The sequence below is a fragment of the Macrotis lagotis genome, chromosome 1, assembly GCF_037893015.1.
Source record: "Macrotis lagotis isolate mMagLag1 chromosome 1, bilby.v1.9.chrom.fasta, whole genome shotgun sequence".
Lineage (NCBI taxonomy): Eukaryota > Metazoa > Chordata > Mammalia > Peramelemorphia > Peramelidae > Macrotis > Macrotis lagotis.
Window position 1 is genome coordinate 342,956,050 of NC_133658.1, and position 68,884 is coordinate 343,024,933.

The 68,884-nt window shown below is 39.6% G+C and overlaps 1 protein-coding gene and 1 long non-coding RNA gene across 2 annotated transcripts; one reads left to right on the forward strand and one right to left on the reverse strand.

Annotated features, from left to right (window-relative positions):
• The first annotated feature begins 347 nt into the window (after positions 1-347).
• On the forward strand, positions 348-11,781 carry TCF15 (transcription factor 15). Its single transcript, XM_074211816.1, has 2 exons — positions 348-941; positions 7,480-11,781. Exons 1-2 carry the CDS (start codon positions 393-395, stop codon positions 7,552-7,554), a joined length of 624 nt encoding a protein of 207 aa, XP_074067917.1. The 5' UTR covers positions 348-392; the 3' UTR covers positions 7,555-11,781.
• A 1,134-nt stretch (positions 11,782-12,915) lies between these two features.
• On the reverse strand, positions 12,916-36,434 carry LOC141517606 (uncharacterized). The gene is made up of 3 exons (XR_012476909.1): positions 36,370-36,434; positions 34,498-34,570; positions 12,916-13,081 (listed from the first exon to the last, which is right to left on the reverse strand). It is a non-coding gene; the product is annotated as an uncharacterized LOC141517606 (long non-coding RNA).
• Between the last annotated feature and the right edge of the window lie 32,450 nt (positions 36,435-68,884).

A 68,884-nucleotide genomic window follows, 5' to 3' on the forward strand; every position in this document is an offset into this window, starting at 1 on the left:
TCTGCGGCTTCAGGACTCCAGGAGGTGTTCTGTCTCTTTGGCTCCCGAGAACCGCTATCCGAGTTGGGGGCGGGAGGGTGGCCGGAGCCTTCCGATTGGGCAGTCGGCGGGGCCCTTCGCAGCCTCATTGGTGGGTGGGGGCGTCGCCCTCAAACTCCGGCGACTCCCCGCTCTTAAATAGCCGTGCGGACGGCTCTTCGCTCAGAGCGCACGCCGCGCAACCCCCAAGTCCCTCCAGGCAGTTCCAGGTTGGGGGTCTGGGGGGCGGCGGGCGCCGCTGAGCTCCCCTCTCCCGCGGGAGGCCCCTCCCTCCCGGGGCCCACGCTCGGGAGCCGGGGCGGCACGGCTCTGAGAGGGCCGGGTCCGAAGCAGGACCGGACTCCGCGGTCCCCATGGCCTTCGCCATGCTGCGCCCAGTGGCCGCCCACGTGCTGTACCCCGACCTCAGCCTGCTGAGTGAGGACGAGGAGAACCGGAGCGAGAGCGATGCTTCAGACCAGTCGTACGGCGGCTACGAAGGGCTGGAACCGGCCCGGCGGCGGGCCGGGAGCGGGTCCGGGGGTGGCGGCCGGCGGGTCGGCCCCGGGGGCGGCAGCGGGGGGCCGGTGGTGGTAGTGAAACAGAGACAAGCGGCCAACGCGCGGGAACGGGACCGGACCCAGAGCGTCAACACGGCCTTCACGGCGCTGCGCACGCTCATCCCCACCGAGCCGGTGGACCGCAAGCTGTCCAAGATCGAGACCCTGCGCCTGGCTTCCAGCTACATCTCCCACCTGGCCAACGTGCTGCTGCTGGGCGAGGGCTGCGACGACGGGCAGCCGTGTTTCCGCGCCGTCTGCGGGCCCAAGGGCGAGCGGAGCGCAGCGGGGAGCGCGGGCGGAGACGCCAGGCAGCAGCCCCGCACCATCTGCACCTTCTGCCTCAGCAACCAGCGCAAGGCGGTGAGTCCCGGAGGCCCGCGCGCCGGTGACTGGGCAGGGGAGGCTCCGGCGGAGTGTGTTCGGGGATTTCTCAGAGATCGGGGCCTTACCCACTGCCGGCTGTGTAGGGCAAAGCCAGCAATCCCGCCGATCTCCACCTCCTGCCAATCGTGGGGTGTCAGAGTTGGGAGGGACTTGAGAAATCAATTCATCTAACCCCGTCTTTTCTCTGAAGAGCCACGACTCGTCCAAAAGCTCAGAGTAAGGGCTGGAATCAGAATATATAGATGTCTCTTGATTCCCAATCCAGTATTTCTTTTTCTTTTTTGCATTTTTTTTAGCTATTATATTATCTTTCACTCCTAACGACAGGTAGCTGGTAACAAGTGTGGAATTTATTCTCCTGAGAAATAACAGATTCCCCATAGAGCTTGCTAAATTCCTGAATGACATATCCCCAAGGAGTTAGTAAATGGCGTTTCAGGGGGCTGGATCCAATCCTTATGCTGTGAAGTTGACCGGAAGGGCAGCTGGACCCAGCCCTGACCTCCCACGGTATAGTACTTTTTCTTGTCTCTTGGCAAAGATAGAATGTGAAGCCAGTGGCAGAGTCATAAAAGAGCAGAGAGATGGAACCAAGAAGTTCTTCTGTATCTTCATCTCTCCCAAATTTATGAGTCTCCACAGAGAGAACAGTCTAACCATAATGAGCCAAGATATTAGCTGGGCATAAGGCTTTCACTAACTGTTCTAAATGAAGAATTGGGGAGTAGGAGAAAGGGAGCAGTGTAGTAGATGGTGGGGAGACATGGTTAAATCAGTAAGCACAGGAATCCTATCCTCAAGAGTTAAGAAGGATCTTTGTATATCGTGTAGTCATTCATTTCATATATGGAGACATGGGGGTGACCCTGATTCCCAGGGTTCTTTCCTCCTCATTTAGGGAGGCCTGGGTGACTTCTCATTGCATGATTAGGATATTGGGTAAGTTAAAAAGGTCAACCTTTACAAAATTCCAGCCTTCACCAAAAAACAGTGTGAAAAACTTGTCCAATCTGTAAAAAGATTCAGAAAACCTGTGAATGTGAGAAAGGTCCCTAGTCCAGGAAAGGAGAAGTGATTTCTTTATCAAATAGTAGTGCTAAAGCTGGAATCTTAAGAAGGCAGGGCTAATTATCTCCTTTAGGAAACACAGACTCAGAAATTTCCCCCATCTTCCTTTTTTTTTTTTAAGTTTTTGCAAGGCTTGCCCAAGGCCACACACTAGGTAATTATTAAGTGTCTGAGACCGGATTTGAACCCAGGTACTCCTGACTCCAAGGCCAGTGCTTTATCCACTGCACCACCTAGCTGCCCCCTCCACCTTCTTTTGAGGATAAAAAAGCAATTATAATTCTTATCTCTGTGGCACAATCACTTTCTTTACAGTTCTTCTAAGTGGGAAATTTGAATTTTTGTCCTTATTTTATAGAAGAAATGGAAGTTCAGTTAGGTAAGTGAGGGTTAGATTCTTCAGCTCCTACTTCTGTGGGCTCTTCTAATAATACCTGCTAGGTGTTCTACCTTCCTCCACCTAATCCTGGCCCTCTCTCCCCCATTTCTCATTTACTAAAATAAGAGGAGTGAAGCCTACTGCTTTCCCCTCCCCCAAATGTGTTTTTTGGCTCCTCTGAACCTTCTCTCCCCCCCCCCCCCAACTCTCCAACCCACACATAAGTGAAGTTCTAGTGTCTGGAATATTTTCCCCAGGAGGAAAGAAGGTAAAAACCTTGCCTTTATCAGCATGGTGGTTTCTCTAGACAATGATTCAACTATTCTGACTTGTCAAGGTAAAGTACCCTGAAAAAAGTCCTCTAGAAAGAAATCCAGTGTAATGGAAAACATTTGGAGTCAGAGATCTTGGGTTCATTTCTTGGCTCTGTTCTTTTCCTGAGTGACTTTGATAAAGTCATGTTACTGTTCTGAACTTTAGTTTCTTCATCTATAAAATGCAACAGGGTAGGAGCAGGAGGAGCATGTGATTAAATTCCAAGTTCTGTCTAACTCTAAGGTCCTCAAGTGAATTTGAAGACACTTCTTGCTGTTCTAGCAAATAAACTCCTCTTGATTCCTCTTTAGCCACTGTTTTAAAAGAGGCCAACTGAAGTCAGAAGTAAGGAGGAGAAAACCTAGTTTAGTGGTACCTTTAATCCTCAGATTTCTGAGTCACCTGTGTTATTTTACCTGTCCGCTCTGATCAGTAGCCCTCATCATGGTTGGGTAATTCACTCCTTTTCCTCAAAGAGAAGAAAGGGGGGGATTTCACTTAAATAGTTTCTGTCTAAACCTACTATATTTCTCCCCAGCAACATAATGTTCCTTCTTTTATAAAACCATGAAAGGATAGTCAGATAATTTGAATAATTTGACTTAGATATGAAAAAGATGTGAAAGACCAGCTCCTCAAACTCCTTTTCATTTAGTAAAGAAGAGAGTAAGGAATAAGGTTTGGGGAGGTGGGAAAATGACTTGCTCTAGTTAATATATCCAAGTCTGGGACAGAGTTAGGATTGTGTCAGAAAGTCAAGTGTGGCAAAGATAACATGCTAATACAGTGTGAAGTATTGATATTTTAAAGGTGTTTTCCTCATAATAATCCTGTGGTATAAAGATTTATCTCCATTTTACAGATGAGGAAATTGAAATGTAGAAATGAAGAGATTTGTTTAAGGTCATATAAACATTCAGCAGTTAGATGTCAAAGTGGATAAAGAGTCAGACCTGGAATGGGGAAGACTCATTTTTCCTGAGTTCCAATCTGTCCTCCAACACTATCTAGCTGTGTTTCCTTGGGCAAGACACTTAACCCTATTTGCCTCAGCTTCTTCATCTGTCAAATGAGCTGGAGAAGGAAATGACAAACTACTTCTCTGTCTTTGCCAAGAAAACTCCAAATGGGGTCACAAAGAGTCAGACACAACTGAAAATCACAATAAACATACACAACCATTGAGTTTTGAAGCCAGGATTCAAACCCAACTTTTTTCTGATGCCAAGTTCATTGTTATCTTAGAATCATAGATTTGAGGGCCATTAATTCACTTTAGTCAGTTTACAAATGAGGAAAGCTCAGAGACATTGTGCCCTTGCCCATGGTCACATAAAGAAAGCTTAACCAAGCCAAAAACCTAAACTCACATCACTGGGGCTCTGTGTAGCACTCTAATCCTAACACTTACATAGGTCCTGGGAAAACTGGAATTTAGAAGAAACACACAGGAGAGTCCTGCTGAGTGTTCAAAGATTCTTGGGGTGGGCTGGGATACATACCATTTATCTAACACTACAACTGTACTGGCCTGTGACTGAATTTCAGTTAACATCTGCCCCAATATGCAACATATATTATTCAGCAGAAACCTATGCCTGGCACCCCAGAGATAAGTTTGGATTAGACATAATCTCAGTTTTCATGACACTCAATCTAATAGGCTAGTTAAGATATGTATTTATTCAACAAGCTGAGTACTCTGCTAATCACTGGGAGAGGAGATGAAAACTTGAGTTAAACCATAGTCCCTGCTTTCAGAGAGTTTATACTCCCATTGAAGATCATCTGTGCTGAGATTAATTGTAAGGGTTAGAAAGCCCTGGATAACATTAGGAGTTGGCTCAACAAGGAAACACAGCACCAGGATGAGCCTTTGACTCAACCCCTCAATTGCAGAAATTTGCCCCCTCCTTTCTCTTTTATTCCTTGGGATTTGTCTGAAAGACCAGAGCATCTTAAGGGCAGAAGCCCATCCAAATTTGGCTTTAGAAACCACTTTCCCATCCCTGCTGATTCCTCCCGGGAGTAACTGTGGAAGGGGGTGGAGGGATTCTGCTGTGTTGTGCCTCTCGGACTCAGATGGGAAGAAACAGAGCATGATTAGAGGATCTGAGAAGAGGAGGCACAGCAACAGTGTCTCTACTAGGTTACCAGATTGATACTTGTTGGAGGAAGGGCCTGAAGGATGCAGCCTGGACAGTACTTCACCCAAAGTTATGGCAAGGAATGAAGAGCAGCCCTAACTGGGTACCTGCTATGTACTTAAGCCCAAGAGCTGCCAGAGACACCAAATAGCCATTTTCCATTTCTATGATACTTTGAGATTATCCTCATTTCAAGGGGAAGAAACTGAGGCTTTTAAAAAAAGTACATGACATAGTAAATATCAAAGCTAGAGGTGGAACCCAAGTTTTGTGCCTTTGAGGTCATTTCTCCCCATCAAGTTTCCTTACTTAGGGATACACCACACACATAGACAAAGTATATGAATATCACACACACACACACAAACACACACACAGAAAGAAGGTAGAAACAAATGACATTTATGTAATACTTTATAGCTTCTAAAGTTTCTCTTTATATACATTGTGTCTCTAGTTGGAGACCCTCATGAGGCATCCTCATTTCCCATATTCAAGCCTCTGAATTCAGTGTACAAAGAGACTACACTCCCTTAAATCTAGGGAGACTCCTTGGAGATAGTGAATTTTGAATTGAACTTTTGAAGGAACGCGAGAATATAGGCCATTGTTCTGGTTGTTCATTTCTAAGCTTGCTTCCCCCTAGACAGTTCCTCTAGGCAACTCAAATCCTAACCATAAAAGTCCCAGTAGGAATGAGGGACCCTAGGGGAATGAGGACATCAAGGGGAGGGAGGGAAGGTAAGATTGTCCTGGGCTTCCCACTTTGGCATCACCCCTGAAGTCTTGCCTCAATAGTTGACCCCCCCACCTATGAGACCCTCTATCTTGTCCTTCCTTCTTTCTTATATCCCTCTCCCCCTACAGGGGGAGCTTGGGAAGCTCTAGAGTTCACATCTGGGATTGGCTGCTGCCTCTTCCCCCAAAATAGACTTGCCTGTGAAGAGACATGTTGTTCCAAGTTCATGAAGAGGCAACAGAAAGTCCCAGCCTACTCTGAATGTCCTTACCTTGCCCTGGGGCTGATGGGGGGAAAGGCAGTCTAGTACAGTGGACCACTTTCTATAGAGTTAAAGAACCTGGCTCTCAAACCTATCTCATGTTATTTTTCTCTTTTTGGTCCCAGTGTCCCTTGTAAAATGAGGTAAACTAAGATCTTTCTAGATTCCCTATATTAGCCTCCTACTAACCAACTCAAGGCACCATAGGACCTGGGAATCTGGAAACCTGGGTTTCAGTCACTTTATGTCCTTGGACAAATGACTTTATTGCTCTCTCTGGGTTTGTTCCCTTGTCTGGAAAACAAGGGCATTATTCTAGATTAAAAGGTCTTCACTTTTTCATATCATGGACCCTTTTAACAATCTGGTAAAACCTATAGACTTTTTTCAAAAGAATTTTTAGTGTGCAAAATAAATTTATAGTGACTTTTTAATCTATATATTTATTTATAATCTATTAGATATATTGTATATTGATAATTTATAATATAAAAATACAACTTTCAAAATATTTTTAAAACAAATTCAAGGACCTCAAGTTAAGAATTCCTGTCCTTGGGGCAGCTAGGTCATGCAGTAATAGAACACAGGCCCTGGAGTCAAAAGGACCTGAGTTCAAATCTAACTCAAACACTTAACACTTACTTAGCTGTGTTACCCTGGGCAAGTCAGTTAACCCTTTACCTTGCAAAAAAAAAAGAATTCCTCCCCTCAATGATCTCTAAGCTGTTTTTTTCAGCACTGACATTCTATATCTGTGACCTTTATATAAGCAAACACTAGCAAGGAAGAAAGGGTAGTAAAGGGCATTGTGAATATAGTAAAAGGGGAGAAATTGAAACTGGACCTAATTCTCTTTTTAACTTTGTGTGTCCTTGGATGACATTTAATTTCTCTCTACCTCAGTTTTCTTGTCTGTAAAATGGAAATAAAGAGTCTTGCTTTCCCTCTAACTGTTATGGGGAAGCTGGTACAGTAGCCTCTACATCCACTTGGTTAAAAAGTTCAAACAGAAGAGAAAAATACAGTAACATGGTGAAATGATCTGTTCAAGGCTAAACAATTACCAAAGAACAAAGGCAAGATTCTAACCCTGGTTAGTGCTTAAATGATTAGCCAAAGGTCAAGGATACAGAGATCTGTCCTGGGCATTTCAGCTCTGGTGAGACACAGATTCTTGCATTCTGAGTGCATATGATAAAAAATTTCAAGGGATCATAGAGAAATAAATATGGAAGGAATTTCAAGAAAAATGATAAAGTGAAAATATCAGAGGTTGGATCTCAATTCCTCTAATTGGGTATTTTTTCCATTCTACAACTTTAGATCCCTAGTTGAGCCCTTCATTTCATAGATGATAAAAACTAAGGCATAGAGAGGAAATGTCTTCCTCAGTGTTACATCAGGAAGAGATTTTCAGTTTGAATCCAGGTCTGATAAATACAGTGCTGCAACTACTACTCCACAATGACTTTATTTGGGTTAAATTTATTGGGCAGAGAGAACGTGGACCCTCATGTCCCTGGGGTGAGGTTTCAAGTTGACTCATAATCATCTAAGGCTTCCCTTCTTCTTCTCCCTTTATCCATATTGTTCCATCACAGGGCAATCGACGGGACCTTGGTGGCAGCTGTCTGAAGGCAAGAGGGGCAGCCCCACTTCGGGTGCCAAGAAGATGATCCTGGAGTCCCTCCCTGAAGTGTTTGCTCCACATGGTGGTCCCAGAATCCTGGAGAGAGGGTCGAAGGACAGGGCAGGGGAGAAAAGGGGCCTAGCTGACCTGTGCTGGCCAGACCAGGAGGAGACTAAGGGTCCCAGAGCTCCCCCACCTGTGCAGGTGAAGAGACTGGATGGGGATGTTAGCGCTTGGGCTGGGGGATAGGCTGGATCTCTTCCTCTGAGGGTCTCGAGGCTCTTGTCCAACTCCCAGAGAGTCCTAACCACACCAGTCCTCGCTGGTCAGACAATGCAGAACTCAAAGAATTAAGTCTATTGGTGTGTATGAGCATGGGTGCATCTGTGTATGTGTGTATGTGAATGTGTGCTGGGAAATGTTTATGGAATATCTAGGCAAGTGTGTTTTCAGGTTTTAAATAAAAGTTATTTTTGATCTGCTGGCCTGTGTCCTGTTCCCAGGTCAGGAGAGGAGGTTCTTGCAGATTTACCCCCATTAGACTAAGGCCTCAGCCCTCTGAGAGGGTTATGTCTCTACACCTCTAATATAGACTGATTAGTATTCCTTAACCTTAGTCTCTGGCTCCTAGAAAAGTAAAGGAGTAAAGAATACAACAGAGAAAGGGAAAAGTTATAGGATAGACTGTTAAAACTAGAAGGGTCTTTAGAATCTTCTAGTCTAATCCTGTCATCCTATAGAGAAAGAAACAAACCCAGAGAAGAGAAATCAATTACTCTACATCCTGGTCAAGTTAATTTGCCACACCAGCTGATGGAGTTTGATTTCTCATCCTGAGGAGATGTTAAATTCAGGGGCACTAACCCTTACCGAGAGTTACTATTTTATCCTGATACTTTGGCTCAGATTTGCTCTAAAAGTTGGAAGCTGTTACTCAAAATCTGGGGGTCTCATTTCCTACTTGTTCTAGGGGGACTTGCCTTTCATATGTCTCAGCCTGACCTCAGTCCCCAACTAATTAAGAAAGTACATTGCCTTTGAAGTTCTTTTTTTCTCCTTTCTAAGCAAGCCTATCAAAAGGAAAAAGTTTTACGCTTAATAGCAGAAACTCTAGAGGAGTGGGATCTATCAACTGATTCTTGTTCTCTGAATTAATTCAGTGATGGAGAGAAAACTCTCTAGGTCTTGAGTTATAAATCAGTATGCTGTGTGACCTCAGGAAAATTGTTTGTCTTCTCTGGGCTTTCATTTTCCCATATCCAAAATAAGAATAGGGTGTTTTGGTTCATTTAAACAACCTCTTCCAAGTTTCAAAGTGTTAAGAGTTTCTCTAAAAATCCATAATCACCCCCACCCCCAACTCCACTCCCCTAAACATTGGACAGGCTCTGCCGGAGGCTGGGAATTATCGGGGTCAGGCCCCAGTTCACATGACTGGAACAGGCACAGCTGTGGACCAGGCACCTCTGGGAGCTGTTTTCCCAACCCCACTGTTCTTCCTTGTACAGCAGGGGCCCCCCTCTCCAGCCTCTAGGAGTGGCCAGTATTGTCCTGATTGGGTCAGGAGCCTGACTTTCGATGTCCTGCCTGAGCAGGAAATGAAACATAAATGAGGGGGGAACACAGGTAAGAAAAAGAGACATCAGAATCCCATGGCATGATGAAAATAAGATGATCAGCTCAGCCTCTTTTACTTCTTCCCACAACCCCATTGCTGAGGAAGGGATAATTCCAGACTCTCTATCCAAACCAAACCTCAATTCCCCTCTAAGATTCAGCCTTGAGATCTAGGCATCTTATTAGAGATAGTGGTCTGATCTCCTCAATTCTCTTCCATCCTCCAGCTGTGATTTATGTTACCTTGACCTCAGTACAGCTGGTGCTCCATTGGGCTTGGCTGGCCAAGGTGGTGGGGAAGTAGCCTTTGGTTCTCAGCGTATCTAATCTGTACCAGACCTGATTAATCCTCTGAAACCTCTGTGAACACTGAGGGGCCCTGGGACCCAGGATCCCAGGAGGCTAGGGTTGTAGGGCAGAGTGGTAGGGCCTGGAAACATAGCCACAGGCCAAGACTGGGGAAGGAGGGGGGTAGTAGGGAGAGGGTGAGAACTACTATGAGTTGGGCTGCTGGACAATATGGGAGAATGGAGAAGGGGGCTAGGGATAAAGGCCACTGGCACCCCTTGGGACCTGGTATTGGCTGGAATACATATTCTTATCCTAGAAAACTGGGAGGCAGTAGAGAACTGGATTTGGAGTCAAACAACTTGAATCTGAATTCTGACTTTGTAATTTATTACATGACCTTGAGCAAGTTACCTAACAGGATCATAGGTTCATTCATTTAGAACTGGAAAAAGCTCAGAAATTTTCTGGTTCAACTCCCTCATTTTTACAGATGAGGAAACAAGCCCAGGAAGTTTTGTCCAAGATTACAAAGGTATTAAGTAGCAGTTCTGGAATTTGAACCCGTTCCTCCTCCCCCAAATTCAGTCTTCTTTCCACTATAATACCTTGGCTCCATCTTCTCTAGGCTCCCATCTCTTCATTTACATATTATGAGGGGTTAGAGCAGATGCTCTCCAAGGTCCCTCACAGCCTTCATTAAAGTGAATAAAGTCAGTGCACTTGCAACTGGTTCTTGAACCTAGAGGTAGAAATGATATCCCCAATTCTTTTATGTGTTAATAAAATGTTGGAAAGATTCTTAGATAAAAATAAAGAATGACAAAGAAGGTACCTTGGAGATCCTTGAGGCCATCCTCCTCATTTTTATTATTTTTTGTTTTTAAATCCCTCAATTTTATTAATATTTTATGGATTTTTCAACAGCACATTCTTTTTTAAATAGTTCTCTTCTACCTTCTCTACCTAACAAACCTGTCATACCAAAGATTTCAAAAAAAGTTGAGCAAAACTAATTAGTAGAATGACTTTGACAGCATATGAAACATACCCCTAGTCTCTCATCTCCTCCACTGCCAGTGAAAAGATTTCTCATCTTCTCTCTGAAAAAAACTCCCTCTTTTCACTACCATCAATTTTAGTCAATATAATTAAACAGTTCAGTTTTGTTTTATGCTTTCCATTTATATTTTTGTAGTCATTGGGTATGACATTTCTTTGTTGTGCCTCCTTCACTCTACAAAATTCTTATATCTTCCAAAACTGAATCCTTCCTATTTTTTTGTTTCCTACACTTTATATCCCAATTTGTTCAGCTATTCTCCAAATGAAGAGATAAGCTCCTCATTTTGCAATTAGGGAAACTGAAGCTTAAGAGAGGGAATGATTTGCCCAAAATCACATAGACATATCAGATCTTCAGAACTAAGTTCATATCTTTTGATTCTCAAAGCTAAGGCCCTTTCCACTACAAAATATTGGGGAGGTAGGTTTAACCAAGTGGTAGGGAAGTAACAACAGTCATTATCTCTTCCTGTGTGAAAATGTGCCATTCATTCAACAGACCTCTATTAATGTGTTTGGTCCAAGGGTGGGAAGAAAAGTAAATAAAAGGTAATCCCTGACCTCCAGGAGCTTATTAATGAACCTGATGCTTCTTTCCGGAGATACAAAATCATTAGAAAGGTATCCTCCTCCTCCTCCTCCTCCTCCTCCTACGGGGCTTTCATTTTCTTCACTTCCCCCCATTCTCTGTAAAGCAGGAGGCTTCATCTTTGCCAAGTGTTATGAACATGTAGTGGTTTCTCCAACCTGCATAGCCAAATCCTTATAGTCATACACATGAACATATGTACATGCATTAGATAGCTATTTGTCCATATACAGATACATACATCCATACCGTAAACACACAGAGAACACCACTGGGAGAGACCTTAGAGACTATTATTAACCCATCTCCATTCACAAAGAATGAAACACTTCCATAGAGAGGAATGGACTTGCCAGAGGACAAAGAGTGAATAGCAGAGATAGGACCTTTGATTCCTGACTCCCAATCCAGAGCACAGAAAGTCAGAGCTAGAAAGTCCTTAGAATACAGACATATATTAGAGTTGATTTGGGGCTTTCGCATATAGAATGTCAACAGGAAGGGTCCTGAGATTATAGAACAGGACTAGAAGGAAACTTAATGATTCAGTCCTAATTATTTTAACAATGGGAAAGCAGGCCCAGGGATAAGAACCTATCCGTAGGCACAGAGTGAATTACAAATAACTTAGGAACATAGCTTTTGGTAGAATGACTGGTTCGCTGTTGGAACTCAGTAAATGTTTAGAATGGAGTCCTCTGTTGGACTGGGGTCATTTAGACCCAGGAACCGAAGGGGGGTGGGGGGGGGGAGGCAGCCCAGCTGCCCTGGGTTAAGTGGGAAAGTGATGACCAGCCACAGAACTTCGTGGGAATATCTCCTCCCATCACCACCACTCCTAGCCTCAGTTCCAGCTGGCCAGCCTCTTCCTGGTCACCAAGGGATTCCCACTGACCCAAGAGCCACAGGGCACCCAGCAGCCCCAGGGTTAAAGAGAAGCCCAGTGTTTACAGTGGTAACGGGTCTGTGTGTAGTCTCCTGCCTCACAACAGCCACTTCAGCTGTCCGGCAGTCTGATTGTGTCCTCCCTCCTCCCCTCACTGCTTGGAACACCAACTTCTCATCTTCACATGTCTCCCTCCCTGGGCTGGGACCTTTTTCCCTGCTTCTTTTTTTTCCATCAACCCCAATTTTATTCTCAGACACCCTCAAAAATAGCCTTTGATGTCTGTCCTGCTGTCCATCTTTTTCTGTATTCTTGATGGTTCCTTTTTGAGGTAGAACCTCTTCTTTATTCTCCCCACCTCTAGTCTAGTTCTTCAGTCTCAGCTGTCTGCCTATTCCATGGTCTTTTCTCCCTAGCCCTTTCTGCTTCTCCCTGCTGGGGTCTGACCCCTCCCTAAGCTTCCCCCTTTTCTTCCCTCAGACAACCTCATTGTAGTCCTCAGACACTGCCCCCTGCCCTCTCTCCTTCTGGTTTCCCTGTCCCAGCTAGGGCCCTTCTCCCTCTTACCCCTCTCCCTGACCAACTCTACTCTCTGAAACTTTCAGCCACTGTCCTCTCCCTCTGGTCTCCCCAACCTAAGCTGGGGCTGGGGCCTTCCTCTCTTCCCTTTCCCCCCCAACTCAGCTCTCAGACACCCTCATCATAGCCCTGGGCTGCTTTCTCTGAGACAGGAAGGTGTCCCCAAGTCTCAGGAAGGAAAAACACTCAGCGTTGAACCCACCAAGACTGTCTCTGCGGGGCCTGGGTTGGCCCTGCTCCAGGTCTGACATCACCTGGGAACTGGACCGGCCACAGCTGTGCTAGGCTTGTGCTGGAAGAGGAGGAGGGGGTGGGTGTTCTCTTTCTCTAAGTAGGAAAAAAACAGCCCTTTTCTAGCCTGATGTCTGAAAATGTGCTTTTTATAGTAGGATTTGGTTTGGGGGTGTTTTTCCCCCTCATTTTCCTCCTGGTCTTCCTGACTTCCTTCCCAAACATTTCAGCCTTCGAATTGGCACTAGTCCTCCTCCAGGATTCTGGGCTGGAAACCTGCTGGTCTAGTTAGTGTGTTAGCCAGGCCCTCCTCTGCATCTGAGGAAGAATTTTTTATTTGTAAAAATGAAAGTTTCATTTCAGTCCAAAGATGGGAGGCCACAGGGTGTGGTGGAGAGATCCCAGGGCTGGGAGTGAGATGTGTGTTTCAGGCCTCATCATCCAAGTAATTTCCCAAGTATAACTTTGGGAAAATCATTTAATTTCTCTGATCATTTTTCTTCCTCTATAAATAAGAAGTTTGAACTAAATCAAGGTTCCCAACCTAGTGTCCATGAACATTTTTTTTAATATTTTGATAAGTATTTCAATATAATTGGTTTTCTTTGTAATCCCATGTGCTTTGTTTCATGAGTTTAAAAACAATATTTTGAGGAGTCCATAGACTTCACCAGGCAGCCAAAGAAGCCCATCAGATTAAATAGTTAAAAAGCCTTTGTAGAAAAGTCTCTAAGTTTCTTCCCAGGGCTAGCTTCTGTGTTTTATGTTTGATGGCTCTTTCTGATAGCCTCTGTTTGAAATTCTCTAACAGTTCAGACAGTCTATGTTCTATCTTCTAATGTCTATTCCAGGTTCAGTATATCCCCAATTCTTTAGAATATAACAATATGGAATTTTATATATTCTCAATTCTGAATCCCTTTCCAGTGTTGACATTCTCTGTTCTAAGTTTCAATTTCATGAACTTGGAATAGGGCAGGTCTTTCTAAGGTCAGAGTGGCAAAATGAACAAGGAAAGAAAACTGGTTCTTACCCTGTGGAAGTTTGTAGACTAGTTGGTGAGATAGTCCATACTAGGGCAGCTAGGTGGCGCAGTGGATAGAGCACCAGCCCTAGGGTCAGGAGGACCTGAGTTCAAATGTGACCTTAGACACTTAATAATTGCCTGTGTGACCTTGGGCAAGTCACTTAACCCCATTGCCTTGCCAAAAAAAAAAAAAGAGAGATAGAACATGCCTCCAATTAAGAAATTTAGTCCCTTTCTCAAGCAATAGACTTATAAGCCATCTCTAGGAAGTGAAAAGGGATCAGAGGCCATCAATTGGCATAAAAGACCCAAGGGTATCTCTATAAGTAGTGAAAATGTTTCTAGGGAATAGATATAAATCATATTTTACATCTGGGGATGGGGTGGGGAGTACATTATTATTATTATGGCGATAAGAACCTATAAATCACCATAATTTCTAACTTCCTAGAAATGGAAAAGATGTCCACAGGACAACCTGAAAGGATGTAGCAAATTCACCTCTTCAAAAGTCTATCTCTCTTCCCTTTAGGGTCACCATTCTAGAGTTGCAAGGGACCTAAGAGGTCATTTAGTCCAACCCCCTCATTTTACAGATGAGGAAACAGCTAAACAGGGTTAAGTGACTTGCCTAAGGTCACACAGCAAGTAAATACCTGAGACCACATTTGAACTCAAATCCTCCTTACTTCAGGGCTGACATTTTATCCACTGCACCATCCAACTTTCCAGTGGGGATCCAAGGATAAAATTTATGAACTAGCTGCATGTATATTATCACATCATTGTCTAACACTAACCGAATGACCATATTCTCCTTGCCTTCCCCATATTGGGCTACTTCACTAGATCACTGCCTATCTTCTATGCTACTTTGACTCCCAAAGGTAGGATTGGAGAAGTAACCCAGATTTAAAGTTGTGTACACTAAGGATTGATAAGGGAAAGGAAACTTCTCATTTTTCAAGAGCCTGTAGAAATTATCTTTCAATGGAATCAATTGCTCCTGGATGGCAGCAAGGTCTCTGGCAGAGATGAACTTTCCTGGGATAGCAAAGGGCAGCCAGTCAGGATCTGAGCCCCCATGTTCCAGGTTTCCTCAGGATGGGCTATTCAGCTCCAGAGAAGATGACCCCTCATAAGAGTGAAATCAGTGTCAGGTAGCTGCCATCCTCGCTACTGGGGCCCAGAGAGAAAAAGAATTTGCCCATTATCAACTGTATATTAAGCAGTAGTTCCCCTTTCATTATTTCATTCAATCTTTGAATTATCTCTGAGGTATGATTATGGTTCTTGTCCTTCATTATCGAAGAAGATCAAAATGACATCACTATGTTTGAGACAAATTACCGTGTGTCCAACAGTGGCTAATCAGACCAATACATTCTCAGAATGCTCTACCACATTTGGGCACAAATAGTCCATGTGAACACCAGGAGTGGTATTCTGAACTTATGTATGTCATGTTTCCTTTGAGCTGCTTCAATTCTGCCTTCCTCATAGAATGCCACACCCTCACTGATAAGGGCATGCCACGCTAGGTGGTCCTGTGCCAGTGTCTCCCACACTGTACAATCAGTTCTAAAGTTTTTCAATGAGGCCTTCATGGTGTCTCGGTATTACTTCTTCTGACCACCTTGAGAGTACTTGCCTTGTGTGAGTTCTCCATGAAATAGTTTTTTTGGCAAGCGTATGTCTGGCATTCTAACATCGTGTCCAGCCCATCGTAATTGCACTCTCTGTAGTAATGTTGGAATGCTAGGCTGTTTAACTCGAGAAAAGATCTCAGAGTCTGGTATCTCCCCCTCCTAGGGGATCTTTAGAATATTCCTAAAACAATTTAAATGGAAGAGATTCAGTTCCTCACATGGAACAGGTAGACTGTCCAGTTTTCACAGGCATATAGCAACGAGGTCAGCACAATGGCTCTGTAGACCTTCAGTTTGATAGTCAGTCTAATATCTCTTCTCTCCCATACTTTCTTTTGGAGTCTCCCAAACACTGAGCTAGCTCTGGCAATGCATGTGTCAATCTCAATTATCAATGTGTACCTCTCTGAAAGGATACTGCCAAGGTAAGTGAACTTGTCCACAGTACTCAAAACTTCTCCATTTTCTGTAATCGATGGTTTTGCATATGGATGGTGTGGTGCTGGTGATGAGAGATGAGGACCAGATGCAAGTTTTCATTGATTAAAGAAAATTTCCCTGGATGTAGACTCTCTTTCATGGTGAGGCCTGCTAGAGACCAGTGCAAAAAAAAAAAATGCCTTTTGCTAGGAGGGCGGTGGTGGGGGGGGCAGGGAAGAAAGAGAAAGGAAGGAAAAAAGAAAGAGGAAGTAAGGACAATGGAAGGAAGAAAAATAAGGAAAGAAAGGGAGGGAAGGAGTAAGAAAAAGAAAGAAAGGGAAAGAAGGAAGGAAGAGAAAAAAGGAAGGAAGGAGAAAAAAGAAGGAAAGAAGGAAGGAAGAAAAAAGGAAAGAAGGAAGAAAGAAAGAAGGAAGAAAGAAAAAAGGAAGGAAGGAAGAAGAGAAAGAAGGAAGAAGAAAGAAGGAAGAAAAAAGGAAAGAAGGAAGAAAAAAGGAAGGAAGGAAGAGGAAAAAGAAGGAAGGAAGAGGAAAAGAAAGAGAAGGAAGAGAGAAAAGATAGAGGGAAGGAAGAAAGAGAAAAAAGAAAGAGAAGGAAGGAAGAGAAAAAAGAGAAGGAAGACAAGGAAGACAGAAAAAAGAAAGAGAAGGAAGGATGGAATAAAGAAAAAGAAGGAAGAAAGGAGGAGGAAAAAAGAAAGAGAAGGAAGGAAAAAAAGAAAGAAAAGGAAGAAAGAAAAAAGAAGGAAGGAAGAGAAAAAGAAGGAAGAAAAAGAGAATAATGAGAAGGAAGGAAGAAAGGAAGAGAGAAAAAAGAAGGGAAGGAAGAGAAAAAAGAAAGAGAAAGGAAGACAGGAAAGAAATAAGAAAGAGAAAAAGAGAGAGAGAGAGAGAGAGAGAGAGAGAGAGAGAGAGAGAGAGGTTCCTGCTCAGTGGAAATCTGTGGCCTAGATGGTGAGATAGGACTTGCACCTCTATAAAAGATGTTCAGTCATTTCCCCAAAAATGTGCCTTCCCCGGGAAGAATGAGAAGATCAGAAGTTTCCTGAGAGGTATAAATTCTAATCTTTCTAGCAATTCTCATCTACAATGACTTCTTTCTCTGAGATCCTACCCTTTACCACTGTACACTGTACAGTCTGTACCATTTATTTTAGCTGTTAGCATGCATAACAATTTACATTCACATCTTTCATTTCTGAATGAAGTTATTTACCCATTAAGGCTATAACCTCCCTGGCAAGGAGAATCATATCCTCCATTCTTTCTGTGGAACTTAGAGTCTTAGAAAATTGCCATAGCAATGAGAGATGAAAGCCATGAATCCTGATCCCAAGCACCCAGATTTAGGCCACTCCTCATTTTACATATGAAGGAGCTGAGGCCCAGACTGGTTAGGCTGCAGAGTTTGATTCAAACTCAAGTCCTCTTCCTTCAAATCCTGAGCATTTCCCATTATGCCACACAATCCTGGCTCTTATTTACTATGACATACTTTTCAGTAAAATTGTTATTATTCCCATTTTACAGAGGAGGAAACCAAGGTCCACAGAAGGGAAGTGGCTTATCCAAGGTTATATAAGACCTATGATCTTCCCACCATGCTCTATTATTCCCCATGGACATGAAGGTGGGAAGGCGGAAGAGGAGAGAACTCAGTCAGCTTCCCTTAGGGAGGAGCAGTCAGATCTGACTCACCCTTCAGAACCACAGGACCAGTATTCCCAGAACAACAGTTGCAGACAGGGAAAATTTGAATTTTTCAGGGCCAGGGAGCTTTAACTTTTCAGGTAATTCCTTCTAGCTCAATCTTCCAAGAGTCCCACTACCAAGTCTACTTTATAAATTGGGGAGTTTGGCATCCAGGATTTCCAAATCACATTCCTTAAGATCTTTGATATAGGGTTATTGGTAAACATAGAGCCATCCAACTCAGACACAATCTAAAATATGATAGAAACCAATTACCTGACATTCAAGGCCATATACGGTAATAATATTAACTCACACTTGTATAGTATTTTAAGATATACAAAGTACTATCTTCCTTATTCTCCCTTACCTAACCAATCTGATTTAAGACAAAACAAAATCTGATAGCTATGTAAAAATTTACAGAATGATTTGATATCCATGATCTCATTTGATCTTCACGTTCTTAAGGAAAAGGAAGAAAAAGTTCATTTTAAAGATAAGGACAGGAGTGGCTAGGTGGCACAGTGGATAAAGCACCAGCCCTGGAGTCAGGAGTACCTGGGTTCAAATCCGGTCTCAAACACTTAATAAGTACCTAGCTGTGTGGCCTTGGGCAGGCCACTTAACCCCATTTGCCTTGCAAAAACCTAAAAAAAAAATAAAAATAAAGATAAGGACAGCTTATGAATAGAGGAGCTGGGCCTCCACTTCAGGTTTCCTGGTGGCATGTTATGCTGCTGTGAGCCCCTAGGTGGTGCAGTAGATAGAGAATGGATCTGGAGTTGGAAGACCTGAATTCAAATACTACCTCAGACACTCACTTTGCTGTGTGACCCTGGACAAGTCATTTAACTCTGCCTAAGTTTCCTCATTGACAAAATGAACTACAGAAGGAAATGTACTCTTGTATCTTTGCCAAGAAAAGCCCAAGTGAGGTCACAAAGATACAGACAATACACTGACAATACTCCTCCCTATGTGTACTGTCTGGTCTGGCCAGTATACATTCTCCCCTTTCCTAGCTGAAAAGGTCAAGTCATGCCTCAATCTGAATACTTACCTTGTTCCACACCCCAGCCCTGCCAGTCACAGTAACCTCTCCTTCCACTGAACTCCTATAACTCCTATTTTCTGTATCACTCATTTTGGTCCTTAATATGTATGACAATTTAAGTTCATATCTTTCATTTTTGAATGACCTATCTACCTAGAAATTCTGTACTCTCTCTGACAACAAGGACCATAGGATATATTTGAAAAGTGGAAAGAATATGGGTCCTGGAAAAATCATGGCTCTGCTGTGTCACCTTGATGAATTGGCATCCTCTTTCAAACCTTGGTTTCCTCTTCTGTCAGAATTGTATGAGAAGTTATAAGATAGGGAAGCAACATGATACTTTTTTCTAGGCCTCAGCTGCCTCTTTTGTTAAAAATAAAGTTATCAAATTAGAAGAAGTTCAAGGCCTTTCAGATGATACTTTTGGTTCTAAAACTATGATCCTGTAATTCTTTCAGTCCTGATGTCCTGTGTTTTTTCTTTCTTATACAACCAACCACCCATGTATAGATGCATTCCAGGTGACCCCTTGGATTTCTGAGAATTCCAGGAAATCTCCAGACCCCAGACTTCTATCCCCTTGGTCCCTCTTTACCTCTGCATAATCAGTATTTCGGAAGTGTTACTTTCTCTAGGCTTCAACTATCCTCTGCCAACCTCCTGAGTGACCCTCCACTCTCTTCAGTCTGATCTTATCCCTAACCTAGAGCCCTCTAACCCAATTTCTTTCGGGAAACAGTCTGACTTCCTATGGTCCCAGAAGGCCAACAGGCTGGAGTCCTTTCCAGGGCAGTGGGTCGAGGGGTATTTTAAAAATTGACCCTTGGCTGAAAGCTCCTATTTTAGAAGGCTACAAATTTAGGGGAGAAGATAGGAGCCAGGACCCCTGTGTCTACTCTGATTTTGCCAAGATTCTACTCTTGGAGAGGCTTCCAACAAGCTTCTACCCTTGCCTGGTTTACTGAGCTTCCCCCTCGCCTTCAGCCCCAATAAAATAGATTTTGGAGTCTGAAGTACCTGGACTCAAATCCCAGCTCTGCCTCCTATTAGCTTTGTGTCCATCAAAATTGTTTGACCACTTCTGGACCCAGTTTCCTCTATAAAATTAAGAGGTTGTATTAAATGAATTCTAAGATCACTTATCTCTGATTCTACTTTCTGGCACCAAGACATGCTGATGTGGTTCTTAAACATCATTTAAAGAAAAGTATCTCCCAAATAAGAGGTTTTGTCTGAAGTAAACCCTATTCCCAATAAGAACTGTAAACATAGTATTACATAATAATAATAATAATGAATTAACCTTATCCAGAGTGCCCCAAAAGTTTCAGTGTTTTCAGCAGCATTAAGACTTTTGGGACACCCTACAAGGCACCATTACTCTCTTCAGTATAGTTGATTCTCACCAGTTTTGTTTCTGCTTTTCTGCCTACAAGGGGCCCTGTTTCTCTCTCTCTCTCTCTCTCTCTCTCTCTCTCTCTCTCTCTCTCTCTCTCTCTCCTTTCCCCACCCCTCTCTGTATGTTTCTCCCTCTCTTCTCTGATCTCCTTTCCCCTCTCTCCTCTCCCCCTCCCTCTGTCTCTGTCTCCTCTCCCCCACCCCCTCTGTCTCTCTCTTCTCATCGCCTTTCCCCCTCTCCCCTCTCTCTCCCCTCCCCCTCCTCTCCCCTCCTCTCCCCTCCCCCCCTCTCTCTGTCTCCTCTCTCATCTCATCTCCCCCTCCCCCTCTCTCCTCCCCCCTCCTCTCTCTTCTCCTCTCCTCTACCCTCCCTCTGTCTGCCTCTGTCTCTCTCTCCTCTCCCCCTCTCCCCCCTCCCTCTGTCTCTGTCTCTCTTCTTTTATTCCCTCTCCCTCACCCCTTCCACCCCTTTGCTTTTCCCCCACCTCCTTCCAGGTCAAACCACATTCAGAAATTACATTAATATTTTCACATTTGGTAAAATTCATTCACCACATCCACCAAGAAATTTTTCTTAAGGAAGGGGTTTTTAAACTTTGGTTGTGTTATGGATGCCTTTGGGAGTATGGTGAACCCTATGGACCCCTTCTCACAATAATGTTTTTTAAGTGCCTGAAATAAAAACATGGGATTTTTAGAAGAAATCAATTATATGTATATAAAGATGTCATTTGTTTTCCCTTCCAAGTTCACATATCTCCTGACATCTATCCTTGGACCCCTTGGGGATTTTATCTTAGAGTCATAGAATGTCAGACCTGGAAGGGTACCTTAGAGCAGAGGATAAATCTAACGTTCTAGGAAACATAGTAAATTAAAACTAAGAATGTTAAATAATTCAATAAAATAAATATTGTTAAATTCCTACTAAGATGAACAAGGGCATTATAATCATTTGTTGAGGATACTAAAGTAAGGCAAAGATCTCCCCCTTTTTTTCAAGATGCCAACAGTTGAGTGGGTCAGATGATAAACAACACAAATAGTGATAATACAAAGGAGAGTGAGATAAATGCAAAGATTTCCAAGCAAAGTGCTGTTAGAAAGGAGGAAGAAAAAAAATTCTTTGTATTAGGAAAAAAATAGAAACAAAGTAGGTGTCCATCTCTGGGAAATGGTTAAAAATAAAAAAAAAGAGGTGAATATAATGAAATATAATTTTGGAGTAATGTAATATTCTAATAATAAAATGAGACAGCTAGAAAAGTAGTGGAAAAAGTTCTAGGCTAGAGTCAGGAAGACCTGAGTGCAAATTCAGCCTCAGGCACATTAACTAACTGTGTGACCCTAGACAAGTCACTTAACCCTGTTTGACTCTATCCGCTAGAGAAGGAAATGGCAAACTACTGCAGTACCTTTGCCAACAAAACTCCATGGACACTATGCTCCACAAGTCATGAAGACTCAGACATAACCAACTGAACAGCAACAACCACAAACAACAACAGTAAATATTAGATGAATACAATGAATTCAGAGAAACTTTGGAAGATTTATATGAACTTATGCAGAGAGAAATGAGTAGAGCCAAGGGAACAACATGTCCAATGATTACAGCAAAGTAAGGTAAAAAAGAAAAAGGATCACAAATAGAAAGATAAGGAAAAACCAGGGAAGATTTTAGAGAAGAGAAAACAAAATATACTTCTTCCCTCACAACAGAGAAATGGGAGACTCCTAAGCAGAAACATTGACTACTTTGTCAAACAGGTTTCTGATTTTACTTGTTTTCCTTCATCACAAAGTAGATTAAGCCAAGGTAGATTAAGCCTGGGGTGGGGGAGTGGCTGAGTCCTGTAAAAATGAAAGTCACTCTAAAACCTTAAAAAGAAAAAAGAAATGAGAGGAAAAGAGTACTTTCACTTGGAATCTCCTGAAGAAAAATCAAACTTCACATCTCAACTCCCTCACTCTCTTGTCCTGAAAGGCTTCATAAAGATTGAAACTTCCGGGGCGGCTAGGTGTTGGAGTGGATAAAGCACCAGCCCTGGAGTCAGGAGTACCTGGGTTCAAATCCAGTCTCAGACACTTAATAATTACCTATCTGTGTGGCCGTGGGCAAGCCACTTAACCCCATTTTGGCTTACAAAAACCTAAAAAAAAAATTGAGAACTTCAAGGGAGGGGGCTGTCTTGAAGAGAAGATGATTTCACTTTTAGATTTGTTAGATGTGAAGTATGGGGAGCTATCCAATCAGAGATGTCTAATACTTGGGAATTGTAAGATTAAATCTCTGAGATAATGTAGATGTAAAAGTCATTGATCTAGAGGTGATGGTTGATTGGGATTAGATGAGGTCAATAAGGAAAACAGAATAGAGAAAATAAGAAGAAAGGACCTAGGACATTACTCTATGAAATACCCACATTTAAGAGACACAGGAGAATGAAGATTTGGCAAAAGAGATATGCAAGAAAAGGTCAGGGAAGTAGAACAAAAGAGAAAGAAGTTGAAAGGATTGTAGCCATAATAAAATGGTCATGGATTATCAAGGAAAACAGGATTTTCAGTAGAATAGGGGGAATGGAAACTAGATGGCAAAGGTTGAGGAGGAAGTTGAGGAAGTGAAAGTTGAGACTGTGGTCAATTTATTCTAGTAGTTTGGCACTGAAAGGGAGGAAAGATATAGAATGTGTGAGGGGATGGCAGAACCATAGAACATAGAATGCTTGACCTGAAAGGGATCTTAGAAAGGAGAATATAAAATGTCAGGGTTGGCAGGAACTTTTCCCTCTAATATTCTTACTTTCTTAAATGATATACCCACAAACTTCTGATCATGCTTCAAAGGGGCAAAAACCCTTACTATAGGAATCATCAATATTGTTTGAAGAGAAAATGACACTGGCCTCACTGGTTTTTGCAGCATGGATTCAGCAAATAGATTTTTTTTTCTTTTGAGAGATTTCAGTGAGAAACTAGGTTACAGTTTGTGATAATGACAACAGATCAAGTTATCTGATCTCACCAAAAAATTTAAACCTAAAATATAGTTCTAAAGAGAAAAGATCTTGGGACTTGATATTTGTCACTATTAAACACATAGCTTTAATAAGTGACATCATTGTCCAAGAAAAATTTGAAAAGAAGGCTTAGCAGGTGGGAGAAAAATGGATTGATTTATGACATGCTAAAATAAAGGGAAGATGTATGAATATTGTACACATCCTCTGTGCTCACTCCTACTGAACTGATACATTGAGTACTCAAAGAGACAATTGTCTATTTCTCCTCTAAAATTATAGGGGTAAACCAGAGGATCAGGGATTTCTAGGACCATTGCTCCCCACTAGTGTGCTTCCCATTGATTATTTACTAAGCAAAATAAGGAACATTTTTTTTTAAATGATCCTTCTAAACTATCTCCTTGCATACAAAAATCCATAGGAAGAATAGGCAAATTGATAAGTGAGTAAATTGATAATGAGGCATATGAGTAGGGAATGTCAAAGTTTCCAGGTTCCTGGAAGTCTTTTCTGCCTTTATATATTCATTAGTTCTGATGTGTAGGTAGCTACCTGTTGTTCTCCTTGCACAGACCTAAAGTTACCTTTCTTCCATGGATTTAGGTGACCTTTGGTGTGTCTCTTGTCTCCCAATGCAGATACTATTTTTCCAGAGATGTTGCTACTATTCATACCCAAGGAGATCTCTAGGTCTTCTAATCTTTCAGAGTCCATAAGGACATAATTTGGTTAATTTTGCCTCTATACAATCAGCTGTTATTTTTAGGGAGACCTATTTTACTTTCTGTGTGTCTCCTCCTACTTCTGCAGGGATTGAAAACATTCTCTCTTCCCTCTAAGATCAATTCGCCCATAGGGACCAGAATCCTTAGTTCCCAAATTTGGAGTTCTGATTTGCTCAGAACTGTTTTTACATGATAACCTAAGATCTGTAATTTCATTTTCTTAAACCAATCAGTAGATATTTCCTCTGTGGTCTTATATATCTTTATTAAATGATCCAACTGAGATAACAGGCTTTTTATAATTAATTGGGATAAAGGCAGATCCCCACTATAACATACACTGTGATACCACTATCCACCACATTGCTAAAGACCAGTGTATATTCTAATAATTTTATTTTGCCTATTGGTTTAATTTGACTATTATTTTGCCTATTGGTTTAATCTTAAATTGCTTTCTTCTGGGACTATGACCAATTTACCCAGTATATATATCTTGTTTATATGAAGCTGTTTGCATGTGGTTCCCACGCCCCACCCACCTCCATTAGCTCCTGATTCCCTTGAGAGCAAAGACTATTTTTGCTTTTCTTAGAATCCCCAGAACAGCACACCTGGTTTCTTATAAATCCCAACTAAAATTCTCTTTTATAGGAAGCTTTTCCCCATCCTTAATTCCAGTGCCTTCCCTCTGTTAATTATTTTCTGCCTACCCAGTATACAACTTGCTTTGTCTATATCTCTTTGCATGCTGTCTCCCTGTTAGATCACAAGTTTTTTGAAGACTGGGACTGTCTTCTGCCTCTTTTTGTATCTCCAACACTTAGGACTGTTCGATAAATATTTATTGATTGATTGCTGACTTCCCTGCCCTGAATAATCTTACGTTCAATTTTTTCCTCAAGGCACTGTGACACCTTGGACAAAGAGCCAGCTTCAGTCAGAAAAATCTATGTTCAATTCCTTCTTCCCGCATACACTAACTGGAGGACTTTGGACAAGTCACTTATCTACTCGGTGTTCCAAATCTGCATTAATATAGGAAATTTCTTAAAGAGAATTCCCTATTCTGATGAAATTATAGATCCCATAAAAAATTTTCAAAAATTTTCTTGTTATCCAATAACATCATCTCTGATGGAAATTTCTCTCCATCTACCCTAACCCTGCTTCTTTTATTTCCTCAGCATCTCTGCCATTCTTTTTGGTAGAGTTCCACTACATCCCCTTCTAGATATGGTCTTGCCTGACATCTTCAGCAGTATGTGCTCTCATTTCCCTCCAACCTTCCTCCATGGTACTTTATGCCTTTACTCATATTTTTCTTGTTTTATAGCTATTTTTATACCTGTCCTCTTTACCACTCTAAATTATGTCCTTGAAGAAAAAAGATTATGGGGGCAGCTAGCTAGGTGGTGAAGTGGATAGGAGTCAGGAATACCTGAGTTCAAATCTGGCCTCAGACACTTAATAATTGCCTAGCTTTGTGACCTTAGGCAAGTCACTTAACCCTATTGCCTTAAATTTAAAAAAAAGGACTATGTCTTAGTTTTGGATTTTATAGAGTAAGAAGTATTTACTGTGTGAAAGAGTGAAAAGAGCACCAGATGTGAAATCAAGAACCTGGGTTTGCATTACTTATTAGAGAAATGAAAATTAAAGCTTCCCTGAGGTACCACCTCACACCTCTCAGACTGGCCAATATGACCAAAAAGGATAATGATCATTGTTGGAAGGGTTGTGGGAAATATGGGACACTATTACATTGTTGGTGGAGCTATGAACTCATTCAACCTTTCTAGAGAGCAATTTGAACTATGCCCAAAGGGCAACAAAAATGGGCATACCCTTTGATCCAGCAATACCACTACTGGGTCTATACCCTGAAGAGACGATGAAAAAGGGTAAAAACATCATGTGTACAAAAATATTCATAGCAGCCCTGTTTCCTTCAAATGGGGAATAGCTTAGCAAACTGTGAGATATATGTATATATATATATATATATATATATATATATATATATGTATATATATATATATATATATATATATATATATATATATATATATGGATGGGAATTCAGGGAAGCCTGGAGGGATTTGCATGAACTGATGCTGAGTAAGATGAGCAGAACGAGAAAAACACTGTACACCCTAACAGCAACATGGGGGTGATGATCAACCTTGATGCACTTGATCATTCCATCAATGCAACAATCAGGGACAGTTTGGGGCTCTCTGCAATGGAGAATACCATCTGTATCCAGAGAAAGAACTGTGGTGTTTGAACAAAGACCAAGGACTATTACTTTTAATTTAGAAAAAAAAACCTGATATCTTATTGTCTGATCTTGCTATCTCTTCTACTTTATGTTTCTTCCTTAAGGCTATGATTTCTCTCTCATCACATTCAATTTGGATCAATGTATACCATGGAAACAATGTAAAGACTGGAAAATTGCCTTCTGTGGGGGGGGGAAGTAAGATTAGGGGAAAAATTGTAAGACTCAAAATAAATAAAATCTTTAAAAAAAAAAGAACCTGGATTTGAATTTTGACTTTGCTATTAGACAATATGAATGAAAATTGGACAAATTGCTTATCCTCCTCAGTTTGTTTCCTTATCTATAAAGTAGAAATAATCATAACTCCTAACTCAGTGTTGTTTGTAAAAATCAAATGAGATAATATAAGTTCAATGCTCCACAAGCCTTAAAATGACATACAAATGTTTGTTATTATTGTTATTATTACCTGCATGACCTTGGGCAATTCAACTTAATCTCTGTGGGCTTCTATTTCTTTGGTCAAATGAGAGGGTTGGAGTAAATGGCCCTGGACATGGAAGGGTCCAAATCTATGTTTTGGGTTTTTTTTTTTAGGTTTTTGCAAGGCAAATGGGGTTAAGTGGCTTGCCCAAGGCCACACGGCTAGGTAATTATTAAGTGTCTGAGGTCAGATTTGAACCCAGGTACTCCTGACTCCAAGGCCAGTGCTTTATCCACTGCACCACCTAGCTGCCCCTAAATCTATGATTTTCACTTTGCCATGATAATTTTGTCATATTTGCATATATGTACTAGAACCAGCTCAAACTAATTTTCTTTCTTTCTTTTTTTATTTTATTTTATTTTTTCAATTATATGTTAAGAATGTTTTTCAACATTCATCCACTTGCACAGTTTTCTTCCACCCTCCCTTTAGTAGCAGTCTAGTGAAGATCAAACTGATTTTTAAGAGCTGCTAGTTAAATTTTTCCTACGATCACTTACTCCTCAGAAATCAGCAAATGCTACAGACAAATCAAATTTTGATTTATTATTTTATTCATTGTCTGGACTTAAGAAAGTGAGGGGAATGGGGCGGCTAGGTGGCGCAGTGAATAGAGCACCGCACTGGTCTTGGAGTCAGGAGTACCTGGGTTCAAATCTGACCTCAGACACTTAATAATTACCTAGCCGTGTGGCCTTGGGCAAGCCACTTAAACCCATTGCCTTGAAAAAAAAAAGAAAAAAAAAGAAAATGAGGGGAAAATGTTAATGATGCAGATTTAAATGGAAAGTGTGTTCAATACACTTATTTCCCTCCCCAGAAAACCAGTTGTTAAACTTTTACCAGAATTCTCCAATATAAAATCCTTTTTCTGTCTTTTATTTCTTTGGGAAATTTCCAGTCTCTCATTTTAAAGAGGGGCAGAATATGACCTAGAAAGGGGCAATGATTTGCCCCCAGATCACATGCATCACTGGTCAGTCCTGCACTTGAATCTAGATGTCCTGACTCCCAACCCAGTGCTCTCTGTACTACATTGTGCTGCTGAATTCTCATCCAACAAATCCCTGTAGAACATTACTTATACCACTTGGCAGTGAGCACTCTAGACCTAGTGAGATCTCTTACATTGTTCTATATTATTGTCTTAAATTTGTGCAATAATATGGGGTGTGGAAAGATAAGAGGCTTGCCTAGCTTCTCTGCCCTGCTATGCCATGTGATCTTGGGTGATCTTGGCCACTTTAATCTCTCTGGGTCTCAGTTTCCCCATAGTTCAAATGAAGTGTGAAATAATGTTCCATCTGGTAATAACCTTTTTCTTTAAGATTTGTTGGGGTGGCTTGGTAGTACAGTGGATAAAGTACCAGACCTGGAGTCCTGAATTCAAATGTGACCTCAGACACTTTCTACTGTGTGACCCTGGGCAAGACATTTAGTCCTGCTTGCCTCATTTTCTCCATCTCTAAAATGAGTTGGAGAAGGAAATAGCAAACCACTTCAATATATCTATGCCAAGAAAACTCCAGATGGGGTGACAAAGAGTCAGTCCCAATTGAAACAATTGAACAACAAAAAAATAAGATTATCTTAGCATGCCTAAAAATCATATTTCTTAGATGGCCAGTGAGCAACCTAAAGGGAGGGAATGAGAACATCCCCCATATCAAAGAGGAGCAAAGGACTGGGCAAAGAGTAGGTCATGGGATCATAGATTTCCACCAGGAAATGATCTTAGAATTATCTAGTATAACCCCTTCATTTTACATATCAGGAAAGTGAGGACCAGAGAGATAGGAAGTAGCAGAGCCCTGATTTGTTGAGTGGAACTCTAAACTTGTGGGATGGTTGGGAGAGAAGAGTCTAGACCAAGGAAACAGAACAGAATCCTGTTCTTCCTCCCCAAATGTCTCCTATAGAGTGACTTGCGTAAATCATTAATTTAACAAACATTTATTAATTACCTGCTTTGTGTAGCAGTACTGTGCTTGGCATTGTAAGAGACTGAAAAAAATGAAATAAGAAACTTCCCTGTTCTCAAGAACTTTGTAGTACAATAAGGGGGGAAAGATGTAAAGGGAGCTTACAATCCCACAAGCCAATGTTTTCCCACTTGACATTCTATTGGTCCTGACTAAGCTTTCTCTCCTTACCTCTTTGGAGATGGTCATTCTGGTCTGCACTTTCCAGCTTTACTCTTTCCACCTGCTTCATCTTCTGTCTTTCCGTCTATTTTTCAACTTCTCCCAATCTAAGCCCATTCTTGGGTCCCTAAGGTACCCTTCTCCTACCTGGATGAATATATAAATAAAAGACTAGAAGAAGTATCCTTTCTCTAGGAAGCTTTTTGCACCTCCCTCCAAAAATCAGTACAACCAGAATAAGAAGGGAAACAGTAAGGGGGTGGGGGAATCTTTGCAACAATAGCATTGTTAAGGATCCGATTTCCAAGATATGTAAAGAACTGATTTAAATATATATGAACAAAATCCATTTTCCAATGGATAAGTTGGAATATAAGTGAATAGTTCTCAAAAAGAAGAAATGCAAATTACTAACCATATGAAAAGCCTGTTTTAAATCACTAATAATAAGATGATAAAAGATAAGAATAGTCAAGGTCAGAGGGATTATGGGAAGAAAGGTGCACTAATACTCTGTTGGTGGAATTGTGATTTGGTTCAACCATTTTGAAAATCAATTTGGAATAATGATAATATTCATTCCTTGTTATCCCAGAGATTCCTCCCACTGGGTGTAATACCCCAAGAAGATTAAAGACAAAAAGTAACATTTCATATGCATCAAAAATATTAAAGCATTCTTGTCAAAGCCAAACCATTATTGTAAATAAATAGAAGCCCATAAATCAGATAATGGTTGGCCTAATACAATGGAATATTACTGCTCTGTAAGAAATGATAAATATGGAGAACACAGAGGAACTTATCTGGTGCAAAGTGCAATAAAGCAGAACCAGGAAAACTATACACAATGACTATAATGACATAAATGGAAAGAACAACAACAAAAATAAAAACTGATTGCTCTGTAATTATGATGACCAAACTTGACCCTGCAAAGAGATATGGGAATGGACCTTCCTCCATTCTCTGCTGAGGTGGGAAACTATGGGTATGGAAGAAAGTATGTAATATTAGACCTGGCTGATGTGCTAGTTTTGAGCAATTTTCCCCCCTTCTTTTTTATTCTTTGTTTAAGAATATAACTCTTTCTGGGTTGTGGCTCTTTTGCAGGTGGAAAGCATTGGAAAATAAAATATTTAAATAAAAATTTGAAAAAGAGAATTATCCTTCTTTGGAGTTTAAAAAAAACCCAGATAATGATGGGGTTGGGGAGGGAATAAACATTTATATAGCAACACTGTGAAAAGTGCATTTTACATATATCTCATTTTAGCCTAGAAGATAGGTGCAATTATTATCTCCATTTTACAGTTGAGGAATTGAGGCAAAGATTAAATTACTTGTGCAGGGACACACAGCTAATAAGACATGATTTGTATTCAGACCCAGCATTCAAAGTGACTTTTCTAAGATAATACAGCTTTTTAGAAAATAAAGGGGATGGGGATTGTTTCCCCTGCTTTTTTGAAATCTTAAGATAATAAAATCTTAAAATCTCAGACTTGAAAAGGCCCTTAGTGGTCAGTCAGGCCATCCTCTCACCCAAATTTGGAATGATCCACAGCCTTGACAGGTGTTAGAATATCACCAAAGATGAAAAGCTCATTACTTCACTAGAATCTCCATCACTCTCTGTCTTATATACATACATACATACCCTTCCCCACTTTCTACAAGCCACCTTCTTCATTATCCTCCTTTCTCTCCTATTTCCTATTTCTTCCACTCCTGTGCACTACCTCTGGTCTTGCTAGGAACATGGGAACCCCTTACTCCCCCCCTCTCTCTAGTCCCCCCATGGTGACAGGGTGTGAAACCAACTGCTTGGGGTGAGCAGCAGGTTAATTTCCTCTGGGAGCTTCCCTCGGAAAACAGTAAGACAATGGCCGGCCGGAGGCGGCCTGCGTAAGCCAGCCCCAAGGAGGGGAAGTAGTAATATTAGTATTTAAGCAGCAGTAAATGGGAGGGAAGAGCGTCCCAAAGTCAATTACAGCCATTACTGGCCCCAGTCCCACCAGTGCAAGCTCTTGGGACCTTTCAAAATCCCAACCTGAAGGTCACCTGAGTTGCTCTTATTAAAAACAGCAACAACTTTGTTCAGTCTTGCAAAAGCAAACAAAGATGGGCAGGTCCCTCCTGCCTCGCCCCAGCCTGCCTCCTCCGGTCTCCTCTCACCTTCCCCCAGGACCTGAGGAATGTCTGACCCTTAGCTGCTGGGAGGTGGGGTAGAAGAAACAGCCCTGGTTTTAGCTAGCAGTCCTGAGACCTGGGTTCTAGTCCTGACTGCTGTGAAACTAGCATGTGACTATGAACAAGTCATTTCCTCTCTCTAGACCCCCAGTTTCACCATTTGTAAGATAAAAAGGTCGAACTAACTTCTAAGGTTTCTTCCTATTCTAATATTATGGTTCTAAAATCCTTTCTAGTTCTGAAATTCTATGAACCAAAGGTTCATTTCTCTTTCCTGCCTCTCCAACATTCTACCCATCCTTCAAGGACCATCTCCTATGAACCTTCCCTAGATTCTCTAGGAAGCCTTCCCCAGTAACCAGTACTCTTCATTCCTAGAGTCTGCTGCTTGACTGCCTTGACTCAAATATGGATCATTCTATCCTTCTTTTGATGAGTGCACCTTTTATCTCACCAGATGAATGTGAGCTACTACTGGAAGACACTTGCTATGTCTCTCCCAAACTATAAAAAAGAACAGAGCCTAGTAAAAAAATAGGTACTAAGTATTTGTTCATTAATTAATTTGGATGAATTTTATTTCTAAAAATTGGTTCTGAGAGATTGGAAGAGATGGGGAATGGGATGTGGATTGCAAAGAGAGAAAATGAGAGAGCAGAAGATAATAAAGAAAATGTAGGGGGGGAAGTAATGAGAAAGATGAAGATGGAGTGATGAGGATATGAAGGGATTTGAGATAAAAGTGAGCTAGGAAGATAAAAGTGAGCTAGGAGAAATGGAGCTGGGGCAGACTTTCTGCTTTAGGTTCATGCTCTCTATTTTACAGAAGGTGGAGGAAAGAGGACTGGAAGACCTAGAGAAAGAATCAAGTAGTGGACAGATTATTGGATTTGGAGCAGGGAAGACTCTTGTTACTTATTAGCTGTGTAACCTTTGGCAAGGCATTTAACCTCTGTGATGATCAGTCTCCTCATCTGTAAAATGAGGTGGTTGGGTTAGGTGGTCTATCATTTCCTTTCTAAACCAAGACCTAACATCTTATGATCTCAAATTTCCCTGGGTTCTCTGTGAAATTCTGTGATATATGCTCATTCCCATAGAATTCCCAGCTAGATTAGTTACATCAAATTATTTTTATTTACCTCCTTTTTGGATTACAGAGTCACAGACTCTTTTTGCTTTTGCTTTTTGGAGCTAGAAGGGACCTTAAACCATGGTTGGACATAGCCTTAAAATAGACAGTGTAGGATCCAGAAAGGATCTTGGTATAGAGAACAAGAAATGATAGAGACTGAATAGACCTTAGCACTGAAAATTGAAAATACATGGAGTATCAGAGCAGGAATGGATCTTTGGGGTCACCTACTTTCCAGAGAATAAACTGAGACCCAGAAAGGGAAGTGACTTGTCCAGGGTTATACAGTAAATTTCTCCCACATGAAGAATAGGAAGCCAGATGTTGAGAGTGCTAACAGTGATCTTCCCTCTATGCCAGCTGCCTCTTTTTTTGCAGCTCTCTCCACCAGGGAGGGAAGCCAAATCTCCAACTGATCCAACTTCCTCCACTCCAAGTTTCTCTTGGCCATGGGTATCCTTTGGGTCTATGGCTCTGCTTGGGGTGGAGAGGGGTGCTCCTGACCTACCTGGATATTTCAGCTGTGCTGAGTGAGACCTGGCTCCTTGTCCAGGGAATAGCACAGGACCCTTTGGAAGCTCCTTTACATAGACTGATCTTGACCTTATCTCCCCCCCCTTTTTTTTTGGTTGAGGGACTCTAGCCCCTAGCCAAACCACAATCCCACCATACTTCTATTGCCCTGGATCTTTTGGGTGTGGTAGTCTCTAAAATCCTAGACCCACTCCCCTCCCCTCCCCAAACAGGGGTCAATAGGAATTGGAACTCCCTCCCTCCTCATTATCCTGCCCCCCCTTTCCGGTCTTTGGAAGGTCTCCCAGGAGGGGACAGGCAGGGGGTTCCGGCTCAGCATTCTGAAAACTCCCCTGGGCCGGGTGGGGGATTGAGATTGGGAGTAGGGGGGAGTTAGAGGGGGCGGAGGGCGGATCTCTGACCAGCTGCCTTGTTTCCTCCCTAGCTCTGTGGACTCCAGCTTCAAGGGTTCCAGGAAATCCAGGCTGCTTTTTCCCCTCCTAAGGCAAGGGCCCAGAAGAAGGCTCTAGGGACAGCCTGGGCATTTCTGAACACAGAAGAGGGAAAGGAGAAAAAGCAACAAAGAATAAATAATAACAACAATATCAGCAGCTATGTGACCTTGGGCGAGTCACTTATCTTCCCTGAACTTCAGTTTCCTCATGTGTAAAATAAAAGAGTTGGATTAGATGTTCTCCAAATTCTCTTTGCAGTAATATTTGTTATCCCTTCCTTTGGTGTTCTAGATTTTGCAAAGTGCAATTTGTTCTCAATTAGTGTAAATAATGGATCCCATGAAGTATTCTTGTTTGAATTTGTCTTGCATATTTTCACAAGACTAGAATCAATTACCATATTTTATATAATTATAACTTTCAATAGTACAAATTCAAATACATTGAACTAATGAGAGAACCTACCTGTACTTTCCTCAGAACTACTCTGTGAAATAGGTAGTAATAAGGATCCCCATTTTACAGATGAAGAAAACTAAGGTTCAGAGAATATTTGTTTACTTTTAAAAAAATGTTTTCCCAATTACATGAAAAAACAGTTTTTAGCATTTTTTCATTCTATCCTCTCCTCCTCCCTGAGAGGATAAACAATTTGAAATAAATTTTACATGTGCAATGATGTAAAACATTTTTCCATATTAGTCATTTTGTGGAAGAAAACTTGAAACAGAGAGACAGAAAGAGAAAGAGAGAGAGAGAGACAGAGAGAGAGAGAGAGAGAGAGAGAGAGAGAATATGAAAAATAGTATGCATCAGTTTATATATTTAGTTGCCATCAGTTCTTTCTCTGGAGGCAGACAGCATTTTTGAAATGAGTTATTTAATGGCACTCAGTAAGCATGAGAGCTGGGATTTGAACACATGTCTCTTGACTTTGAGTCCAGAGCATTTTTCACATCATCTTTCTTCTCCATTTGACACCAATAATTCTGGAAAACTCTGTCAAGAATGTACTTGGAGGGGCGGCTAGGCAGCGCAGTGAATAAAGCACCAGCCTTGGAGTCAGGAGTACCTGGGTTCAAATCTGGTCTCAGACACTTAATAATTACCTAGCTGTGTGGCCTTGGGCAAGCCACTTAACTCCATTGCCTTGAAAAATCTAAAAAAAAATGTACTTGGGACAACTTTTCCAGGGTCAAGGATTATATCTTGCATCTTCTGGGAGTCAGAAGACTCAACTCAGTTCCGATCCATGTTCAGCTGAGCCTCTTATTAACTGTGGGTCTTTGGGGCACTTGATTTCTTCTGAGCCTCAATTTCCTCATCTATAATATAGCTTCAATGCTTGTACCACTTACCTGATAAGACAAACCACTGTCAGTAAAGATCTTTATGAACTCTATTGCCCTAAAGAACTGTAGCCACATTATTTCTACCACAGTTGGAATACTCGGGAATGGAAAGGCAAGGCAAGGAAACTACCAATCAGTAATTTTGGATACTTACAAGTAGGAAGACTATGACTGGTCACTTCACTTCTCTTGAATCTGTTTTCTCATATGTAAAACTGGGATAATACCTGTAATGAGAGATAATTTTGAGTAATGAATAGAAAAAGATAAACAAAAAACTAGGAACCCTGGGTTCAAGTCACACACAGACCAGATCAGAATCAAACTCAGATAGAAACTGGGGCAATTAGCTATGAAGTACAAATTGACTTAGAAAATCACAAAGTAACATTATATTCTATTGCATTTTTATTTATTTTGTTAAATATTTCTGAACCATATTTTAATCTATACAAATGACATCTCTCCTTCTTTTAGAATTCTTATGTATTCATTTATTTTTCCATTAAATGTTGAGATAATTTTCAATATTCATTTTTTCAGTTTTCTTCCTCCCCTCCTTCTCTCCCCCTACCCTGGGTTAGCAAGTAATCTGATATAGGATATACATGACATCTCTTTTCTAAATGACTTTCTAAGACTAAATACAGAAAAGTTGAGGGAGTTTCCCCATCTGAGAATTCTATTTTATACCAATGAAATCATAGCTCCTGTCCCTAACCCTAATCTAATAACTGTAATACTCATTTCCCAAGGTGGTAAAATTTTCAGGATGGGTTAAATAACTATAGAACTATCAGTGTTGTTATTGTTCTAACTTGGAAAAAGCTGCTAAAAATCATAGTGATCCCAAAATGAATAAGAGGCAGCATATTGTAGTCAGGTGACTATCTTGGAGTCAGGATGACCTGGGTTCAAGTATTGCATTTAACACATACTAACTGTTTGAGAGGAGTATAAGTCATGAAACCTCAGGATCCCCTATAACTAACTTGCCAAGAATTTCTGATCTGGGTCATGGAATTCCCTGAACCTGTAAACTCACAGGTCGAGACTTTTAAAAAGCAACAGTACCAAAAAAAAAACCCCAAAACCCAGCAGTAACAACTATTGTGGACATAGTAAAATTGGCTCTGGTCTCTCTAAGGTTCTTTCCAGTATTAACATTTTGTATATTAAAGCCCCTCCCAGCACTGATATAGAGGGGGAACAAATCCCCAGCATGGGACAGAGGAAAGAGTACTGATTTTTGAATTAACAGAATCTAGATAAAAATCCCAGTAATAAAATTTACTATTTGCATGACTTTGGTCAAGTCATGTGTCATCTCTGGGTTTCACATTCGTGTAGATAATTGCCAATATTCACACTGGATTGCCAATATTCCTTTCAGTTCTAGAGCTATAAATTGATGTTCTAATATTTTATGTTCTAAGGGCCCTCCCAAAACTATAGTCTGGGGGCAGTTAGGTGGTATGGTAGATAGAGCACTAGCCCTGGAGTCAGGAGAGCCTTGGCATAGTGCCTTCCACAAAAGTAGATGCTTAATTGATTGACTGACTGACTGATAAGTGGTATTTGTCCCTTGTCCCATTTCCCTCCCCCTCCCCCTCCTCCACCACAATTGCTAAAGCTTGCTCCTCTAAAGGTTGCATCTATCTATTCTCAGGGGCTACAAGGTGATTCAGTAAACAAAGTGCCAAACCTGGACTCAGCACCAAAGTTCAAATCTCATCTCAAATCTGACCTCAGATACCTTAAGAATTACACTAGCTGTGTGACCTTGGGCAAGTCACTCAACCCCATTGCCTTGTAAAAAGAAAAACAAAACAAAAAATAAAACTAATAGTCTGAGTTCTTAAGGTCATTGCTATGTGCTTTGCCTCTGGGGCCTAAGGACAATGAGGCCTTTCCATCTCTATAAGCAGTTTTCTCTTGTATTAGAATGTGAACTGCTTGGAAATAAGGATTATTTTGATTTGTTGTTTGTATTTCAGCCCTTGGATCAGTGCTAGAAGGCACTTACTGAATTCTTTTTCATTCATGTATCCACTCTTCTTTCAAGAAGATTCCTGCTCAGGGATGGGTTACATAAATATCTTCTGAGCTTACTTCTAGTCCTGGTACTGTAAGATGAAGATATTGGTGATGCTATATTAATGATGTCTATGATAAATGTCTCTGGATAAATCAGGGCTAGGCACAGCAGATAAAAATTCCATCCCAAGGCTCCTGGCATAAATAATTTCTTCTTTTGGTTTCCTATCACTACATTGTATCCTTGGTTGGACTAATTTTTTTCTACACTCTTCACCTTTTTCTCTTTCTCACTAGTGATTCTACAATGCCTTTGAAAAACTCATAACACTGATCCCATCCTTATCAAACTAGGAAAATCAGTATGCTTGCCATACAAGCAGGAAGCCCGGAAGAACTTGGGAAGAGATATATTCAACACCACACAGGTAAGTAAGCAGCAAGAATAGGTCTGCTCCAACTCAAAATCCAAGTTCTTTCCATGATACTGTTCTATCCCCTAACCTTTTCCTGAAATGAACTCCATGAGCAGGTGGAAAGAGATGGTAACAGTGGGGAGCAAGTTGCAGTGGATAGAAAAGTCAGGTGGGGCTAGCTTTTAAATGGGGGCAGTTAGGACTTTGGCCTTGTCTGCTGCTGTCTGTCTAAGCCAACTATTACTCTGCAGCAGCCCTGGGGACCACCCCAGGGGTGGGGACCCACTCCCCATGGAGCCCTATTTTTAGTGGCAGGATCAGGGAGAGTGTGGCAAGAGCCAGGAGAGTGACAATGGGGGGAAGGGGGTGGGCCTACCGTCCCCACAGCCCAGCGGCCGCCCTATTTCCTCGATGACCCAGGCCTTCACACAATACTAGGAAAGTGGAGCTGGGGAGCAGCCGGCTGTCAGGGAAGAGGAGGAGGAGCAGGGGCAAGAGCAGCAGCAGCAGTGGGCTGACCCCAACCCAGCCCCGATAATCAGGGAAGGCTCAGTCTGCACTGATGAGCTCCCTGGGTGAGGCCTGTGGACAAGTGGAAAACAGGCGGGCAGGAATTGGGGTTGTGCTGCTCCAGAGTCCAGCCCTGCCCTCCCCACTCCCCTTCCTTTCTCGGGGAGAGACGTGAGCTTTCTCGTCTTTCAAAAAGGAAAAAAAAAAAAGAAAAAAAAAACAACAACACTCTTTTTTTAGCTCTGGGGCTAGGGCCAGCCACCACCCCCCCCTTCCCTCAGTCCTTGCCCAGGGTCATTAGCCTGTCCTCCCCCACAATGCAGTCCTCTTTCCACCCGAAGAACTGAAACAAAGGGGTTTTCTCAGGGAATGTGAGACACCTGCATAATGTCCTATGGGACTGAAAGGCCCTGGTCCTTTTGTTGAAGCCTATATTCAGTCCTTCCAGACTCTAATTAGTCTTCCCTTCCTTTGGTACCAAACTCTATTCTAGAGTTGGAAGTGGTTTAAGATGTAGAACATGGGGATTAAGAGAGTAGCATCTTAAAATGAAGATAGCAGCAACCTAGAGTTCATGTTGTTCCTGTGTCTACCTCTTTGAAGTAAGATCTTTCACATAGTGAGGGGTAGGGAGAAGGAGGGGTTGAGGAGTTTAAGGAGGTTTCGATCATTCTTCATGAGGATCAGCAACAGGTGAAGGATCACCTAAAGAGTAGGAATTGTTTCCTTCTTAGCATTTTTATTCCCAGCTCTTGGCATGATGCCTTCCACATAAGTAGATGCTTAATTGATTGACTGATTGATAAGTGGTACTTGTCCCTTGGCCCATTTCCCTCCCCCTCCCCCACCCCAATTGCTAAAGCTTTCCCCTCTAAAGGTTGCATCTATCTATTCACTGGGGCTACAAGGTAATTCAGTAAACAGAATGCCAAACCTGGACTCAGCACCAGAGTTCAAATCTTATCTCAAATACCCTCTTGATGTGTGACTATGGCCTTTAATCTCTGCTTGCCTCAATTTCCTCAACTGTAAAAACTAGGATAATAAGAGCAACTAATTCTCAGGGTTATTGTGAGGATCAAATAATTTTTGTAGGAGTTTAGCACAGTGCTGGTACATGGTAGCTTTTAATAAATGCCTACTTCATTCCTACTCTATATATATCATATGCATAGCTATTAACTTACATGTTGAATCCTCATTAGAATGTAATTCCTTTTACTACTGTTCTGTAAGGAATCATGAGCATCAGACTTTAGGAAAACCTGAAAAGATTTTTATGAACTGATGTGGAATGAAATTTTCAGAATAGGGAGGATATTATACATATTAATGGCAACATTGTGTGATGGATCAACTATGATGAATTTAGCTACTCTCAATAGTTCTGTGATCCAAGACAACTCTGAGAGACTTAATTATGACATCCATATCCAGGAAAAAAAAGCAAGAAGACAAAAAAATACAATAAACTATGCACAGAAAAACATACTATGTTCATTTAAAAAATCTTCTTTTATGTTTTTTCTTTCTTGCTCATGTTTTTCCCCCTTAGCTCTAATTCTTCTTTCACAACATGACTAATATGGAAATATATTAAGCACAACTTAGAGTAGAATGTTAGCCTCCTTTGGGGAGGAAGGAGGGAAGGAACAGTGATAGAAAAAAATATGTAACACTAACTTGCAAAAGAATAAATGCTGAAAATTATCTTTGCATGTAATTGGTGGGGGAAGAATGTGAGCTCCTTGAAAATTTTCTTTACATCAATGCCTGACACATAATAAGAACTTAAATATTTGTAGACAGACTGACTGACTGTACCCATCCCTCTCTACTCTATCTCCTCCATGCTTAAACTTATTCAGGTAATCTCTTCACCAGGAAGGATGTACCATCTATGAGAGGAGGGGCTCTTTTTTCCCATTGAGCAAGACTGATCCAGAGAGGAATTTGGGGAATTTATTTACACATCATACCTTCAATAATTGACTAATAATAGCTAATTTGTAGCACTTTACAAAATGCTTGATATATATTATCTCATTTGATCCTCACAACAACTTTGTGAAGTGGGTGCTATTTATTATTCCCTTTTAATATATGAAGAAACTAAGACTAAGAGCAAATAAGTAGATTATTATCTGTCCAATTCTTTGTGTCCCCACTTGAGGCTTTCTTGGCAATAATGAATAGTTTGCTCTGCTCATTTGACAGATGAGGAAACTGAGGCAAGTAGCATTAAGCGATTTTCCCAGGCTCATATAACTAGCAAATGTCTGAGGTCAGATTTGAATTCAGGAAAATGAGTCTCAGCTACATAGCTAGTGTCTGAATAGGATCTGAATTCCTAAGTCCAATGTACTATCTACTATGCTATATAACAAATACAATGTAAATTCTTTGAAGCCAGAAACTATTTCCATGTTTTTTCTATAACCTCAAATTTTAAAAGAGAATGTTAGAGCTAGAAGCAAAACCAAAATGGCTGTTTAAAGGCAGAGAATATTGAAGCTAAATGGGCCCTGAGAACATGGGAGAGGGGGAGTCATCAGGAGAAGGGTAATATACTAAGCATTGATTTAGTACCTACTATGTGTCAGCCAGGCATTATGAAAATCATTTTTTACAAATACTACCTCATTTGATCCACAAACAATCTCAGGAGGTAAGTGTTATAGTCCCCATTTTACAGTTATGAAAAATGAGGCAAATAATGGTTAAGTGATTTACCCAAGGTCACCCAGCTAGTAAGTATCTGAGGCTAGATTTGAGTTCAGTTCTACTTGACTCTAGGCCTGGTGTTCTATCAACTGTGTTACCAGCAGCCTCATTGAACATAGAAAGTCAGAGAGGGAAAAGAACTTAGATTTTATCATTACTATACCATTTACCTTCAAATTTTTGTCTTTTAGATTATTCCATTTGTTCTGCTTCCACAAGGGCTACCTACCCTCCAAACCAAATTGTCCCTAACTGAAATTTGGTACAATGTTTTATCACTCTGGGATAGTTATGGACTTTTGCACATGCCAGGCTAATTTCTGCCCCCTGTTTTTCTGTTCCCATTTCCTCTTCCAAACATATATACCTCTTTCCCTTATCTACTTGTATACCTCCCTCTCTTTTGCCTATATATATATTCTTCAGTGCCTAGTTTAAGTTCTTCCTTTAAAACACCTTCCCTAACTATCTCAGCTTGTATAAATATGTGTATATGTATGGTTGCTCCCACTTAGGGTATGAAATCCTTGAGAGAAGAGACTGTCTTAATTTATTTATGGGCAACTAGACGGTATAGTGAGTAGAATTCTGGCCTTGAAATCAGGAGGACCTGAGTTCAAATATGACCTCTAGCACTTATTAGCTGCTTGACTTTGGGTAAGTCACTTAACCTTGATTGCCTCACCTAGGGCTATTTCCAGTCATCCTGATTCATATCTGGTCACTGAACTCAGATGGCTCTGGAGAAGAAAGTGAGACTTGGTGATTTAGCATAGCAACCCCTCACTCAAATCTAATTTACCTGCATGGAATGGTATCACCTTCCTGATGCTATGATCTTCTTTGAAAATGAGGACAGAGGGGCGGCTAGGTGGTGCAGTGGATAAAGCACTGGCCCTGGAGTCAGGAGTACCTGGGTTCAAATCTGGTCTCAGACACTTAATAATTACCTAGCTGTGTGGCCTTGGGCAAGCCACTTAACCCCATTTGCCTTGCAAAAACTAAAAAAACAAAGTGACTTTGGACAATTTACTGATTAGGGAAATACAAATTAAAACAACTATGAGGTACCATCTCACACCCATCAGATTGGCTAAGATGACAAAAAAGGGGAAATTATCAATGTTAGAGAGGTTGTGGGAGGATTGGGACTTTAATGCATTGTTGGTAGAATTGTGAACTAATTCAACCATTTTGAAAAGCAAAATGGAACTATGCCCAAAGAGCAATAAAACTGATCATATGATGAAAAAGGGTAAAAACATCACGTGTACAAAAATATTCATAGCAGCCCTGTTTTTTGTGGTAAAGAATTGGAAATCAAGTAAATGTCCTTCAATTGAGGAATGGCTTAGCAAACTGTGGTATATGTATGTCATGGAACACTATTGTTCTATTAGAAACCAGGAGGGATGGGAATTCAGGGAAGCCTGGAGGGATTTGCATGAACTGATGTTGAGTGAGATGAGCAGAACCAGAAAAACACTGTACATCCTAACAGCAACATGGGAGTGATGATCAACCTTGATGCACTTGCTCATTCCATCAGTGCAACAATCAGTGACAATTTGGAGCTGTCTGTGATGGAGAATACCATCTGTATCCAGAGAAAGAACTGTGGAGTTTGAACAAAGACCAAGGACTGTTACCTTTAATTTAGGGGGAAAAACTGATATCTTATTGTCTGATCTTGCTATCTCTTTTACTTTATGTTTCTTCCTTAAGGATATGATTTCTCTCTACTCACATTCAATTTGGATCAATGTATACCATGGAAACAATGTAAAGATTGGCAAATTGCCTTCTGTGGGGGGTGGGGGTGGGGGGAGGGAAGTAAGATTAGGGGAAAAATTGTAAAACTCAAAATAAATAAAATTTTTAAGTATAAAAAAATCTTATCATACCCTCTGATCAGCAATACCAATACTAGGCCTATATCCAGAAGAAATCATAAAAAATAGGAAAAGTCCCATATGTTCTAAAATTCTCATAGCAGCTCTTTTTGTAGTGGCAAAGAATTGGAAATTGAGGGGTGCCAATCAATTGGGGAAATGGTTGAACAAGTTAAGATATATGAATGTTATGGAGTACTATTGTTCTATAAGAAACTATAACTGATCAGACTGTAGAGAAGCATGGAAATAATTACAGGAACTGATGCTGAGTGAAGGGAGCAGAACCAAGAGAACACAGTACACATTAGTAACAACACTATGAGTTGATCAGCTTTGATAGATGCAGCTCCTCTTAGCAATTCAGAGAACTAGGACAACCCTGGGACATCTGTTATGGATAATGTCATCCATATCCAGATGAAGAAAACAAAATAAAACAAAAAACCCCCCAAACTACAGAATCTGAATGAACACTATGTTTATATGTTTTAAATTTTTCTCTTTTGTTTTTCCTTCTTATCCCTTGGTTTTTCTTTCTTTTCCCTTAGTCCTAATTCCTCATACAGAAAATGAGCAATATGTAAATATGTGAAATACAAATATACATGTATAATGTTCACTAGATTGTTCACTGCTGAGGGGAGGGGGGTGAGAAAGGAGCATGGAAAAAATTCTTTAATTTATAAAGATGTATGTGGATGAATGTTGAAAAACTTTCATAACATGTAAATGGAAAAATACAATATCAATAAGAAAAAAAAAGAAAATGAAAGACAAACATTGTATCCCTAGCACTTAGCACAATGTTTACCTAATAATAAACATTTAAATGAATAAATGCTTTTCCATTCATTAATTCATTGATTTCCCCCTCAAAGGATCACTAGGATCATAAATTTAGAGTTTGACTTTAGTAGATTTGGGATTAAAGATTATTTAGTTTTCCCCCTAAGTCACTAACTAGAAGTATTATCTTTGGTCTTCTCTCTCTCTCTAGATTCCGTTTCTTAACTCAATGACTCTCATGACTTCTAATATATTTTATATGTAGATGACACCCAAACCTCTATCTCTATCCCCAGTCATATTTCCAGCTGCCTGTCAGGCATTTCCTAATAATATCTAGTCAAGAAAATGAGTACAAATCTGGCCTCAGACTAGGGGAAAATCATTTCACTTCTGCCTTAGTTTTCCCAAATGGAAAATGAGGATAATAATGGCATGTGTCTCTGGAGATTGTTGTAAGGATCAAATGAGATAGCATTTGTAAAATGTTTCCTTGGAATCTCAAAAAACATGTTCAAATCTCCCTCCACCCCCCACAAATTTCAGAGGAAACTAGGAAACTCTTTATGAACTGAATCAGAGTGAAATAAACAAAGCTAGCAAAATAATTTACAGAATGAAAGCACAATAGAGGAAAAAACAACTTTGAAATCAGGCTTTAGAACTGTGATCAATGCAATGTTGAAGTATGAGTCTAGGGAAATAAAGTTGAAAAACCTTTAGTCAAGGGATCCTCCTCCCTTAAGCAATGTCAAAGTGAAGACAGGATGAGAAGAGAACAATGAGTGAAGAGAGTCAGAGATTTTGGACCCTCTGCCTCAGAAGAAGTGAACTTAAAATGCAGAACAAGATATCTGGACATGACCTATGTGGGAATTATTTTTACTGGACTATGAATATTTAATATGAAAGCTTTCTCTTTTTTCCTTTTTCCATTGTTCAATGTGGGAAACAGTTGGAGGAAGAGAATAAATGCTTGTAAAGTAAGAACATTTTAAAAAGTGAAGTATTATGGGAAAAGATTGGAAAGGTAGGCTTGAGTCATGTTATAAAGGGACTTAAATTCCATAAATTTGATCTTATTGATTATCAGGAGCATCTGGAGATTTTAGAGAAGAGGAATGTCCAATCAGATTGTATGGTGCTTTTGCAAAATCACTTTGGCAGATGTGAGGAAAATAGGTTGGTGAAGGAAGAGGCTTGAGACAGGCAGGTCAAGTAGTTAGTTATTGCAATAGTCCAAATTAGAGGTGATGAAAGCTTAAACAACAGTTGTGACCAAGTGAGTGTCAAGAAGGGTTTGGAGGCAGAGATGGCCCTGGATTGGGACTAACTTCTCTAATGGATGGCAAATCAACATGACTTAAAAACTGATTGGTTATGTGGGAGAGACAGTGCAAGAATTATGGAAGGTGGAATCCTCAACAGAAAATAGGGAAATTCAGAATCAGAATAAGCTTTGAGAAAAAAGATGAGTTCTGATTAAGTCCCATTAGTTTGAATAATAAATTCCTCCAGAAATGGTTAACTTATTTGAAAACATGCAACATATTTCCATTTGACTAGAATGAATTAACATTATTTTGCATAAATAGAACTTCAAACAGTGCAAATACAAATACATGAATCAACTTCAGGGGATTATGTTTGGTTTTTTTCCTTAATAGGAATCCATCTATATTGAGATTGAGATAACTACAAGGCTTAATTGGAAATAAAGGAAGTTGGTGATTTTTGTTGGAATTTAGGAGAGGGAACTGGCAATATAGATTGATTGAAGTCCAGATAGCTGTTAAGTTTGGGGAGGAAGAAAAAGTAGGAGAAAGGAGAGAGACAGATAGACAGACCCAGGACAAAGGTTTAAGGTACACCCATACTGAGGAAGCATAAAATGAATGATGATTTAGCAAAGAAAAATAAAAAAAGAAAGAAAACCAAGAGCAATATCCAGAAGGAGATGGTCAGATGTTACAAAGAGGACAAGAAAGATGAAGACTGATGAAAAGACATTGATTTGGCAACTAAAAGGTCATAGTTTCAGTTTAATGATGAGAACAGCAACTAGATTTCAAAAGAATGAGGAGTGAGAGAAGAAGTGAAGAGAAGGTATAGAGACACATTTTTTGTAGGAACTGGAATGTAGAAGTGAAAATGTTATATATTTGCAAGCACAATAGCTTGAGAAGATGGTAGAATTACTAAGCTCTTTGAAACTGTTTCCTTATTTATCAACTAGGAATAACAATACTTGAACTACCTGTCCTACCAGGATTGTTACATAAAGAAAGAATTTTGTATATCTTAGTGTTATAGAAATATATATAGTTCTCTATAATCTGGCTCTAGCCTTCTCTTTTTTATCTTTTCCAGTCTTATCTCATATTATTCTGCTTTATATATTCTATATTCTAGCTAAAGTAGACCAATCAGATTCCAGTTCTCATTCCCTCTGATACCATCTCTGCCTTTGGTCATGGATCACTCTATTCCCCTACTTTTCCTTTTCCTTTTTCCTTCATTTCCTTTTCCCTCCATCATCATCTCTATCTGTTAAAGTCTCTCTCTCTCTCTAAAGTTTTTTTTAGAAAGGTTTTATTTATTTTGAGTTTTACAATTTTTCCTCCAATCTCACTCCCCTCCCCCCACCTCTACACAGAAGGCAGTTTTCTAGTCTTTACATCATTCCCAAAAAACTACTAGAAATAATTTGTAACTTTAGCAAAGTCACAGGATATAAAATAAACTCTCATAAAACCTCAACATTTCTATATATGACTAGCAGGACACAGCAGAAAGAGCTAGATAGAGAAATCCCATTCAAAGTAACCTCGGACAATATAAAATACCTAGGAATCTACCTGTCAAGGCAGACTCAGAAACTTTTTGAAAACAATTACAAAACACTTCACACATAAATAAAATCAGATTTAAATAACTGGGCAAATATCAACTGCTCATGGATAGGCCAAGCTAATATAATAAAAATGACAATTCTACCAAAATTAAACATGTTTAATGCCCTACTAATCAAAATTCCAAAAAATTACTTCAATGAATTAGAAAAAAATGTAAGCAAATTCATATGGAGAAATAAAAATTTGAGAATCTCCAGGAATTTATTGGAAAAAAGTGCAAAAGATGGTGGCTTAGCTCTACCAAATCTAAAATTATATTATAAAGCATCAGTCATCAAAACTGTCTGGTATTGGGGCAGCTAGGTGGCACAGTGGATAGAGCACCAGCCCTGGAGTTAGGAGTACCTGAGTTCAAACCCAGCCTCAGACACTTAATAATTACCTAGCTGTGTGGCCTTGGGCAAGCCACTTAACTCCACTGCCTTGCAAAACTAAAAAAAAAACAAAACAAAAAAAGTTGTCTGGTATTGGCTAAGAAATAGAGTGGTGGATAGGTGAAATACTAGGTGCAATAGCAGGAAGTGATTATAGTAATATGCTGTTTGATAAACACAAAGAGTCCAGCTATTGGGATAAAAGCTCTCTCTTTGATAAAAACTGTTGGGAAAATTGGAAGGCAGTATGGAAGAAACTTGGATTAGACCAACATGCCTCTAAAGTTTAACTCAGGTGACACTCCATCAAACCCCCCTGACAACATCCCTTCTTTCAGGTAAAAGGGATCTTATATTCCTCAAATATATATCCTCAAATTTTTCAGAGCCTGATCCTCTTCTTTGCACTTATCTCATTCTCCCTTATGGCCTACCATCCCTAGTCTTCCTATTCCAATCAGACTATAAGCTTCTGAAGAGTAGTATCTGTTGTATACATTCATCTTTTTAATCACAATTCTGTAAGAGGCATCTGTGAGTAAAATTAATGATTGTTCTTATCCATTTGATTGTCTTTCTTGGGCAAGGGTTTTGACTCCCTTAAACAATGACAAAGTAAAGGCAGGATGGAGAGAGAGTTAGACATTTGGGGCTAGTACCCAAGGGAATAAATAGTGTCACCTGACCTGGACCCATGCCCACCTGGAACTCTCTCCCTCTTTGGCTTTTGGCTTTGTTAACTTCCCCAGCAGCTGCTTCTTCCTTCTCCCCTCATCTCTTCCTTTCCACCCACGTGGCAAACCAGGGACGGCTTCTCTTGGCCCTGGTAACATCCCTTTCTGGCTTTATCTTCTCCTCCAGCTGCCCCTAGTGTGCCTCCCCACCCTTCTCAGTTATCTCTTCACTTCCCTGCTCTCCAGAGCAGCCTTTTCCAAAGCTCATTCCCATTTCTCTCTACTCCAACCCCATCCCCCCACCTCCTTACCTCCCTACCCCTGCCCCAGACCTTTCTGGATACTTTCCCAGAAGCCACCACTCCTTCTCCACTAGGCCTTTAAAATTGCCCCCCCACCCCACAAAACACACATGTGCTCGTGCACACACGCACACACACACATACACACACTGTCTGTCTGTCTGTCTGTTTGTCTCTCTCTCTCTCTCCCTCTTAGATTCTACCTTAGAATCTCCCAAATTCTTCTCCCTAGAACCTATAATTTCACAAATTCTACAGGCAGATTATTTCCCTGAACTGATGTCAAAGACCTGCTGTATGGGATAATATCGACTATTTTTTGTAGTTCACAGTTTCATTGCACCTTGGTTTAAAAAGTGCTTTGCTCACAATATTCTTGTGGGCAAGATAGTATACATTATTCCTAGTTACAGATGAGAAAACTGAGACTAAGAGAGGAGTTTTTACCCACAAATTCTCACAGTAAGCAAATTATCTCATCAGTTAGAATTGAGAGATGACCTAAGTAGTTGTTGGAAGAGGGTCATACACTCAACATAGGCTTTGGTGCCTGATAGAGCAGATAATGATATAATTCTTCTGACAAGGTTGTCTTAATCCTCAAGACAATCCCATAATGCAATATAAATATAAGATGTTGCAGTGCACAAAATGCTAAGATAAATGGAAGTATTATTTTTTAAATGTCAGGTATACAAGGGAATTTGAAGATCATTTATTCAAACCACTCATTTTACAGAGGAGGAAGCCAAGAGACAGAGAGATAAATGACATATCCCAATCCCACTGCCTTCTGAACACTTTGAGATCTCAGACTAAAGTTGACCCAAACAGAACACTCATTATCTTTACTCCAAGGCCCAGGCCTTTTTCAAACTTCCCTATTTCTTTCATTCAGGTTTGAAAGCCTGAGAAAAATCAACTTTGCTTCTTCACTTTCCCTGACTACACAATTGCTACATCTAGTGTATTTTCTTCCTTGATATCTTTTACATCTTTTCCCTTCTCTCCCTTTATAACACTACTGCTCTCATTGAAACATTCACCACTGCTAGCCTGGACTATTGCAATTGTCCTAACTGATCTTCCCACCCCAAGTTTCTCCCCATTTTCATGCTTCACACTGCTTCTAAAGTGATTTTCTAAAAGTATATTTCTGATCATGGCTATTTCTTATTTAATAAATGATAGTAGCTAATTTCTAATATCAAACAATGACCCTATTGTTTGGCAATCCTTGACAAGTTGTACCCCAAGCCAGCTTTCTTGTCTTATTCCACCTTTCTCAGTTCACCACAATTTTTTTATCAAGCCAAACTATTTTTCTTAAGTATCCAACAAATAGGGGCAGCTAGGTAATGCAATGGATAAAGCATGGGTCCTGAAGTCAGGAGGACCTGAGTTCAAATCGAACCTCAGACACTTACTATTTACCTTGTGTGACATTGGGCAAATTGCTTAACCCCATTACCTAGCCAAAAAAAGTCTTCTACAAATATAACTCCCTCACCTCCATTTGTATTTGTTATCCTCATACTGGCAATGCTTTAATTCCTTATCTCCATTCCTTAGAATCTACTCAATATTTAGCACAAGGAATGACTTTTACATGAAGTCTTTTCCTATCCATTCTCCTTGCAGCTATTAAAGGCTCTCTCCCACCCCACTCCCAAATTATTTTTAGCTATTTTGAATTTACTTTTATATATTTAAATATTTTTATTTACAAATAAGGCAACTAGGTGGTAAAGTGGACTGGCCTTGGAATCAAGAGGATGGGAATTCCAATCTAGTCAAAGACATTTGCTGGCTGTGTAACCTTGGGCAAAGTCACTTAACCCTGATTGTCTCTCCTCCAGGGGATCTCCAATCGTCCTGATTTATATCTGGCCACTGGATCCAGATGACTCTGGAGGAGAGAGTGAGGTTGGTGACTTAGCATGGCACCAAATCCAATTCATGTGCTTGTCATGGCATTACCTCCCTGCTGTCATGATCTTCTTCAAGAATATTAAGGAAAAAGTCACTGGCCCTGGAGTCAAGAGTACCTGAGTTCAAATCTGACCTCAGACACTTAATAATTACCCAGCTGTGTGGCTTTGGGCAAGCCACTTGACCCCATTGCCTTGCAAAAACTTAAAAAAAAAGAATAAAGGACAAAAAGAAGCATTTATCCATGCCTAATTTATAAATTTATAAATAAAAGTGATGATCGACATTAATGGACTTGCTCACACCAACAGGGCAACAATGAGGCACAATTTTGGGCTATCTGTTATGGAGAAAGAATTGTGGTGTTTGAACAAAGACTAAGGACCTTTAATTTTAAAAAAGTTATCTTATGTAATTCTGTGATATCTCATACTTTATGTTTCTTCCTTAAGGATATGATTTCTCTCTCATCACATTCAACTTAGATCAATGCATTTTAAATGTAAAGATTAACAGATTGCCTTCTGTGGGGGGGTGAGGGGAGGGAAGCAAGATTGGGGGGAAAATTGTAAAATTCCAAATAAGATCTTTCAAAAAATAAATAAATGTCTCCCAAGATAGAATATAATTTTTTTGAGGGTAGGGACTTTTGTCTTTGAATATCTAGGGTCTGGCATATAGGTACCTATGTGCCAGATCCTGGGTATACAAAGACAAAAGTTGCTAGCTTCGAGTATTTATTATATTTGTTGATTTTTTTTGATTAAGGAGAAGAGGTTGGACCCAAAGTCAGTTTCTCTAATTCCAAAACTACAGCTCTTTCCACTATATAAAACAATAGAGAAACTTATCACTGAATTTCACTCATCCAACTGAGGTAGCATCTAGCTCAGGGCAAAAGGAGGTCTGCAAATTAATCTACTAAAAAGCATTTATTTATTAAACACCAAGATGTACACTATGTTAAGTACCAGAGAAATAATCCTCATTCTCAGGAGCTTATAGTCTAACTAAAGATACACCAAGTATGTATGCATGTGTGTTTTATATGTGTATATAATATATGTATATAAAGTATATATAATTATAGACAGAATAAATTTAAAGAGAATTAAAGCCTTTAAATTAAAGTTAATTTGGGACAACACTAGCAATTGCAGAGATCAGGGAAGGCTTCCTGGAGAAGGTGGTCCAAAGCCTACCGGAGTAGAATTAGTTACTGACTTCAGTCTGCATACTCAGGATGGAGGGGGGGAAGGAAAGAAGAGAATAATCCTCAGAGACCCCTTCTCCTTCCCGACAGCTTATTTATAATGAGAAGGAATAGAGGGGACCAAACAACTCCAGTCCAGACAAGCAGAGTTTCCCCACGCTCCGTCTACATTTAATCATTCTCCTCTGGTTTCCTAAATTCTGATGTCTGACACATTCCCTATGTGGGATTTTGCTCCCTCATGGATTCCAGTTCCCTTTATCTTTATAAATCTAACTAAGCTTCTAGGAGTCCTCATAGCCAAAAGAGTATTAACTGTTACCAATAGTTCAAAAAGAAGGGAGCCTGTAACTTCTGCTACCTCCCCAAACTTAGACACCTCAATCATTCTCTTCTTCTCTTGTCCATTTCAATCAAGATACCTTAAATCCCAGCCTCAGGCTGCATTATAGCCCCAAATCGCCACCTGGTGACACTGATGTGAAATTGTATTTTTACAAGGATAAACTTAAAACTTGACAGTGTCAGATTACAGGATCCTAGAAAATCATACTATAGATGGAGGGAACTCTAAAGATATCTAGTCCAACACTCTCCTTTTAAAAACAAAGAAACTGATTCCCAGTGATATAGGGGTTCTCAAGAATGTTTAAAAATTTTTTCTGTGTGAGCATTTACACAAGGCTTGATTTAGTTTTGTTGAGGGGAAGTTAAGTGGCACAGTGGATGGAGTCCAGAGTCTGGAGGCAGGAAGACCCGAGTTCACATCTGGCCTCAGACATTTACTTAGCTGTATGATTCTAGACAAGTTATTTAACTCTGTTTGCCTCAGTTTTCTTACCTGTAAAATGAATTGAAGATGAAAACAGCAAACCACTCCAAGTTCTTTGCTAAGAAAAGCCCAAATGAGGTCACAAAGAGTAGGATGTAACTGAAAATATTGAACAACAAATTAGTTTTATTGATTTCTAAAAGTGAGGGGAAAATGTTAATAATGCAGATTAAAGATCTGCATAGCAGAGTCAAGATGGTGACAGGAAAAGAGCTTCTCCTAGGTGTTTTCTCCATATTTCAAAAATCTTAAAATTATGACTCTAACTAAATTTTCAAGAGATAGAACCCACAGAAATATCCCGTGAGGCAATTCTCCAGACCAAGGTAACCTGGAAAATAGTGGAAAAACTCCACTCCATGGGGTTAGAGTGGTGGCCCCACCAGAGTGAAGAAACTTCAGCCTCCAGTAAAGAACCCCAGGGCACCTGGGAGCCATGGATCCTGCAGCAAAAGCAGTTTCTTTACCTGCACCCCGGGGAGCACTGGGAAGAACTTAGAGGATCAGTGGGGACCTCTGCCAGAGGGAGCATGAAGCCCAGGTCCTCAGGGCACTAAGTGCAGTAGCTGCAGTCCAGATCCAGGAAATGGAAGTAGACATGGAGCTGGCAAGCAGGAACCTCCAGGCAACTGAGCCCTGAATGCTTAGCCCACGGAAGGTAGGGGAGGGAGACTTCCAAGGTCTGTCCTCTGTACCTGGAACAGGACTCTGAGGCTTTGACCACATTCAGATCCTGATCACAGTCTAGGACCCCTAGAACAGGGCCCCCCCACCTCAGCCCCATAGCAGAGGGGTACACTTGTTGTCATTCACAGACCAGGAGAGCAGTCAGAGCTTCCATACACTGAGATCCTTGTGGGGGGGGGGTGTCCTATTAATACTCAAAAGCTCAGGAAGCACCCCCAAACCAAGCACAGGCTGGAGAAATGAATAAACAGAGGGGAAAAAAGAGGAACATCATTGAGAAATACTTTGTCTATGATCCCAAGAAGGATCTGAAGATGAGGAAGTACAAGCTCCTGTATCTAAAGACTCCAAGAAAAATGGAAGTTGGGCTCAGACTATGATAGAGCTCAAAAAAGATTTTGAAAATCAAGTAAGGGAGATAGAAGAAAAATTGGGAAAAGAAATGAGAGAGATGCAGGAAAAACATGAAAAAGAAGTCAGCAGCTTAGTCAAGGAGAGCCAAAAAATGCTGAAGAAAATAACATGTTAAAAACCAGCGTAGGTCAAATGGATAAAACAGTTCAAAAAGTTATTAAGGTCAGGGCGGCTAGGTGGCGCAGTGGATAAAGCATGGACCTTGCAGTCAGGAGTACCTGGGTTCAAATCCGGCCTCAGACACTTAATAATTACCTAACTGTGTGGCCTTGGGCAAGCCACTTAACCCCATTCACCTTCCAAAAACCTAAGGGGAAAAAAACAAATCTGGGGCAGCTAGGTGGTGTAGTGGATAAAGCGCCGGCCCTGGAGTCAGGAGTACCTGAGTTCAAATCTGGTCTCAGACATTTAATAATTACCTAGCTGTGTGGCCTTGGGCAAGCCACTTAACCCCATTTGCCTAAAACCTAAAAAAAAAAAAAGTTATTAAGGAGAAGAATGCTTTAAGAAGCAGAATTGCCTAGATGGAAAAGGAGATAAGAAAGCTCTCTGAGGAAAACAAATCCTTCAGATGTAGAATGGAGCTAAAAGAAGCTGATGACTTTACAAGAAGTCAAGATACAATACTTCAACACCAAAAGAATGAAAAATTAGAAGAAAATGTGAAACATCTCATTGAAAAAAAATGATATGGAAAACAGATTCAGGAAAGATAATTTAAAAATTATTGGGATACCTGAAAGTCATGATCAGGAAAAGAGCCTTGATCTCATTTTAAAAGAACTCCTACAGGAAAATTGCCCTGATATCCTAGAAGCAGAGGGCAAAAATAGAAATTGAGAGAATTCACTGATCTCCCCCAGAAAGAGATCCAAAAAAAACAACCTCCAGGAATATTATAGCCAAGTTCCAGAATTCCTAAGTCAAAGAGAAAATATTACAAGCAGACAGAAGGATACAATTCAAATATTGTGGAGCTGCAGTCAGGATCACAAAGGACTTAGCAACAACTACTTTAAGGGCTTGTAGGGGTTGGAGTATAGTATTCCAGAAGGCAAAAGAGCTTGGAATGCAACCGAGAATCAACTACCCAGCAAAACTGAACATCCTCTTCCAGGAGAAAAGATGGACTTTCAATGAACCAGGGAAATTTTAAATGTTCCTGTTAAAACAACCAGAGCTGAACAGAAAGTTTCACCTTCAAATACAGGACTTAGGTGAAGCATAGAGAGTGGAGGAGAAGGATAAAATATGAGGGACTTAATGATGATGAACTGCATGTATTTCTACATAGAAAAATGATACTGATAATAAGAAACTTCTCATTTAATAGAGCAGGTAGAAGGAGCTTTTATAGATGAAGCACAGGAGAGAGCTGAATTTGAAGATATGTGTCAAATATCTGGTCCACAGACTCCATCCATAAATTACTTGTAAAAATGGAGTCAATGGTTAAAAAAGAAATGTACTGGGAGTAAGAGAAAGGAGAGGTGGAATAGGCTAAGATATTTCATATAAAAGATATACATATATATATATATATATATATATATATATATATATATATATATAATTTGCAATGAGCTATTGCAATGATATGGAAAGGGGAAGGCAAGGGGGAATGAGGGAACCTTCACTCTTATCAGAAATGGCTCAGAAAAAAAAAAAGGATAGGGGTGGCTAGGTGGCGCAGTGGATAGAGCACCGGCCCTGGAGTCAGGAGTACCTGAGGTCAAAGCTGGCCTCACACACTTAATAATTACCTAGCTGTGTGGCCTTGGGCAAGCCACTTAACCCCATTTGCCTTGCAAAAAACTAAAAAAAAAAAAAAAAAAAGAAATGGCTCTGAGAGGAACAGCATACACACTCAATAGGGTATATACATCTAGAGTAAAAAGGAGAGAAGGGGGAAAAGGGAAGGGGGGTGTGGGTAATAGAGGAGAGGGTAGATCATAGGAGAGAATAGTCAGATATAGCACATTTTCTTTTTTACTCCTTGCAAGGGGCTGGCCTATCTAGGACCACAGGGCTGGGTGGTTGCTGGGTCTCAAGGGTGGTATGTGGACTCGGGCCTCTTGGTCCCAGGTTTGGTGATCAGTCCGTTGTGCCACTCAGCTACCCTACAGCACATTTTAGAAGAGGGATAGAGTGAAAGGAGAGAGAAAATATAATATGTGGTAGTGGGGAGGTATGGATGGCAGGAATTACAATCAGCAGCAGCAACAGTGGAAAAATATGGAAGTAACTTTTGTGATGGACTTATCATAAAGAATGTGATCCCCTGAGACAAAGCTGATGGTATGAGAACACAGACTGAAACAATTTTTCTCTTTCTTTTACTTTATATTTCTCATGAGGATCTATAGTTTTGGGGGGAAGGGGATATTATGTTTACTCTTAAACAAGAATATTTTAGTAATGTATAAAAAAAATTACTTGTAAAAATAAATAAATAATGCAGATTAAATTCAAAAATGTGTCTTAAGAATTTCTTTTCCAGAGAGATGGTTGTTAAACATTTATCAGTATACCCCTTTCAATAATTTGTTCAAGGTTAACCAGACTGCAAGTTGTAGAGGAAAATGCTTAGGACTTGTATTCAGCTGCCTGAATGACTGTCCCAAGGTCACAGAGGTAAAAAAGAAGAATCAGGAATCAGATTTGTCTTGACTTGAAGTCTATTGCGTTTTCCATGACATCATACTTTCTTAAGATTCTTTGCATCTCTTATCTTTGATAATCTATGTTCTATAGTTTCTTCCATCCTTAATATTCTATGTCCCAAGTAACAAGACTCCCTGTCAGCAATGGCATTTTATAATTCAATGATTCTTACTATGTATTCATATAGGGAAGGATAGGACTGGTCTTCCAAGGAATGGGGCATCTTTGTCCACTAACAAAGGTGTTTACTGCAAAGGTGTCAAATACCTGGTCCACAGACTCCATCCATAAATATGACCCCTGTACAATTTGAGTTTGACATCACAAGCTTAATGCACCTATGCTGAACCTATACAGAAGGTCACTTGCCCCAGTCATATTCACGTGTACCTCCAGCTACAATAGCAGGGAGTTCAGATGTGATCTGCCACTCTTCTTGATAGGCAGTGACAAAAGGGAGAGATTCCCCTGTCTTCCTTCCCTCAGTATTTCTGTCATAAAGATGGAGAATGAGAAGAAGTAAGAGACCCTTTTGCCTAGTCCAAAAAAGAAAAATATATCAATCTGGGAGGGAAAGACTCTTCTGATTTCTGGCCAAAACAGAAACAACTGCTATTTACATTCACTCTGAACCAATGAGGGTCCAAACAGTGACCTAGTAGGTTTAGCCTGAGACCCATTGTTGACCAATAAAGGAGAGCTAGAGTAAGAAATCTTATACAGCTAGCCTTTGAGTAGAGTATCCAAAAGTATGGGAGGGAGGGAGGGAGGGAGGGAAGGAGGGAGGGAGGGAAGGAAGGAAGGAAGGAAGGAAGGAAGGAAGGAAGGGAGGGAGGGAGGAAGGAAGGAAGGAAAAAAAGACATCAGGGAGATGATGTCATGATATGAAAGTCAAATTGCATTAAGGGTGCCCCACATAACTGGTCTTAGGTTATCCAGTAGTCATATCCATAAGGTTATAATGGGGAAGCAACATATAAAGTATAAAGTGCTGTAGCCTGGGAATCTGTAGATTTAGGCTCAAGTTCTGATTCTGCCATCAATTCACTTCACCTCACTAGCCCTCAGTTTCCTTCCCTATAAAATGGAAAAATTGGACTAGATGTTCGCTGAGGTAACTTACATTTCCAACTCAGACATTCAATGTTCTATACTCCTTTGTAGCACTAATACTTTCTCTTCCTAGTTCCCCTCCATTTCTAGTCTTTGTTTCCAGATTTCTTCCAACTGTATCACTCTAGGGGTGGCTAGCTGGTACAGTGGATAGAGCACCAGCCTTGGAGTCAGGAATACCTGAGTTCAAATCTGGCCTCAGACACTTAATAATTACCCAGCTGTGTGGCCTTGGACAAGCCACTTAATCCCACTGCCTTGAAAAATCTAAAAAAAAACAAAACAACTGTATCACTCTAAATTCTATGTTCTAAAGTGTTTTCTAGCTGTTAAATTTCATTGTATTTTATTTATTTGCTTTATATTATATAATAAAATTATATTTGAAGTTCTTTTTGCCTCTTTATTCCCAAAAAAAGGTGAAATAAGAGGAAGTTAATGTTGGCTTCCTCCCCAGAATGCTGTTATAAGATTCAAGTTTCACAGACCTGGAAAATTGGGTTTAGGGTACCCAGTTCTAACAGGACAGAGTTTGCAGAAGAAATGAGATAATTAGGGGGGTGAAATGTAAAAGAAAGTATAGGTTTTTCTGATTATGTAATGCTTGGTGCCACTACCTTCAATCCAGGATCTTCTATATTTCCTTAGTGAGACAGAGATTAAAATCATTTTTTTTTACTTTTTATAAGGCAATGGGTTTAAGTGACTTGCCCAAGGTCACGCAACTAGGAAATTATTAAGTAGCTGAGGTCGGATTTGAACTCAGGTCCTCCTGATTCCAGGGCTAGTGTTCTGTCCACTATGTCACCTAGCTTCCCACACAGAGATTAAAATCTTGATGGTATTCTGAATGTTCTTAGAAAACCAGGAATGCAGGATGAAGTGTGCCCCCCCTAGATAAGAATACATACTTTACTTTGACTTGGGGGAATGACTATTTAGTATGCTATGTCTTGAAAAACCACCAGATGGCGCTCCAAGCTCTGAGTTATTCTTTTGAATCACTGCACCAGTGAGAGCAATACCCAGCTGCTTTCAGCTCCAAATTCCCTTGTATTTGAATGGGCAGGACCTGCCTAGTACTCTTAGCTCCCAAACTTTTAGCACTTCAAACTAGATTTCTAAGAAGATGAAGAACTATAATATTTCATAAATGTCCATGATTCCAAACTTTTTCCGAGCCTCATGATCAGAAAGCAATATTCATATAAATAAATGAAAATGCATCTTACTAAAAGCATATTTAGAATTAACAAAGTAAATTAGAAAACTGATTTGGGCAGAATTTACAACCTGGACTTGCTTTACTTCTTTTTCCTTTCTTTTCTTTTCTTTTTTTTTTTTTTACGTTTTTGCAAGGCAATGGGGTTAAGTGGCTTGCCCAAGGCCACACTGCTAGGTAATTAATCACTAAGCACCTGAGGTCAGATTTGAACTCAGGTACTCCTTACTCCAGGGCCAGTGCTCTATCCACTGCACCTCCCAGCTGCCCCACTTTACTTCCTTTTTGACGGAAAAGAATAAATTTAAATGAGGAGTGTGGGGCAGGAGGAAGGAAGAGAATTTGGAACTCAATTTTAAAAACAAATTTTAAATGTTTTACATGTAACCAGAGGAAAAATCAAATTCTAAAAAATAAAAAAGAAGAATGGACCTATTTGAATAAAAGTATTTATGGCAGTTCTTTTTGTGGTGGCAAAGGATTGGAGAGTGAGGGGATGCCCATCAATTGGAAATTAGCTTATCAAGTTTTATGTGATTATAATGGAAAAATATTGTGCTATAAAAAATGAAGAGCAGGATAATTTTAGGAAAAAACCTCAGACTTCTATGAATTGATGTTTGGTGAAATGAGCAGAACCAGAAGAAAATTGTACACATTAATAGCAATATTATAAGATGAGCAACTATGAATGACATAGCTAATTTCAGCAATACGATGATCCAAGATAATTTCAAAGAACTCATTATGAAAAATGCAGAGAAAGAACTGATAGAGTCTGAATGCATATCAAAGCATGTTATTTTTCATTTTATTTCTTTCATAATTTTCTGGTCTGTTTTCTTTCACAACATGATTTATATGGAAATATATTTTAATGCATGATTGTACAGGAAATAACATATATATGTATATATATGTATATATATATAAAATTGATTGCCATCTCATGGTGATGAGAGGGGAGGGAAGGAAGGAACTTGGAATTCAATTTTTAAAAGAAATGTTTAAAATTATTTTACATGTAATTGGGGAAAAATAAAATATTAAAAAAATAAATAGAAAATGTTGTTTCTAAAATTCAGGTGGCAAATAACCCTCCTAGAGAAGTCTGAAATCTTAGTTCTTCTACTTACTAACCCTGGAAGAATTCTGTAGTGTTCTACTTTCAAAATCTTATGAGAAAAGGAGGAAATAGTCTCACTACTCTCCTGCTCCTGACCAACAAGTTAGGCAAAAGTTCTCTCTAGTCAATAAGAGTGGAGGAGGATGTTGCCAATCAAAGTCAAATATCACTCCCTTTCCCCACTAAAAACCTTGAAGAGCTTGCAACCACTCTTCTTTCCCATAAAACACTATGATTCTCTTTCTAAATGTCTCCTCTAAGCATGATGCTGGAATGACCTTAGAAAATGGTTTTATGTTTAAAAAGTTTGAGCAATCCATTTCCCCAATAAACTATTATTTTATCTGGTACCTAGGAATGGCAGGAATATGCAGAGAAAAAAATTCAGCCAAGAAAAAAATTATGTATGAAAATTCCTTGACATCAATAGTTATTAATATTCAAAAGTTTCACAAAAATAGATGACAATTAATTGGGAAATGGCTAAACAAATTGTGTTACATTCATATTATGGTGTATTACTGTGCTGTAAGAAATGATTTATGTGATGAATATAGAGAAGAATGGAAAGATTTATATAAATTGGTGAAGACTGAAGTAGAAGTCAAGACAATAATGTACACTACAACCACAACAATGTAAATGACAAGATTTATTTTTTAGAAAGTCTAAAGTGAATGTTGCAAAATTACAAAAAAAAAAGCATGGAAAGTATATCAAAGGACACTTCCACTTCATCTATTTGAAGAGATGAGTTGTGTGTTGCATATACTCATTTTTCTTAAATGTATTGATCAGCCATACTGATTCTTTTCCTTTTTTTCCTTTTTTTAATTGCAAAATGTTATTTATCATATAGGATGGCTTTCTAGAAGGGGGAAGGATGTGATGTGATGTGATGTGATGTGATGTGATGTGATGTGATGTGATGTGATGTGATGATGTGGGGGGGAAGACATCAATAATATTTAATTTAAAATATTCACTATCTACAACCTTAGTCCCAGGCTTGATGTTATGAGTAATATGAAAACATATACTATGAATATTTTGCAGTTTTTACAACTTATCTATTGGGGAATATCTATTGATCTTAAATGTATTGATTTTGTTTTATATTTTTGTTTTTTATTTCACTATAATTTGCCATTATCCCTCTCTCTGCCTTTCCCAGAGAATTATCCCAATAAGAAATAACATTTTTTAGAGGAAAAAAGTGTCAGCACCACTGATCATGAGGTAGGAAAAGTCTAAAATATGCACAATGTGTAATTAGTATGGCTCTCCCAGCTCCATTAAGGGCAGAGGTGAGGAGACTAGAAGTATCCTTTCATGATGCTTCTTTCAAGTTCTGCTTGATTTTTATAATTGTTTGTTGCATTTATTTTTAAGTTATTTTTTATTTTTTATTTTTGCAAGGCAATGGGGTTAAGTGGCTTTCCCAAGGCCACACAGCTAGGTAATTATTGTCTGAGGCCGGATTTGAACACAAGTACTCCTGACTCCAGGACCCCGTGCTCTATCCACTGAGCAACCTAGCCACCCCTTAATTTATTTATGATATTTGTTCTTTCCATTTATATTGCTGCAACCATATAGATTGTTTTCTTGGTTCTAGTTACTTCATCCTGTTCATATAGATCTGTCCATGCCTCCATTTATTCACCACATGCATCTTTTCTTGCGGCATAGTAATGGATTACATTCACGTACCACAGTTTGTTAAACCATTTCCCAACTGATGGACATCAACTCTGCTTCCAATTCTTAGCCATCACAAAAAAAGTACTGCTAGGAATTTTTTGGAGTAATTTTTTGGAATTTAAGTCCACTAATGGAATCTCTAGTTCAAAGGATATGGACGTTTTGGTCATGTTAATTGTATAATTCCAAATTGTACCATTTCACTGCTCCACCAACAATGTATTAATTAGCCAATCTTTCTTCAACCTGCCCAACATTGACTGCTGCCATGTTTTGTCATTTTTGCCAATTTTCAGGTTGTGATATGAACCTTCAGGGTTGTTTTGATTTGTGTTTCTCATTTCTATTGAATTGAATATGTTTTTATGAGATTGAGAATATTTTGCAATTCTTTTTTTTTTTTGCCTGAACAAATGCTATGTTCACTTGGTGTTTTTTATTTTGCAATTCTTTTGAGAACTATTTGTTCATGTCCTTTGTCCATTTATCTATTGAAGAACGGCTATTAATCTTATACATATATATTGTTTTATCTACCTTTAGATACCAAAGCTTTATCAGAAAATTTTGACACAAAGATTTTTTTCCCATTTGACTAATCACTTCTCTTTTTATCCTTGGTGCATTAATGTTGTCTGAGCAGATGCTTTTCAGTTTCAAGGAATTATAAATTATCTATTTTACCTGTTGTAATTGCTTCTATCAATTATTTGGTTAAAAATACATCTCCTACCCATGACTGTATGTGGTATAATGTCTGCCAGACTGTTTTCCAGTTTTCTCAGGCGTTTTTATTAAGTAGGGAAGTTTTTTTCCCCCTTGGTAATTTATATTTTCCACTTTATCAGATTTTGGGTTATTAAGGTCTCTTGTTTCTCATTCTACCTTCCTCTCATTCTCCTTGTTGAGCTATCCATTGACCCATCTTGTAGTTTTATTAACCAATCCTAGATGGTTTTTATTCATATTTTATATAATGGTTTGAAGTCTGGACATACTATCCCCCTTTCATCCTGCCTTTTCATCTTTCCCCTTGATATTGTAGAACTTTTGTTTGTTCAAATTAATTTTATTATTTTGTCATTATATGGCTTTTATTGTGAGTTGTGTTAAATTTTTTCCCTTTCTAAAAATACTTTTTGTTACATGGAATAATTCTCTGAAAGGAACAAAGGAAGAGATATTTGGGATAACTATGAAGATGGAAGAAAAATAGTTACTTTTAAAAATATATATAATGTGGTTCTTTCCTTAAAGACCTGTCTAGTTAGAGAGAAGAATAACAAATATGAAACTGTTACACCATCCTGCACTACAATGTTTCCTTAGTGTTAAAACAAGGGTTCTGTGTTGGTGGATTACGTTCAGAGAAGTGAGTGATTTCTTTTTTTTTTTTAGAAAGATTTTTATTTTGAATTTTACAATTTTCCCCCTAATCTTGCTTCCCTCCCCCCATCCCCCACAGAAGGCAGTCTGTTAGTCTTTACATTGTTTCCATGGTATACATTGATCTAGAATGTGATGAGAGAAATCATATTCTTAAGGAAGAAAAATAAAGTATAAGAGATAGCAAAATTAAATAATAAGATATTTTTTTAAAATTAAAGGTAATAGTTTTTTGTCTTTGTTCAAACTCCACAATTCTTCCTCTGGATGGTATTCTCCATCACAGATATCTCAGAATTGTGCCTGATTGTTGCACTGATGGAATGAGCAAGTCCATAAAGGTTGATTATTGCCCCCATGTTGTTGTTAGGGTGTACAATGTTTTTCTGGTTCTGCTCATCTCACTCAGCATCAGTTCATGCAAATCATTCTAGGCTTTCCTGAATTTCCATCCCTCCTGGTTTCTAATAAAACTATAGTGTTCCATGACATACATATATCGCAGTTTGTTAAGCCATTCCCCAGTTGAAGGACATTCACTTAATTCCCAGTTCTTTGCCACTAGAAACAGGGCTGCTATGAATATTTCCTTTTTTTTTTGTTTTTCTTTTTGTTTTGTTTTTTAGTTTTTTGCTAGGTAATGGGATTAAGTGGCTTGCCCAAGGCCACACAGCTAGGTAATTATTAAGTGTCTGAGGCCAGATTTGAACTCAGGTACTCCTGACTCCAGGGCTGGTGGTCTATCCACTGTGCCACCTAGCTGCCCCTATGAATATTTTTGTACAAGTGATATTTTTACCCTTTTTCATAATCTCTTTAGGGTATAGACCCAGTAGTGGTATTCTTGGATCAAAGGGTATGCACATTTTTGTTGGCTTTTGGGTGTAATTCCAAATTGCTCTCTAGAAAGGCTGGATGAATTCACAGCTCCACCAATAATGTATTAGTGTCCCAGATTTCCCACATCCCTTCCAACATTGATCATGGTCTTCTCTGGTCATATTGACCAGTTTGAGAGGTGCGAGGTGGCACCTCAGAGATGCTTTAATTTGCATTTCTCTAATAAGTAGTGATTTAGAGCAATTTTTCATATGACGATGGATCTTTGATTTCCTCATCTGTAAATTGCCTTTGCATATCCTTTGACCATTTGTCAATTGGGGAATTTCTTGTTTTTTTTTAATTTGACTCAGTTTTCTGGATAAATACTAGTTGCAAATATTGTTTCCTAATTTACTACATTTCTTTTGCTCTTTGTTACAGTGGTTTTGTCTGTGCAAAAGCTTTTTAATTTAATGTAATCAAAATAGTCTAGTTTGTTTTTAATGATGTTCTCTATCTCTTCCTTGGTCATAAACTGCTTCCTTTTCCTTAGATCTAACAGGTAAACTATGCCTTGATCTCCTAGTTTGTTTATAATGTTGTTTTTAATGTCTAAACCCTGTATCCATTTTGATCTTATATTGGTATAGGCTGTGAGGTGTTGGTCTAATCAAAGTTTCTGCCATACTAAGTTTCAATTTTCCCAAAAGTTTTTAATCAAAGAGAGAGTTTTTATCCCAATAGCTGGACTCTTTGGGTTCATCAAACAGCAGATTACTATAATCATTTCCTGCTGTTGCACCTAGTCTATTCCACTGATCCATGATTCTATTTCTTAGCCAATACCAGTTAGTTTTGATGACTGATGCTTTATAATTTTAGCTCGGGTAGGGCTAAGCCACTCTCTTTTGCACTTTTTTTTCATTAAATTCCTGGAAATTCTAGACTTTTTATTTCTCCATATGAATTTACTTGCACTTTTTTCTAACTCATTAAAGTAATTTTTTGGAATTTTTGATTGGTAGGGCACTAAACAAGTAGTTTAATTTTGGTATAATTATCATTTTTATTGTATTAGCTAGACCTATCCATGAGCAATTGATATTGCCCATTTATTTAAATCTGATTTTATTTGTGTGAGAAATGTTTTGTAATTGTTTTCAAAAAGTTTCTGAGTCTGCTTTGGCAAATAGATTCCCAGGTATTTTATATTGTCTGAAGTTACTTTGAATAGGATTTCTCTTTCTAGCTCTTTCTGCTATATCTTGTTAGTCATATATAGAAATGTTGAGGATTTATGAGTTTATTTTATATCCTGAGACTTTGCTAAAGTTGCTAATTATTTCTAGTAGTTTTTTTAGATGATTTTTGGGGATTCTCTATGTATATCATCATGTTATCTGTAAAAAGTGAGTTTTGTCTCTTCCTTTCCAATTCTAATTCCTTCAATTTCTTTTTCTTCTCTTATTGCTGAAGCTAACATTTCTTTTTTTATATTTTTTTATTAAAGATATTATTTGAGTTTTACAATTTCCCCCATCTTACTCCCCCCCCCCAGAAAGCAATCTGTCAGTCTTTACTTTGTTTCCATGTTGTACATTGATCCAAATCATATCCTTAAGGAAGAAACAAAAAGCCCAAGAGATAACAAGATCAGACAATAAGATATCTGGTTTTTTTCCTAAATTAAAGGGAATAGTCCTTGAACTTTGTTTAAACTCCACAGCTTTTTATCTGGATACAGGTGGCACTCTCCTTTGCAGACAGCCCAAAATTGTTCCCAATTGTTGTACTGATGAAATGAGCATGTCCTTCAAGGTTGAACATCACCCCCATGTTGCTGTTAGGGTGTACAGTGTTTTTCTGGTTCTGCTCATCTCACTCAGCATCAGTTCATGCAAATCCCTCCAGGTGAAGCTAACATTTCTAATATGATATTGAATAATAGTGGTGATAATGGGCATCCTTGTTTCACTGCTAATCTTACTGGAAATGCCTCTGGCCTATCCCCATTGCATATAATGCTTGTTGATGGTGTCAGATATTGCTTCTTAATCTAAGGAACAATCCATTTATTCCTATACTCTCTAGTGTTTTTAGTAGGGATGGGTTTTTATCAAAAGCTTTTTCAGCATCTATTGATATAATCATATGATTTCTAATAGGTTTGTTATTGACATAATTATACTAATAGTTTTCCTAATATTGAACCAACCCTGAATTCCTGGGATAAATCCTACTTGGTCATAATGTATTATCCTAGTGATAATTTGTAATCGTTTTGCTAAGATTTTATTTAATATTTTTGCATCTATATTCATCAGGCAGATAGGTCTATAATTTTCTTTCTCTGTTTTGACTTTTCCTGGTATAGGTATAAGCACAATATTGGTGTCATAGAACCAGTTAGGCAGAGTTCCATCTTCACCTATTTTTCCAAAGAGTATATTGTTCCCTAAATATTTGATAGAATTCACTTGCAGGGGCGGGGGGCAGAGCCAAGATGGCAACAAGAGTGGATTGTGTCCTAGGCGCTCTCTCATAAAACTTATAAGCTAAGGATTCTAACTAAATTTTTGAGAGACAGAACCCACAGAGGGACCCAGTAAGGTAGTTCTCCTACTCAAGGTAACCTGGAAAAGAACAGAAAGGCTCTGCTCCCGGGGGTTGGAGGGGTGGCCCACCAGAGCGAAAGAACTTCAGCTTCCCGGAGGCAACCCAAGGGCTCTGGGAGCTGTGGCTCACAGCAGCGGGGGAGTTTCCTGAGCTACGCCCCTGGTGAGCACGAGGCACAAATTGGGGGAACAGCAGGGGACCTCTGCCAGAGCAAGCACGTGAAGCCCAGCTCTCAGGGCACACAGAGAGCAGCATGGTCTTTCTGCAGCCCAGATCCAGGAACAGCAGCAGGCAGAGCCTGTAAGCAGGAGCCCCCAGGGCATGAGCCCATTGAACCTAGGGAGAGGAGTGAAGAGAGACTGCAGAGTTCTGCCCCTGGAACAGGACTCTGGGGCTCTGAATACATTCAGATCCTGATCGTAGTCTAGGTGCCCCCATAGAACAGCAGGGGGCCCCCTCCATCTCAGCCCCATGGTCATTCATAGACCAGGAGGGAGGACAAAGCCTCACACACTGAGATCCTTGTGGGAGTGTCCCAAAAGCTCACGAAGCACCCCAAAAAACCAGGCTCAGGCTGGGAAAATGAGCAAGCAGAGAAACAAGAGGAACACCATTGAGAAATATTTTGCATATGAGCCCAAGAAGGATCAAAATACTCAGTCTGAAGATGAGGAAGCACAAGCTCCTGCATCTAAAGACTCCAAGAAAAACAGAAATTGGGCTCAGGCTATGACAGAGTTCAAGAAAGACTTTGAAAATCAAATGAGGGAGTTAGAAGAAAAACTGGGAAAAGAAGTGAGAGAAATGCAGGAAAAACATGAAAATGAAGTCAGCAGCCTAGTCAAGGAAATCCAAAAATATGCTGAAGAAAATAGCATGCTAAAAACCAGCTTAGGTCAAATGGATAAAACAGTTCAAAGAGTTATTGAGGAGAAGAATGCTTTAAAAAGCAAAATTGGCCAGTTGGAAAAAGAGATAAGAAAACTCTATGAGGAGAACAAATCCTTTATACAAAGAATAGAATTCAGGGAGATTGATGAATTTACGAGAAATCAGGACTCATTACTTCAAAACCAAAAAAATGAAACATTAGAAGAAAATGTGAAACATCTCATTGAAAAAAACTGATATGGAAAACAGATTTAGGAAAGATAATTTAAAAATTATTGCAATACCTGAAAGTCATGATCAGGAAAAGAGCCTTGACATCATTTTCAAAGAATTACTACAGGAAAATTGCCCTGATATCCTAGAAGCAGAGGGCAAAGTAGAAATGGAGAGAATCTACCAATCCCCCCAAGAAAGAGATCCCAAAAAACCAACCCCTAGGAAATATTATAGCCAAGTTCCAGAACTCCCAAGTCAAAGAGAAAATATTACAAGCAGCCAGAAGGATACAATTTAAATATCATGGAGTTGCAGACAGGATCACACAGGACTTAGCAGCAACTACATTAAAGGCTCATAGGGCTTGGAATACAATATACTGGAAGGCAAAAGAGCTTGGAATGTGACCGAGAATCCACTACCCAGCAAAACTGAATGTCCTCTTCCAGGGAAAAAGATGGACTTTCAATGAACCAGGGGAATTTCAAATGTTCCTGTTGGAATGGCCAGAGCTGAAGAGAAGGTTTGATCTTCACATACAGGACTCAGGTGAAGCATAGAGATTGGAAGAGAAGGGGAAAATATGAGGGACTTAATGATGATGAACTGCATGTATTTCTGCATAGAAAAATGTCACTGATAATACTCATATGAACCTTCTCAGTTAATAGAGCATGTAGAAGAAATGTTTATAGATGAAGCACAGGAGAAAGCTGAATTTGAAGATAAAATATGGTGTAAAAATGGAGTCAATAGGAAAAAAGGGAAATGTAATGGGAAAAAGAAAAAGGAGAGGGGGGAATAGGCCAAGATATCTCATATAATAAGATTTTTCCTTATTACAATGAGCTATTGCAATGATATGGAAGGGGGGAAGGCAAGGGGGAATGAGGGAATCTTCGTTCTCATCAGAGGTGACTGGGAGAGGAAACAGTATATATACTCAATGGGGTATAGGCATCTGGAGTAAGAAGGAGGGGGGAGCAGGGGGAAGGTGGGGATGTGAGTGATGGAGGAGAGGATGGACTGTGGGGAGAGAGTGGTCAGATATGACATTTTCTTTTTTACTTCTTGCAAGGGTCTGGGATTGGATGGCCTGTCCGGGACCATAGGGTCAGGTGGATGCTGGGCCTAAGAGGTGGTAGGGGGGCTCAGGGCCTCTTGGCCCCAGGACCAGGGATCTGTCTGCTGTGCCACTCAGATACCTTACAGCAGAGTCAGAGTGAAAGGAGAGAGAAAATATAGTACATGGTAGTGGAGAAATACGAAAGGAGAGAGTTGCGATCAGCAATGGCAATGGTGGAAAAATATGGACGTAACTTTTGCGATGGACTTACCATAAAGAATATGATCCACCTGCGACAGAGTACTTGGTGTTGGAACAAAGACTGAAGCACATTTATTATTATTATTATTATTATTTTGGGGGGGTGCAGGGCAAATGGGGCTAGGTGGCCTGCCTGGGGCCGCATAGCAGTGTGATCGTTGGGTGTCTGAGGCTGGATTTAAACCCAGGTACTCCTGGATCAAGGGCCAATGCTCTGTCTGCCCCTACTATTATTACTATTTTATTTTATTTTGGGTGTTTTTTTTCTTTTTTTGTTTTTTTGCAGGGCAGTGGGGTTGGGGTGGCTTGCATGTCACATGGCTGGATAATTGTTGGGTGTATGGGGCTGGATTTGGGCTCAGGTGCTCCTGGCTCCAGGGCTGGTGCTCCGTCCAATGCACCACCTGGCCATACCTACAATTATTACTATTTTTTTTTCATTTTAATTTTTTTCTCTCCCCTTTACTTTATCACTCAAGTGAGTCTATATTTTTGGCAGGGAGGGGGTATTCTGTTTACTCTTAAACAAGAATATTTTATTAATGTATAAAAACATTATTTGTACAAAATGAGAATAAATATTAAATTTCAAAAAATAAAAAAATAAAAAATAGAATAACAAATTCATGTAACTACAAAAAAAAAGAAAAGAATTCACTTGCAAATCCATCTGGCCCTGGCGATTTTTTTCCTTGGGGAGTTCAGTAATAGCTTATTGAATTTCTTTTTCTGAGATAGGGTTATTTTGATATTTAATTTCCTCTTCATTTAACCTGGGCAACTTATAATTTTGTAAATATTCATCCATTTCACTTAGATTATCAAATTTATTGGTATACAGTTGGGCAAAAAAATTCTGAATTATTACTTTAATTTCCACTTCATTGGTGGTAAGTTCACCTTTTTTATTTATGATACTAGCAATTTGGTTTTCTTCTTTCTTTTTTTTTAATCAAATTGACCAGAGTTTATCAATTTTATTTTTTTTCATAAAACCAATTTTTGGTTTTATTAGTTTAATAGTTTTCTTGGTTTTCATTTCATTAATTTCTCCTTTAATTTTTAGAATTTATAATTTGGTATTTAATTGGGGGTTTTTAATTTGTTCTTTCTCTAATTTTTTTAGTTACATATTTAGTTCATTGATTTCCTCTTTCTCTAATTTATTCATGGAAGCATTTAAAGATTAATATATCCCAACAGCCACCTTGAATGTATCCCATAGGTTTTGGTATGTTGTTTTATTATTGCCATTATCTAGGATGAAATAATTATTTCTATAATTTGTTGTTTGATACACTCATTCTTTAAAATGAGGTTACTTAGTCCAATTACTTTTGGGTCTGTATCTTGCTGGCCCAATATTGCATGTGATTTTTATTGCATTATGATCTGAGAAAGATGTATTCACTATCTCTGCCTTTCTGCAATTGATTATTAGGTTTTTATGCCATAGTACACGGTCAGTTTTTTTATGTAAGTACCATGTACTGCAGGAAAAAAAAAGTATATTCCTTTCTATCCCCATTTCCTCCATAAGTCTATCATGTCTAGGTTTTCTTGTAAGAGACTGTTGAAGGTCACAGGAAGGTCATTGCCTGACTGGGATTGACTTAAAGGTCCTCTTGAGGTACATTCAATGGTCTGATCACCTGGGTTGGCTCTCCAGTATCTTCCCATCTGTTCCTTATGTTTGGTACTTATTGGAGCATTGTTTTAAACACTAAGCCAATGATAGCAACA

What these genes read in the sequence shown, in the direction of transcription:
- TCF15 (XM_074211816.1), top strand. Translation starts at nt 393, where the DNA reads ATGGCCTTCGCCATGCTGCGCCCAGTGGCCGCCCACGTGCTGTACCCC. An exon ending in TCAGCAACCAGCGCAAGGCG is followed by an intron (nt 942 to 7,479) that starts GTGAGTCCCGGA and finishes GTTCCATCACAG; the next exon opens with GGCAATCGACGGGACCTTGG.